Raw genomic sequence first — 61,894 nt, 5'->3', positions numbered from 1 at the left:
GAAGAGGAGGACATCACGTCACGGCATGGAGACGCGGGGAGAAGAAACGCGAGAACGTCAGCGGTGGAGGAGCAACCAGAAGAAGAAGAAGAAGAAGAAGAAGAAGTCAGTCTGGGGTCAAGTTCAATTTCATTTAAACCCAAGAACGTTTGTCCAAAGGGACAAAAACAACTCAAAAAAGACAGAAGAAGATTTTTTAAACAATTAACCAATTAACCAGCGATTTCAATCGGAGATGAGTTACAAAGTAACAAAACCACGTAAGACCACAATGGGTGTGTGTGTGTGTGTGTGTGTGTGTGTGTGTGTGTAAGTGTGTGCTTCTCCCAGAATACAGGCTGACCTTCAATCCATCATGAATGAGGGACCTCTGTGCTGATGTGCGCGCTTGGACCAGATTTCCCATCAGCCACCGGGACTCGGCCTCTTGTCCAGCCAGCGTCTCCTGAGACCCCTGCCCCACGCGGAGGGACGAAGCCCCGCCTCCCCTGCGCTGGGGACCGTCTCCTCCATTATCTGTGTCAGGAGACCCTGCTGAGAGAATCTGAACACACTGATATACACTCACACCACTCACTGTGTGTGTGAGGCTCTATTAAACACACACACACACCTGACATGAACACGATCACAGGACATGACTACACTCTCCACACCTTTCTCCCGTGTCCACTGATGAGGTCAAAGATCAAATTACTGATGCTGACGACGCCCTGATGTACAGGAGATGAAACTGATAACACAGCGACCTCAACTGATCTGAGATCAGACAAAACCAACACACGTGTATGTAGGAGCCCAGATTTACACACACTCTTTACACAGATAACAGGATGCGTTACATGGACTTGAAGGGTCTGTACACAATCTCTTCACACACACACACACACACACTGTGACAGGAGTGGTGTGTACATCAGGTGATGTCAGAAGGCGGGGACGGGGGTGATGGATGCCGGAGCCTCACAGGGGTCACGGGGACTCGGCTGTCAGTCAGCCACTGCCGAGAGCGGGACAAATAAATCAAACGAGATACAATCAGCACTGCAGCTCGTACACACAAACATACATCACGGAGGCGTACACACACACACACACACACACACACACACACCTGGCGAATTTCCTATCGGTCGGGGTGAGAGCTGCCCCACCCGTCCGCATCGCGTCTCCAGTTTTTACCGAAAGGTCACGTCTATTTATGGGCGCGGCGGGGAGCGAGAAAGGCTCCGATTTTAATACTCTTATCCGAGGAAAAATAAAAACCGCGTCCCATAAAAGCACCAGGGTCTGATGTCTGGTCAATATTCACCGATTACTGGAGCTGCGTGCAGAACACGTCAAGCGATTCAGTAAAAAAATGATAATTTACACGGAGATATGAACGTTTACTGCTGTGTGTGCGTATGTGTGTGTGCGTGTGGGTGGGTTGGCTGACTGAACAGACATTACGGAACAGATGGTTCGGGTTCTGTGTCTCTCTGGCCGGTGGCCGGCTGCAGCGCCGCACTTCTGCTCGTCACCACGTCCCTGATTTAATGGGCTAATTATCAGAGCGAGAAATGGCGACGTCCAAGTGAAGTTCTCTACTGTAACGCAACACACACACACAACGTTACAAAGAGAACTGGGACGACACGTATGGCACGTAGATGAGAGTGTGAAGGTGAATTGCCCACAATGCACTGCGCGACCCACATTTGTCAGCTGAGGTGGGACTTAAATCACGTGCAGCACAATCCACAACCAATATTCATTTACATTTACATTTACCAACCGCATTTACCAGACGGCCTTATCCAGAGTGACTTACAGTCAGTAGTTACAGGGACAGTCCCCCCCTGGAGACACCGGGGGGTCTTGCTCAGGACACGATGGTAGTGTGGGGTTCGAACCCGGGTCTTCTGGTGTGAGTGTGTTACCCGCTAGGCTACTACCACTCATTACCATTCCCATTTATGTGGCATCTACAGTGACAGGGTGTAGTAGCCTAGTGGGTAACACACTCGCCTATGAACCAGAAGACCCAGGTTCAAATCCCACTAACTACCATTGACACTTAACCCTAAGTTGCTCCTGGGAGACTGTCCCTGTAACTACTGATTGTAAGTCGCTCTGGATAAGGGCATCTGATAAATGCTGTAAATGTAAATGTAAATGTGACGTTATCACGAGGAGGGCCAATAGGACAGGCACGTTTTCCTGCTTGCGGATCTGTTGTGTGTTTGCAGGTGTAGTCGACGCCCAGAGGCGCGTGTGGGGTGCGGCCGCGCCCGCGAGAAGGCCGTCTTCATCACCCCGTCTTCCCCTCGTCGCCTAATGACAATGAGAAGAATTCAAGCAATTTTCCAAATGGATTTCCTCACACCATTTACTCTGCTATTAGAGTGACATCCATAACTGCGGAGAGGATTTAGCACGGAGCGAGAGTGTGTGTGTGTGTGTGTGTGTGTGTTCATTCCGGAAGGTCGTTGGGCCGTGTTTCTCCGGCGAATGATGAAGAAACACACACACCGTTTGGCCTGATGGTGGACAGTGGGTGTCGGTCACCTGATGAATGGGGAGTGGTCAGCAGACGGGTGGAGCCGGTGAACACAACGCCATTGTACCTGACGGCTGTTTTTGATGTTTTTTTATTAGCTGACGACGGGCGCGGCAGTCGGGGGATTTCTAATCGGCGTGAGGCGCTCAATACTTTTCTTTCCAGCTGTCAGACCGTGTGTGTGTGTGTGTGTGTGTGTGTGTGTGAGACGCTGAGATTGGCCTGTCGCACACTGAAGTGGTGTGTTTGTGCTCGTTTGAGCCTTTAAACTGTCTTATTGAATTTCGATGGTGAGAATAAAGAGTGTTTTTTTTTTTCATGACTCCCGTCAGACTGTTGCAAGAAGTGCAGAAAATACATAAAAAAGAAGGAAGAGGTTTACCGGGCGGCGGTTACGTCCCCGAGTCCTTTTAAAAGCGGTCTGGCTGTGAGAGAGAGCGAGACACACACACACACACACCACGCGCATACACACAAAGTGTACGTGACCTTCACCAAACAGGTAAACAACGGGTAAACAGCAACTCACGAGCGGCGTGTTTGAATGGAACGAGAAGAGTCGGGGTCGGGCGCCCCCACTCAGCGCCGCCGTTGATGTGCTGAGGTCACGGGTTCAGCTCGGTTATTGCCGTTACGTCGCAGTAGTGAAAGTATTGTGATTGTCTTTGTGATGCACAGCGGCGCAGCACACGGTGCACACAGTGAAATTTGTCCTCTGCATTTAACCCATCACCCTGGTGAGCTGTGGGCAGCCATGACAGGCGCCCGGGGAGCAGTGTGTGGGACGGTGCTTTGCTCAGTGGCACCTCGGTGTTTTTTGATCGGATCGGGGTTCGAACCGGCAACCTTCTGATTATGGGGCTGCTTCCTTAACCGCTAGGCCCCCACTGCCCCCAAATCGTCCTTTTCGTCCCTGGGTGGGCCAAAATAACATTCCCATCAGCCACCATTCAATCAAAGTCCAGATTGGGCCCGGGTTACATGCAGGGGCAGCTTCATTCTGGGTTTTAGTCCGAGAACTACGATTTAGTACGGTAACATCTGGAATAACAATAAATGTGAAGGTAGGGATTCCTCTGCAGATTTAATTAGATGAAGGATGGAGAAAGGGCGGCTACGGGAGACTCTGAGAGTTGGAGGACAGACGGTGATGTCCCCCCGAGGTTGTCGCTACAAGGGCGTGGCCGCCGTCTCTGTCGCAGCTGCCGGGTGACGTTCCACAATGGGCCCGAGTTAATTAGGGACGTGTCACACACCGAACCGAGTCCAGACAACATCCGCCGCCCACCTGCGGAGAAAAACACTGCTCGGCGCTGAAACGAATGACCTCATTAATATCTCCACATGTCTCGCGGCGTACCCGCCGCTCATTCTTCTCGCCCTTTTCCCCCCTCGTTTGACGGGCGCCGAGTCAGAAGGGCCGCTTGATGAACGCGGTGTCAGCCCCAATGTGCCCTTGTCTTTCTGTCTCGGGCTTTTTTCGCCGGGCCGCGATTTTTTTTCCAAAGAACTTCCCGTGAAAGTCACCACTCTGAACTCGGTCCAGTCTGGAGCCCGACATTCTGAAGGAAGCAGGAGGCGAGAAGCAGATCCGGGGTCACGTACCCGCCCAGACCCGTTCGGCCCCCCAAACAGACCCGCAATCGGAAGGTTGCCGGTTCGAATCCTCAGTGGTGCCACGTGAGGCATTAAAGAAGAACCACCACACAAGAACAGAACGAGAACAGTGGCATGCGGTCCATACAAGGTCTCGGCCTGCATGGTTTCATCAGCTTTCTACCTGGTGCTGTGCAGAGGACGGATAAAAAATGTATATTTTTAATAACGATAAGAAACCATGCTGCTCAGAATCATCCAACTTAGCATTTGTGGTTTGTGGGTTTGACTAGTAAAAGCCGTGCATGTTTTTTTAACCAAGCTATATGGTTTTAATGTTTCTACCCTGGAATCAGGGAATGTTCCACCAAGATTGGTTGGTTTTAGATGTACCAGAGCATCAGGCCCATAGGTCTGGACAGTCTTGGCTGTCTCTATTCTCTCTAGAATGGACAAATAACTCTTCTGTGGACACTAATAATGGACTCTTTAATACCAGTCCTGCAGTTACTGCATCTTATTCTGTCCTGGATGGCAACAAATCTCCAAAAGATTTTCAGAATAGGTCTGATTTTTGGGGGGTGCCGTCTGTCCGTCGAAGCTCATTGAATTGTCGTTCGCTCAAAAGAACCCCAAACACAGTCTTCTTTTCTGCATTTGAGTCCACCTGACTCAACTCGGAAGCGCCTGATTGGCTGAGAACGGAGCGCCGGTGTGGAACTGGAGGAAATAGAGAGGCTCTAATCAGTCGGTGGTCAGACTCATTCACAGATAAACGCTCTTTATTCTTCCGTCCTCTTTTCAGGATGGAAGGGGGAGCAGGCAGGGTTGGGTACCGCACCTGTCTGGGGTTAAATGGCGCTTTGATTGGTGGGCATGGAAGGAGACTCCATGGCGACAGAGAGGAAGCCGGAACACATCTGCTGTCGGGGCGCAGCAAAGCCCCGTAAGACCCCCGAACACCTGTACCATTGTCCAGGGAAGGCGAGATAAAGCAGAAACATGACACAGAGGCAGGTGGCTTCACCCTCATTCACTCGTAATGCCATGTAAGAGAAGGACTTACATGGTGCATGACATTTATGTGATGAACTGTAAATGCAAAGGTTCATTCTCTGTATATGATTTATGGAATTTCAAGTAGTTTTACTGAGCAGAGGTGTCTGGAGTTCAGAATTTCACTTACTGAGGCCAGTACACAAACCAACTTTCTCTACTAGTTCAGCAAATGAAGCCAGGGGTCAGGCAGCAATGACCTTTAAGATGAAACGAGGAACCGAGGAAATCGGGTTCTAGCATCAGGCAGCTCTCCAACTCCTGGAACAGGGAGTGAAAACAGGGACTATATATATCAGCAAATATCAGCAAATTGCTCTCACCGAGACTAGTTCCTTTCTACACCATATTTCCATGTACAAGTATGTTTATTGAAGTGCTTAATGCAGCAGAATAAATTAAAGCTGGCGTGAGCATGTTTTTGTCTGCTGCATTTTTTTTGAGTTCAGCTGAAAGTGAAAAAGTGAAGTGGAGACCTGTGTGTGCTCTGTTAACCCATGACAGGCCCCAGGGAGCAGTGTTTGGGGATGATACTTTGCTCAGTGGCACCTCGGGATTCAAACCGGCAACCTTCTGACCACTGTCCCTAGCTAGTTTCCCTTCACAATCTGCTAACTGTTGTGTATGTTTATTTATAAGCGCTGGAAAATACTAATGCGCTGATTGAAACATATTGAATGAAATAAACGTCTCAAACTTGATTTAAAAACTTGTGTTTTTAGCTGATTTCCTAGCTAGTAAGCGAACTAACCAGCCTTGATGTTACTGCATCAAGCTGTGTTCTTAATAGAATGTCGCTGATGCTAAAATGCTAACCTGAAAGTTGTAACCATGTTCAGATTTTGACAGCATGATAATAGCTATTAACCAGAAACCAAAATTCCAAGACAAATTTTTGATGGGCCTGTCCCGGCGTTGGTCACAGGAACGCGCGTGGCCTCTAAAGCTGGTGGTTTTATGAAGTAGCCGATGGTACAGGCGGTCACGTGAAATTTGGAGACGCTAATGCTAGCATGCTTACATCAGAGATGCTAACAGGGCGGGCAAGATGCATCACGTTAAATTTGGTGACATTTGGAGAATTAATCTATAATAGCATTAATCCTTGTAGGGCCCCCTTTGTTGGCAATGACACTCTAGCAGTACTACTTGTAAGGGGCCCCATTTTAAAAATGCTACCAATGCTAAAATTAGCATTCAATAGATTCCTATAGGGAATTGACCCTGTTTGAGCATCAATAGCTCAGACACGCCATCTCCCACTCGCTTATAAAAGCACACCTCACACGATAAAGTACTAATTTTTGATATATAGCTTACCGATGTGCATGCTTTGGTACGACCCGCATTAAGTGCCGAATAAAGTCACTAAAAAAATACATAAAAAAAAAATTTTTTTAAAATTGTGCGTGATCCGGACAGAGGCAAGCCATATGTCAATACGTCGGTCTTGGCAAGATCTACGAAACAACATCATGTCTAACCATCTGGACACAAAGTCCCAAAAAGTCAAGTTTTGGACAAGAATAATAAACGAGTTCCGAAAATGCTTTTGGGGGAATTGCGCGTGGACCGTAAATCCCACTGAGCCAAGCCATATGTCAAACTGTGCGGAATGAAAAGCCATGACATGAAATTCGTGACCATGTCAGTGCAAATTCTAAAAAAAACCCAGTTTTTTCACACTTTTTCAAGTCTGTGGGCGTACCATAGGCCCCAATGAAGCCACCAATATGTCATGTTGTGCAGAGAGGTCAGGCCTTTGGTCTTAGAGTGGCAGCTTTGAATGTAACGCATCTTCTTTTTGCCTTTTCCCAGTTTTCCGGGTTTTTCCACCGACTCGCCCGATATGTCGGTGGAAGGACCCTAGCTTTAATGGGTATGCACAGTAGTAAATGGTTGTCCCAGCACAATAGTAGTAAAAGTACTGAATTCCCAGCACAATAGTAAATGGTCTGTCATACTGACAGGCCCAAATCATAAGGACGTTGGTCTCCTCATCGACAATTAGCAGTCAGTGTTTTGGAGGTGGCGGACCTCACTTTAATGAACGTTAATCTGATCAAAATTTAGAAACTGAATGTACGAATGTTGAAATCTGAAAGTCTCAACAGGAGCTGTTAGCCTGCAGCAGATTAAACCCACGACAGGAGGAGCCTCTGGTGTTCCTAATCCGTTCGTCCTGTTGAACACCTTCTCCAGACCGCTCCTGGTGTGTGAACTGAGATTACGTGATCAATGCTTCTGAGCTGCAAGCACGGAGAGGTCAAACGCTGTGTTTATTATGGCTGCTTGTCAGGGATTAGCTTAGTTTATTTCTCCCTTTATTCGCTCCCCCGGCCTTCATCTCTCACTCGCTCGTTTAAACACAAGTGGTGCTCTCTCTCGCTGCCAGGCGAGCTCCTTCCGTTCCGAGTCTGGCTCTCTGTTTTTGCTCGCTGATGAATGATCGCGATTCCGGCTGCCGCTGGCGTCATCCCTGCATCGCCCAGAAGACCAGTCAAGCAGGAGGAGCGAGTTGGAGGTACGGAGGTACAGGAGGAGCGAGTTGGGAACAACATTGATTGAAATTGATTTAAAAAGTTTCAATTAGGTTCTCTTGAGTCTATGAAAAATGCCTTGATGCTCAGGTTAGATACAACATGCACAACGCTGCGAGTTGGTCCCGTTTTGGGCGGATCGATAGATAGGTAGATCATCCCAGAGGGAAGTTTATATTTTAACATGAGTTCAACTCTGATCGTCACACTGGACCAACATAAAAAAATAAAATAATAATGTTCCTCTTTTCTGCCCCCTCTTGTTCAGGCAGGACCAGCATTTGTTCAAGAAGACGAGGCATGAAAGGTCCATGTTCTACTGCACCTTTAATCTCCTCCACCTTGTTGTGGTTTTTATACAATTACATTCAGGCCCTCAGCAACATTTTCCGTCAAGTTATTGGCTTCTTTCTTCTTCTGCTGTGGATGGAGAGGCCGGTTGGCCCACGTGGCTCTGGCTCATCCATTATTCGCTGTCGCCTAGTGCCGCTCCCATTTCCATTCCGTTCCTGCCGCTACAGTCGCTGAGGTCTCATTCACACACAGACACACGGGCAAACAAATAAACCGATGGGGGCTGGAGATCAGCACCGCAATTACCTGGGTCCACCGGCACGGCCCCGGCCCGACTTTAATGCAGATTCCTCTCTCCCCCGGTATTATTACCCCGCTCCGTCTTTCTCTCGGCCGAGGGCAGTAATGACCCGTCGCTGCTATCTCCGCCAGATCGGCCGCCTGTGAGGCTGATACTGAAGGGCCAATCAATCCTACAGCGGTTTTACGGCCCCAGACAGGCCCCCAATCATGCGGGCGACAGCAGAGGAAGCGCCTCGCCCATTAATATTCCTCAAGGAGGACAGGAGGGAGAGAGCGGAGGAGAGAGTAAGAAAAGGAAGCCTTGTTGTCTCGCGTGACCCGTCTTTCGAGCGTCCGCGGAGCGGAGGACTGTGGGATATCTGCAGCCCCTCCCCACACGAACCAGCCCCCAGACGCTTCTACACGCTGTGGACACCTGGTACCTCACCTGACTGACTCCTGCTCTGCGCTTTCAATTAGAAACACAAGAATAAAGAAGATCCAACTGGCATAAAGACAGAAGAAATGGTCCAACACGGAACGGGAATAAAATGCTCTTGTGGTTTTAGAGCTGATGGCTTTTTCATGCATCAACAGACGGCCGACGTCCTCAACCGTTAATGATCCATACGAGCATTTTTCACCCAGGAATGAATAATCACTTTTAGGATGAGACCTATTCAGAATCTTATTATAGTGAAGATGGAAAAGACTTGTCAGGCGATCAAAGTGGTCTCGGAACTCCTGGTGGACAAAAATTATTATTCCACACTGGTGAGAAAGAACAGGCCAAAAATGGAATAAAGATTAAAGCACAAATATCAGGCAGCTGATCAAAATGTTCATCAATTTGAACAGATAAATGGCATGAAAACGTCAATGTTTAATGCATATATATATGCAGATTTAATGCATATATATATATATATATATATATATATATATACACACAACACACACACACCACACACACACACACACACACAAGACCCAATAATCAGGTGAACAGGTACCACCGAACTGGAGACTTTTGCACCCAGTGGCACTGGCTCTTTCTCATTTACATTTGAAGATTGTCATTTCAGCTACAGACAGTACATAGTGAAACAACATTTACATTTACAGTCTTACAGTCAGTAGTTACAGGGACAGTCCCCCCCTGGACACACTCAGGGTTAAGTGTCTTGCTCAGGTGACACGATGGTAGTAAGCGAGGTTTGAACCTGGGTCTTCTGGTTCATAGGTGAGCGTGTTACCCACTAGGCTCCTACCACCTCATGGATACAATGGTGGTACGTTGGGTTTGAATATGGGACAGTGGGGTGTTCTGCTTAATAGGCGAGTCTCTAACCCACTAGGCCACCAACCTGTTACATGGAAAATTACTCAAGTATTTGAGTAGGGAATATGGATCATATGTCAGAGGTCATATCTGTTATATATGTAGTGTTTTGCCCCACACTGAATGTTCAATTTTAGTCTCAAACATGTTCCATTTGTTGCCAAATACAAATATTTTATACAAAGCCATAATGAACTGCGCATGATTATCATTTACGCCGATGCCGTGGCTTGTGCCGAGCTGCTGTGGAGCGCTGCTGGATGTCGTTCCCGGCGCGGTGAAAAACGAGCGATGATCAAGTCTGTCTCTCCGAGTTAATGTGACGGGGACGATCATTCTCTGGCAGGTGAGAGGTGCATTTCCACCTTCTTCCTTTATTTTCCTGTCAGGCCCTTTCTCCTCCGCACCGCAGAGCTGCCATCTGCGCTCCCCCATTTAAAGTCAGATCAGAGACGGCAGCCGCCTCGCTCGAACCATGACTTCACCGCCACCAATTCTGTCTCAGGAAGGAAAACAAGAGACGCAATCTTCCGATGCTCCGCCGCCCGGCCATGCGGCGCATATTAAGCGCGGCCGACATCCGATTCCTTTCAGCCGCTCGGCGGTGGAAATCTTCCGTCTGTTTATCCAACCTTGAGTTTCATCCTCACTTAATGAATACTGATCTGCAGAAATCAATGGCCGTCCGGAGGAGCGGAGCAGTCGGCGAGGGGAAGAGCGAGGCCGGGGCTCACGTGGCGAGGGGACGAGAAAATAAATACGGGGGCCATCAGGCGAACGCCGGGCACTTTCCTGGATGGCTGCACTACGGAAAAAGCCACTGGCCTCATCCAGACGTCCCGCGGAGAACAGAAGGAGTCCTTGTTACCCATGAGCCCTTGCAGCTCCCATCGATCAGTGCCTGGATGCTTAATCTGCAAAGGCTACTTTAAAGATGCCGACTTTGACATGTGACCCCGGCGATTAAAATGTCCCTATGAAAGTTGAGCATGATTTAATCAGAACTACTGAGACAGTGGAGTACGGAACAAATTTCTACACACTAATTTTGCTCTCCCTTCTCGACACAGTGGAGTACGGAACAAATTTCTACACTAATTCTGCTCTCCCTTCTTACTGTTGTGGGGTACAGAACCAAATTCTACTCTAATTCTGCTCTCCTTCTTACTGTTTGTGGAGTACGGAACAAATTTCTCCTCTAATTCTGCTCTCCCTTCTTACTGTTGTGGAGTACGGAACAAATTTCTACACTAATTCTGCTCCCCATTCTTACTGTTGTGGAGTACGGAACAAAATTCTCCTCTAATTCTGCTCTCCCTTCTTACTGTTGTGGAGTACAGAACCAAATTCTAAACTAATTCTGCTCTCCGTTCTTACTGTTGTGGAGTACGGAACAAATTTCTACACTAATTCTGCTCCCTTTCTTACTGTTGTGGAGTACAGAACCAAATTCTAAACTAATTCTGCTCTCCCTTCTCGACACAGTGGAGTACGGAACAAAATTACTACTCTAATTCTGCTCTCCCTTCTTACTGTTGTGGAGTATGGAACCAAATTCTCCTCTAATTCTGCTCTCCCTTCTTACTGTTGTGGAGTACGGAACAAATTTCTACACTAATTCTGCACTCCCTTCTTACTGTTGTGGAGTACAGAACCAAATTCTAAACTAATTCTGCTCTCCCTTCTCGACACAGTGGAGTACGGAACAAATTCTACTCTAATTCTGCTCTCCCTTCTTACTGTTGTGGAGTATGGAACCAAATTCTCCTCTAATTCTGCTCTCCCTTCTTACTGTTGTGGAGTACGGAACAAATTTCTACACTAATTCTGCACTCCCTTCTTACTGTTGTGGAGTACAGAACCAAATTCTACTCTAATTCTGCTCTCCCTTCTTACTGTTGTGGAGTACAGAACCAAATTCTAAACTAATTCTGCTCTCCCTTCTTACTGTTGTGGAGTACGGAACAAATTTCTACACTAATTCTGCTCCCCATTCTTACTGTTGTGGAGTACAGAACCAAATTCTACTCTAATTCTGCTCTCCCTTCTTACTGTTGTGGAGTACAGAACCAATTCTAAACTAATTCTGCTCTCCCTTCTTACTGTTGTGGAGTACGGAACAAACTTTCTACACTAATTCTGCTCCCCATTCTTACTGTTGTGGAGTACAGAACCAAATTCTCCTCTAATTCTGCTCTCCCTTCTTACTGATGTGGAGTACAGAACCAAATTCTACTCTAATTCTTCTCTCCCTTCTTACTGTTGTGGAGTACAGTACCAAATACTACTCTAATTCTGCTCTCCCTTCTCGACACAGTGGAGTACGGAACAAAATTCTACTCTAATTCTGCTCTCCCTTCTCGCTGTTGTGGAGTACAGAACAATTTCTACACTAATTCTGCTCTCCCTTCTTACTGTTGTGGAGTACGGAACAAAATTCTACTCTAATTCTGCTCTCCCTTCTTACTGTTGTGGAGTACAGAACCAATTTCTAAACTAATTCTGCTTCTCCCTTCTCGACACAAGTGGAGTACGGAACAAAATTCTACTCTAATTCTGCTCTCCCTTCTTACTGTTGTGGAGTACGGAACAAATTTCTACTCTAATTCTGCTCTCCCTTCTTACTGTTGTGGAGTACAGAACCAATTTCTAAACTAATTCTGCTCTCCCTTCTCGACACAGTGGAGTACGGAACAAAATTCTACTCTAATTCTGCTCTCCCTTCTTACTGTTGTGGAGTACGGAACAAATTTCTACTCTAATTCTGCTCTCCCTTCTTACTGATGTGGAGTACAGAACCAAATTCTACTCTAATTCTGCTCTCCTTTCTTACTGTTGTGGAGTACGGAACAAAATTCTCCTCTAATTCTGCTCTCCCTTCTTACTGATGTGGAGTACGGAACAAATTTCTACTCTAATTCTGCTCTCCCTTCTTACTGATGTGGAGTACAGAACCAATTCTACTCTAATTCTGCTCTCCTTTCTTACTGTTGTGGAGTACGGAACAAATTTCTACTCTAATTCTGCTCTCCCTTCTTACTGATGTGGAGTACAGAACCAAATTCTACTCTAATTCTGCTCTCCCTTCTACTGTTGTGGAGTACGGAACCAAATTCTTCTTCTAATTCTGCTCTCCCTTCTTACTGTTGTGGAGTACGGAACCAAATTCTACTCTAATTCTGCTCTCCCTTCTCGACACAGTGGAGTACGGAACAAAAATTCTACTCTAATTCTGCTCTCCCTTCTCAACACAGAGGAGTACGGAACCAAATTCTACTCTAATTCTGCTCTCCCTTCTTAACTGTTGTGGAGTACGGAACAAATTTCTACTCTAATTCTGCTCTCCCTTCTTACTGATGTGGAGTACAGAACCAAATTCTACTCTAATTCTGCTCTCCTTTCTTACTGTTGTTGGAGTACGGAACAAAATTCTCCTCTAATTCTGCTCTCCCTTCTTACTGTTGTGGAGTACGGAACCAAATTCTTCTTCTAATTCTGCTCTCCCTTCTTACTGTTGTGGAGTACGGAACCAAATTCTACTCTAATTCTGCTCTCCCTTCTCGACACAGTGGAGTACGGAACAAAATTCTACTCTAATTCTGCTCTCCCTTCTCAACACAGAGGAGTACGGAACCAAATTCTACTCTAATTCTGCTCTCCCTTCTCGACACAGTGGAGTACGAAACAAAATTCTATTCTAATTCTGCTCTCCCTTCTTACTGTTGTGGAGTACGGAACCAAATTCTCCTCTAATTCTGCTCTCCCTTCTTACTGTTGTGGAGTACGGAACCAAATTCTACTCTAATTCTGCTCTCCCTTCTCGACACAGTGGAGTACGGAACAAAATTCTACTCTAATTCTGCTCTCCCTTTTTACTGTTGTGGAGTACAGAACCAAATTCTAAACTAATTCTGCTCTCCCTTCTCGACACAGTGGAGTGCGGAACAAAATTCTACTCTAATTCTGCTCTCCCTTCTTACTGTTGTGGAGTACGGAACAAATTTCTCCTCTAATTCTGCTCTCCCTTCTTACTGTTGTGGAGTACGGAACAAAATTCTACACTAATTCTGCTCCCCATTCTTACTGTTGTGGAGTACGGAACCAAATTCTACTCTAATTCTGCTCTCCCTTTTTACTGTTGTGGAGTACAGAACCAAATTCTACTGTAATTCTGCTCTCCCTTCTCACTGTGTAGATTGGGACAAAATTCTACTCTAATTCTGCTCTCCCTTCTTAATGTAGAAACCAAATTTCTATATTAATTCTGCTCTCCCTTTTTGTCGCCTTGTAGTACGTAACAAAATTCCAAGCTCATTCTCTGCTCTCCCCTCTCACTTTGGCGTACGGGACAAAATCTTACACTAATTCTGTCTTCTCTCTTTTCAGAGTACGGAAAGAAAAAGAAACAAGAGACTCCTGTTTTCAGTTTTTTCAAACCATGACTTTAACACCCAAATACCTCATTACACACACACACACACACACACACACACACACACACACACACACTCGTCTGTGTGTTGTGCCATCCTCAGTTCTGCCAGTACAGATGGTGTGCCAGTTTTATGATGACTCTGGAAATACCTTCTCTAGCGGGTTCACATGTGCTGCATATGAAACAGCTGCCGACATTTTTTTCTGCTCGGCCTCATGGGAAAAATCATTTGCCGACCTCAAACGGTTACGCGCTGCCAGCGACGTCCTGATGCCACTTCAAAGTTGAAGTTTCCGTTTCTCGTGAGGCTGGGACATCTTCTACTTGTGAATGTTCTTTTGAAACCTTTATGAAGTTAATAGAAAATGTCAGTAAAGTCGGTCTCTGATAAATAGTCATGAAATACTTGATATTATGATATTTAATAAGTCATTCATAAAAAAAAAAAAGACATTACAAACTGCCAGTGGTTTTGTTTCTCGTAAATCAGTTGGATTGTGAATAAAACACCACACACCGCGAGGTGCAACACTAGTTCGGCAGGCGGCGATCCCCCAGCGGACAGTTCTGCTTCGCCACCGCTCACGGGTGTGGCTGCCAGGGCGTGATTTTACTAACGGGACGCTTATCCCACGAGATTGTTCCTTAATTCCCATTAAAATGAACAGATGAACGAGCAGAACAGTCGTTTAGAACCGTGCCGGAGTCGTTGGAGGCGGTTGGGGGGCGATGAGCGAAACACCGCAGCCACCCTTGCAATCACACACCGAATAAAAAGTGGTATTACGCATCTGCATAAGATTGTTTTTTGATCGGTTTCTTCTTGGTGGGCGTGGTCCTGAGATAGCTACATAACTACAGATTACAATTATACACTGATACAATGATACATTAATGATATACTATTCTAAAAAAAAGTAATAAAAAGTGGGTGTCCAGCAGATTCCTGAACATGCCCCGTGCACCACGTCTGATAAAGCACCGAGAAAACATGACCCAGTTTATTAAACTAAGTGCAGACCCGACTCGTGATATTAAATTATTAAGGTGTTCATTATTAACTACGTTTAATATCATTGTATAAGACAAGATTATGAACCAACATCAGAAAAGTCACCGTGTCCAACATCAGTTCTCCTGAGTTTAGTGTTTTTACTGAACGGCAACAACATTCATTTCATATTTTACGTCCTTACTGTTGACGTCCCCCACACCCCCAGAACAAACTCCAACCCTCCAAACAATACATTTCTGTCCGTACGATGCGTTAATAAAGCGCTGTGTAGTTCAGGCCCGGCCAGCTCTCTGTCAGGGGACGTGAGGCGCTGCCGTGATCTCTGTGCTTCTGCGGAATGTCGTTACCGAACACCGCAGGTTAAAACCGGTGTCACGTCCACTTCCGCACCTTCCACACATTCCTGCAACAACATCTCCCCTGCAGGAGCCGCCCTGGAAGCCTCGCCGCGGAGCGGTCGTGCTCTCCGGGGCAGCGGTGGAGACAGGTTTGGCGCTGGCGTCGTGCCCGGGGACATTTTATATCCTCCTCGCCGCGAACGGGCCTTGAGCGTGGGATATTGGAGCCGCCGCCGCTCTCCCGGGGGCCCGGCGGGGCCAGACACACACACGCCGCTGGCTAACGGGTGATCCCGCTGGCCGAAAACCACCGTCCGGCGAGGCGCTTACAGCCATAAATCAAGTGTCGAGGACGCGCATTTGTGAAATAAATCACTGCGGAGGTGTAAACTCCACCTCCCAGAATGCTCCGGGGCGTCTCGTGTTCTCGTCCTGACGATGAGTGGCGTCTGACTCGCCGTCTGACCTTCTCACCTGCGCCAGCAGAGCTCAGCAGCGGCGCAAACAAACAACCGAGGAGAACCGCTGGCCCCGTCACGTGACATCACTTCCTGCAAAGTTCAGCCACTCGCCACTGTCACTCTTGTCTAAACATCATGGGACAATAATGATGCCAGGCCTCCGTAAAGCTTCTGTTGTGGGGCAGAGAGTGCACCACTGTTCGTTAGCTCAGTGTGTGTGTGTGTGTGTGTGTGTGTGTGTGTGAACTGAACAAACAGAGAGACGGACACACGGCGGCAGAGAGAAGGAGAACAAATAAAAGGTCGAGGGACGTCACAACACTCCGCTGTCACTCACGCTCCAACACCCAGGGTTCCACCGGGTCGGCCACCCCGGGGTTAACCCCTCCAGGTCACCTGACTGGCCCTCGTCAGCCGGCCGCCACATTGCGCCACAGAAAGCTCCTCCCCCAGCCCTCATGCAGAACCCAGCTGATGGATGCGGGCCGACAGCGCCTGACCCCCGACTCAACCCTCTTCATGCGCCGCTGCTGAACTACAGGCAGCATCGCGGAACACGCGTCCACTGCACCGATGCGACGCGATCATAATATTATTATTATTTTTATACGATGAGCGGTGACAAACGCAGAAAGTCGCTCTCTACCCGACATGTACACACACGGCCATTCAAACGTAAAAAAACACACTTCACAATGTGAAATATTGCATGCATATATGTGATATATATATATTTAAAATATGCTTTTCATGCAACAATGAGTTATTCTGCAGCCGCTGATTTAATGAAGAGGAGGTAAGTGGTGTGACGAATTAAATTGATGGGCTCAGTGGAAATCAGGTGATTAATTTTGAATTTGATTACGTCTGATTCATTTTCCAAATCATCTAATTCATCAGGAGCCTCTGTGTGTGTGTGTGTGTGTGTGTGTGTGTGTTCCCAGGTGAAAGAGCCACCTCGGCAGGTCGATGGTAAAAAATAAGAACGTCCAGTGGACCTCAGTGTCCAGTCTGATTGTTTATGGGATGGCGTGGTATAAATGTGGTAAATGTGTGACAGCGGGGTTTAGGCCGACTGCGGTTTAGGAGAACAGAGATTGGTCGAGCTGTTTCGTCGGAAGGCTCTCATTGGCTGAGCAGTGTTTGAGGAAGGCTGATGATGCACATCAGTAGTTACTGGGGCTTGATATGAGCATTAAATCAAACAAGATGTAATCAGAGAGAGAGAGAAATGGGGTGGGAGTGGACGTCCTCTTCACCGTTCCATCAGTGTGGCGATAAAAGCCTCCCAGGCCAAGTCCAGCTTTTACAGCTTCATGTTCAGGATAATTATAGCGAAATGTAAAAGTTTTATTGGGGCCGCTGTCCCCCCTGATTAACAACGTCAGACCAGACGAGGCGAAACCCAGCGGAGCAGGTCAGGTGTAAAAAGTGTCTCACTCACACACACAATATACAATATACAATATACAAATATACAATAATAATATAAATACAATACGCATGGTGCTTCAACACTGTCCCTGTAGCAAATTTTTAGCCTGAAGTACTAGCCAATTTATTATTTTTTTTCCATTAATTAAGATTACTATTATTATTTCACCCTCACTCTCTTAAATTTATCATCATACATGCCTCTAATAATAATAATAATTATTATTATAACTAAATTAATTTAAATATGTATGTGTTGGACAATATAAGATTTATGAGATACACATCTATAAATAAAAGACATAATTTAAATAACACAGAAAAATAAAAACTTTTTATTCAGAAATTTAAATATATTTATTTTACATGTATTTTTATATCACTGCATTAAACAAAAATTGCTTAACATTAAATCATAATTACATGATTTTTTTGGATCAGTCATAAATTTAACTAATTTATATGTGCATTATAAAAATTATTGCTTTTATAATGTTTTGAAAAATTTTCAAATAATTTAATAATCTTATTTTTGAGATCATTCATTAATATTTTTTATTCACCAAAATATCCATGTTGATTGGATAATATAATATAATATAATGTGCAAATGTTATTTAAAGTTTGTACAATTTTAATGTGTATTTTATTATAGCATTTGAAGTGATTGTCATTGTGATACACAGCACATGGTGACACAGTGAAACGTGTCCTCTGTATTTAACCATCACCCTTGGTCAGCAGCGGGCACCATGACAGGTGCCCGGGGAGCAGTGTGTGGGGACGGTACTTTGCTCAGTGGCACCTCAGTGGCACCTTGGCGGACTGGGATTTGACGCGGCAACCTTCTGATTACGGGGCCGCTTCCTTAACCGCTAGGCCACCACCGGCCAATTTGAATTATGAACATGAATATTATTGTTACGAACAGTAAACGCTGAGCTTCGTTCCCAGTCACTGCATGATAGTGAGCACTGCAGACATCAGCGCCGGTCACCGATGAACAGCACATTGTACTCCCTGCTTTCACTTTGTGTGGTTTTCTGTTTATTTTGTTCGGTTGATTTTATCGTATTTGACTTTTGTAACATGATTGGTGTGTAATAAAGTGGTCTCTCTCTCTCTCTCTCTCTCTCTCTGTCTGCATTTTGTGACGGGAGGAAAAAGAAAAACCCACCAGCACTGAAAGTGACATGAGAGGCAAGATTTGCTCGGTCAGTGGGCGGCCTGAAGAGCTGCGTGTTCCCGTACACTTCTCTAACCACTGCCCCTGGCACGACCCCGAGAGAGAGAGAGAGAGAGAATATCACCTGGGACAGACAAACACAGAAAGAAGTATAGAATTCTCGTGTGTGCTGAATGTGTGTGTGTGTGTTTGCATGGCTCGTAGAGTGTGACACATGAGCCATTATCCAGCTGAGTGATGGCAGTGGCCCCTCACTCCTTTATTTACCATCATTTCATTCCTGGACGCCGCACAGCCAGGCACTGTGGACGACACGAGTCCAGCGCTGAAGCCGCAGCGAAGACAATTATCTGGAGATGAAGACAGAACAAAAGGCAACAAGCTCCTTAAGAGCGCGGAACTTTGAACTGAGCGAAAGAACGTGGAGAGAGAAGCAGTGGGGTGGAGGAGGAGAAGGAGGAAACACAAACTCTGCATTAATTGCGTTGGACAGACCCAGCATTTGCTTTCATCTCGAGGGGGGAACCCTGACAGGAACAATTCTCGTATCCCATGGCCGCCTTTCGCTCGCCTGGGTTCATGAATGCAAATGATTCCTTATCCAAGCGTTTAAACAGCAATTATAATTATAATAAGTATAATAAATTTACTAACAATGTTATTATGATACTTAATTATGATATTTTCTCTGGAAAGCTGATGTTTTCTTTTACCTTTACCTTTTTTACCTTGCTAGATAGATTAATAGATTAATGACGGACAGATAGATAAATAAATAGATAAATCGAACCAATGAAAGGGAGTGAAAATATGGATAAAGAATGAGTGGATGTGCCCGATTGTGAGTGTGTGTGTGTGTAAGGTCCTCATTGTCAGTTGTGAACAGTGTCCCCATTGTGGGTGTGTCTGCGGTGAACGTTGAGGTTTGTATCAGGTGACCCACGCAGGATTGTGCTCACGTCCCGGTTTAGAACCGACGGTGTTCCCCTTCCGCTCCGATCACTGCCGCTCAACGCCAAGGTGTGTGTGTGTGTGTGTGTCCATAATACACGTGTGAGCTTGTGTGTGTGTGTGTGTGTGAGACGACGCAATATGGGGCAAATCGCAGCACAACTCTTGGGGCCGACGCCCCCTCCCCCTGCCCGTCCCCAGACATGGCGCTTGCACCGCTGAGGAGAATGTGAGCTAATGAAAGTGTAAAGTCTGTGTTCACCCAAGTATAAAATTCACATTTGGTCAGAACAGGCTGTGCAATCCGATATTATGAGCCTGTCACACACACACACACACACACACACACACACACACTGCGAGGGCAGGAAAGCAGGGTAGCGGCTGGAAATGACAACTTCAGGAACGTAAAAAAGGCCGAAATTTAAGACTGAAAAGAATCATAGATTTTTTCTGCATACGAAACAGGCCGAGAGGCCGGAGGCATGAGAGCGTTACGCGAATATTTAAACGGAAAAAAGCGGAGACCAGACCAGGGCGCCGCGTGACGCCATCTTGTTCGCGCCCGAGGTCTCCGTCCACCAAATGGATTCCGGCCCTCGCGTCAGAACGAGGTCAGCGGCGGGCTAAAGGCACGACGCAGATCAGCGAGGGGGGAGAATAACACGCCCGGGGTCTTGGGTTTCCTCGGTCCCCGGCGGTCCAGCTTCCCGCGTCTGGCTGGCCCGTCCCAGCGAGTGTTTGCGTTGAGCGCCGAGCTTGTTTTGAATGTTACCGAATTTCGGGCAGGGCCTTGTTTTCGCAGACAGCGTCCCCACGCATCCGTCACACTCGGGAGGGGGGGGGGCCGAGTTCAGCAGGACTTGATGGCGAAGGAACCGAGCGGCTTCCGGGAGACATTTGTTGAGACACAGTTGAAAAGTTGAACTGTGCGTCGAGGAGCTGACCCAGTTTTCAACCCCGCCCCCAATCTCTCCCCACCACACCCTGCTGGAGGCCACGCCCCTCCAACTGCATTCAGGCCAGCGCCGATCGGCCGATTTATGCAGAATTGCGATCATATTTCCCAAATATATGGCGCCATCTTAGAATCCTGTTTGGCAGAATCGAGCTTCTCATCTCTGGAGCAACACACACACACACAGGAGGGCACACATGTACAGCACAGGATGAGAATGATGAACCAGCAGGTCAGAGGTTAAATGACAGCGCCAGCCAATCAGCAGCGGGTTACTTGCGGGCGCATTTCTCTGTTTCCTGTGGCAGGAGGGAATGCGGCGGCGAGGAGAGGAGCAGCAATTACCATCAGCAGACGCAGCGCTACTGCCGCACAGCGCCGGTGATTGCTGCCTGTCAGGTTACAACCGCGCCGGCCTCCTTACAGGCTTCCCAAAACACACACACGCACACACACACACACAGTCACTTTTTCAGTAAGTTAAATCAGGCAGTATCTGGGTCAGCATGTGCCTTCATGAGCTCAGTGAACACAACTAAAGGCCGTAATTACAGCCTCCCTCCCTCCCTCCCTCCCTCCGTCAGTCTTTCATCCTTCATTCCATCGAAAATTCATCTCTCTGCCCCCCCACCTCCATCCTGTCGTTCTCCCTCATTGTCTCTCGCTCTGCGTCTGTCTGTCTGTTTGCCCGCGGTGGAGCGCGTTCACTTCTCCCGCTTTACATAACGGGGTGAATCAGAGGCGAAGCGGCGCCGCAGGACAAGATACGCAACCAGAGACACGCCCACATTACACTTTTAGCATTTAAAAAATTAATACTGACTCCAGTACTGGCATGCAACTGTTGTATAATTTATATTACAAATAAGTATATATATATATTATGTATACCAATATATTACTCTATATAAGCCTACAACTCAGAATTTTACATATTAAACAATATTAATACATATGTGACAGTTTTAAGAAATTATTTAAAATTTATCAAAACCATATAATGCACATTTATTTGAGAGTAATTAAGAATTTCCCCTAATCATAGTGCTATAACAACAAATATAACAAAAATTAATAATAATGATGTAATTATTCATAAATGTAAATATAATGTTGATGTCATACTTAAATTAATAGTTAAATTAATTATTGTAATATATTTTAATAAATGAATAAATGCCACTCATAAGACATAATAGCCTGGATACAGTAAAATTACCATGTCCTTTATGACATCCACTGAAAATAATGACATTCAAAATTCTGAAAGTACGGATATTACGAAAAATATCCTGAAAAAAAAAACATTTTATTTATAAACTGTATTATTTATTAAAACATTACAATCATTGAGGTATTGCATGAAAAATTCAGTGTTTACTTTCATTTCATATTATTTTACTTTATTGTTTTTTTTTTTTTTTTCTCATGTTTTTTATAAACGAGAAAATTTTAAAGAAAATGGATGTCGACCACATCAGCTTTACTAAGTTATTTCAGGCTCCACTTATGGTCAGTGGCTCACATTACTGCACTGAACCCTGGTTTTAAATATGAAGAGATCCGTTTCAGGAAAAACACTTATGACACAAAAAGTGGGCTTACAGTTCTGAAAATGCTGATCAACATTTTAGGGGGAGAATTTTTTTCATAAAATTCAAATATAATTAATTTCATATAAATTCAAATATAACTCTTTCTTTTCTCGTTCTTTTCCTTAATAAAAATGAATTATTAAGTAGTAATTAAGTAGTAATTAATTAAATAGTAATGGATATTTTTAAATATAACATTTCATGAATATTATCAACAGATTTTTTTTGTCCGTGCCGTGCCGTGCCGTGTGGTCTGGCCTGGCCCGGCCCGGGGTCCACACATGACCTGAATAAAGCGGTGGACATGGCGATCCAGGAACGCCGGTGCTGGTTTTAAATAAATAAGGGTGTTAACAGATGTTAAAAAATAATTATTATTTTCATCATTCTAAATAAATCATACAGTGTCCATAGTACATTTAAAAGAATATATATTGATGAAGTGTTACTTGTTACATGTTTTGTAGATGGTTATATCTGACCCCTAACCACCAGGTAGCTCGTCTATAAGGAGGATGTGTGTTTGTGTGTGTGTGTGTGTGTGTGTGATTATTATTGAGTGTGCGTGACTGTGTGTCGGACCACTGCAAAGTTTGATCGGTAGTTGGCACACTTGTTCCGCACTCGCCGATGCCCAGTGATGGTGGCCCTGACACAACTGTGCCACCGGATGAGGGTAGACGCACTGACCGCAAGATGACCCCACAAAACGCTCTCCTGTTTATTCAGAAAGCACTGACACACACACACACACACACACACACACACACACACACACACACAGCTTTTCTATTTAGCAAGCTCAGCCCCGCGGCTCAGGGAGATTTTTCTATGCACTTTCCATCTGCGTACACATGTGTGTGTGTGTGTGTGTGTGTGTGTGTCTCTAACCTAAATAACATCACCCACACACACACTCACACTCATCAGCTGGGTCCGAGCGTGATCTAATGAGCTCGCCACTGAGACGATGGCGCTGCGAGCTCGGGGCCGGATTGGTGGGCGGGCCGAGTCGAGGGGGAGATTGTTATTGAAATATCACGCCGGCCGCTGATTGACTTGTATTTGGTTTGGCCGGTGAGGCATGGCGCTCTTTATTGAGCCGGCCAATGGCCCAATCAAAACCAAATTATTTCCATATCATAAGCAGGCGGGCCCCGAGACAATGGACCCCGTAACTCTGCGCGCCGTGTTTGTTTATTTATCCAGTTTATGGAATGAGAGTTTTTTCCATTTTCGCCTCATAAATCATAAGGTCTCCTTCGGTAGGGGCGGGGGCCAAATTCATTTGTTTTAAAGTGTGTAGGTTAAAAATCCGACCATCGCAGCCCAGTCCCTGTCTCTCAACACACACACCCAGCGCGACCCCTCGCGTATCGGCCCGCAATCATCGTCCTTCCGTCACATGCGTGGAAATAAATACGATCACCCCGGGCCGCAGGGTGTCTTTATTCACCCCGGGGCCCAAACCAAACCCCACAGCAATCCCGCTTTCTATTTACCTAATTTAAATCACTGCTTTTTTATTATTTCGCCGTGTCTGTGTGTGTCTGTGTGTGTCTGTGTGTGTGTGACAGGTGTTGGAAGGCTGAAGATGATGGAGGGTTGTGCTGTCGGGAGATTTACGCCTCTAATGCGCTCAGCGAGAACAAGAGAGGAATTAAAAAAAGGTCTCTGTGTGGTCAGTGAGCCCGGTAACAGAAATACACTCACACTCACTCACACACACACACACACTCACACAAAGTAAACCTTCTTATGCATTTCTGAGAACTGTAGGCTTAGCGCATGACACCATGTGCATTTCCAGTGTGAACACAGAACAGAATTTGGTGGCGATGCCCCCGCTGGCCTTCATCTGACCCCAACACAGGTCACCGAGCCACGCGGTGACATCGTCCTGACAGCTGGGTTCACAGCGGCACCGCTTCAGCCCGCCGGAGTTCTACTAAAGTGTCAAGACAAGCTCCAGGAAAAAAAAAAACTTAGTGATTCAAGATCCTTTCTTTCTCACTTTATGACAAAATAAAATTAATTATTGTTATTTTATTGTATTGTTATTGTATTGCAATGTGGCTCTATGGCATGTAAACACGTGGCTGGGTTCTTCTCAGGCGCGCAGGTGACATCAGCAGCATGGTGACGGGCGGCGGCCGCATGATTATTATTTCTAGAAGCAGACCGTAACCAGCACGGTGATAAATGAGCTCAGCCTGATTCCTCAGATCTAAACGTGTATCGCATAACTACAGAAACAAACGCGGTAGAACGTTCCGGACTGGTCGACTTCCACAACATGCTCAGCTGTGACAGCACAATTACTGCAGATTCATTTATTTCCTCTTAAGAAATTTTAAATGTTTTAAGCCATAAAATACAACCGACACATTATATTTTTAATCTGATTACACTGAAATGCAAAATAATTTCTGTTATTTAAAACAGGAAACCAAAAATAATTATGTGTAAAAATACTGATTTATTTAAAGCGCTTTAATAGTTTAAATTCTTACTGTTGCATTATTAACAATGCAGCATTTTATTAAATGTATTCACAAGTAATTTTGTAACATAATTTCTCTGTATAATAATAATAATAATAATAATAATAATAATAATAAAAAGGCCTTTATTTTTTTTTATTATTTTATAAGTAATCATTGAAAAATAGCAATAATAGTAATCAGAAAGAAGTAGAATAATATTTTATCATTCTTTGGTAGCCTTTTTTTTTAAAATTTGGTACTTTTCCAGATCTGCGTTGATGTCATCGAGTTCATCTTCTAAACTGGAGCATCACCTCTTCTGACGCTCGCTTCTGTCAGTGCATCCACCGTCGGCCGGCGCCATGGTGAACTCTTGATGACCCTGCATGGATGTTGCGGTGGCCTGGAGACTCGCGTCTGATTGGTGGAGGTTTATTTGGGATTATTTAGAGCCAGGAACGCAGGAACCATCTGGATAGTGGTGTTAGTGCCCCAAGTGTGTGAGATTCTGGGAGAGAGACACACCTCAGGACACACACACACACACACACACACACAGAGACACATCTTCATTAGAACATTCAAACAAACCCATACAGCAGTCTTCACCTGTATCGCACAAAATGCAGATTTGCTTCTCAGAAGCATCACATGAAGGTGTCTGTCCTAATGAAGAACAACATTCACGTTCGGTTTTATCACAACTGAAGATGTGACCTTTGATGCTAACCTGTTGATAGAAGAGCATCTAAGTGGAAGAATCTAAGGAGCAACTAGGTCAACATTTTGTTCTAGATGACTACATGTGAGAAGGAAAAAACTGGACCATAGAGCAACAAAAAATGATAAAAATGATGCAGACAGTTGGCTGCATGAGGCAATGATGTTCTGGACAATGTCCTGCTGGGATGCCTTGACTTCTGCATCCATGTGGATATTACTTGGACATGGCCCACCTACTTTAACATTGTTGTAGACCAACTACAACAATTTACGGTAACAGTGTTCCCTAATTTCTGCCTGACAATTCACTCAGGAGGTTTCAGGAGGTTCCACAGATCCCACAGTAATCTGGCCCATGGAGGATCTGGACATCTTCAGAGTCATGCTCTGATGGCTGAATCCACACAGTGATGCTGAGTGAAGAAGAAGAAAGAAGAAAGTGAAGTGATTGTCACATGTGATACACAGCAGCACAGCACACGGTGCACACAGTGAAATGTGTCCTCTGCATTTAACCCATCACCCTGAGTGAGCAGTGGGCAGCCATGACAGGCGCCCGGGGAGCAGTGTGTGGGGACGGTGCTTTGCTCAGTGGCACCTTGACGGTTCGGGATTCGAACCGGCAACCTTCTGATTACGGGGCCCCTTCCTTAACCGCTAGGCCACCACTGCCCCCGCTACGCCACCATTGCCCCGCCACTGAGTGTGACGTTGTTCTCGGATCTTCTAGTTAGGATATTCGGATCCTTGTCTGGCAGCTTCTCTCAGATCCTCTCCACGCACTAACGAACTTTAATTTGACGAAGTCGCGCGATGCTGGCAACGCTGGTGGGGATTAAAGGGGTGGGCCGTTCCTGTCCCACTACCCTTCCCCTGACCCCTCGGCAGCCATCTCTGTCACCCTCAAACTGTCACATTCTTTCGGATCGCCAGTTCCCCTGAGCGGCCGTCCAGTCAGAACGCGGCGCCGGAAATTGTTTGTGTTCACGAATTACCTTCGTTCTAATTCCCGTTCCGATTTACGGGCGCGACCCCGCCCCACCGTATCAATGCGACGTTCCCTTTTTTCCGCTCGTTCCCCGTCCTCTTGACCTATTTCACAGGCGAATTCCAGCCCAGTTCCTCAGGGAACAGGGACGGCGGGGCTCGGGCGGCCGAGCCCAGCTTTGGGCCGGGGGATTGACTCCGGTCCCCCCCGCCAAGCATTTGGTGGCACTCCGGTAATCTCATGAGCCTGGCACCGGCCGAGCCGTTTAGATCCATGCCTCTTAACCAGGGCTAAAGAAGAGCAACATCTGTTCAAACGGATGAGGGCGCGGCGGGAGGGGCGGGGCCCGGGCTGATGGAGGGATTAGAATAATAACTAACTTTATTTGCGCAGCGCCTTTTCCGCGCCACATTTGCCGAGCGGAATGCACGGACGAGCGGAGAGAGTCGTGGAGGAAAAAGCTTTCTCTGCATCTCCGCTGTGACCTCTGACCCTTGGCCTGAACTGGCACCGGAGCGGGTCGCTGTCAGTGCAGGGGTTCCATTTGGGATAATGCTGCCATCGGCAATCATACCTCACCGCCAATCCAGATAATCCCAAATTTCTCTGAAAGGGTTGTGGGGGCAGGAGTTCACAGCGTCACCTGCTGAAAGTGGAGCGTTTTAGAAATTTATATATTTTTAAATACACAAAAAGCATTTTAAAAGCGGCCTGCTGTGAAAGTTGCGTAGACTTTTCTCCTCCTGGAAATCCACCGAACGCCGTTTCCAAATGGACTCTGTCTCTGGCGCAGAAATATAATGATTACAGACGCTGTAATGGCCACGGAGATTACAGCCCCTACAGAGAACCACATGATTACAGGTAATGAGACGCATTGTCAAGTCAGGGCTTAACGTATGCAGAGGAAATGAGCACGTACACACACACGCACACGCACACACACACACACACACACACACACACACACACACACACACACATACACACACACACGTACACTCAGAGCTGCAAACGGCATGTTGAGGAGCTAAACGCTTTGACATGGAATGCGTGCAGTGATTTGGCTGAAAAAGATGAGAAGCCTGTGTGTGTGTGTGTGTGTGTGTGTGTGTGTGTGTGTGGGCCATGTGTACCTTCTATAGAATTACACAAAAAAAGTGGAATGTAAACAGTTACATAAAAAAAACTTGGGAATTTAGTGTAATCCGTCAGAAAATGTGGATTGATACTAATAATAGTGAAAATACATGGAAAATATTTCTATTAAGTATTTCTATTAAAAACAATTAATTACAGAAAAAAAAATTAAAAAACAAAGTAAATTACTGCAAATTACTACTAAGGCTGTCTGCCTTCTCTAATTATATTATCAATCAAAGTATTAAGGGCACTCATTTCATCATTATTGTTTCATAAGATGTACATAAGTAAAAGCAAATCTAGCAATATTCTAATCACTGAAACACACACACACACACACACATATATATATATAAGCAGTGAAGCAGTTATTTAATCGACATTAAATAACATTAAATAATTAAACTCCAAAATGAGCATTAATGTGTTTATCTTTCTCATTTTAATCCAGTAAAACAAATCCATTATCGTACACTCTCATACACACACACACACACACACACACACACACACATATATATATATATATATATATATATATAAACAGTGAAATTTTCACGTATATTCATCATGTCAGTTTTATCGACATTAAATAACATTAAATAATTAAACTCCAAAATGAGTATTAATGTGTTTATCTTTCTCATTTTATTCCAGTAAAACAAATCCATTATCGTACACTCTCATGCACACACACACACTTAAACACACAAACCTCACTGCACCACATATGACTGATGAACAAGTAATAAAACACTCAGATGTTCCGCTGTCCAGTTATTTATTTATCTGTACGACTGTATTTTTAGAAAGCTTTCATTTTCACGTATTACTTTTTCCGTGGCTGATAAAGTGCTATTTGAAGCTTTTAGATGTTTTTTGAGTCCGATGTCATGACGGAAAATAAATGCATTTTCCATTTGGGGGGAAAGCCATGTCCTGCGCAACGGCCAAATGCTTTTACTAACCACGACCGGCCGGCCGGTGCGTTTGCAGACAAACAGAATCTGTGTGTTTCTCTCGTTTCCCTTCGTCGCATCGAGAATGTTTCTGCAAAGCACAGCATCACAACACAGAAACTATGAATACTTCATATTTTGAAATGTTGCTCGCTCGCTCGGTTTTATGGCTCTCGGAACGACAGACGTTCTGCACCGAGACGCCACCGAAGACCGCAGGACCGTCCAGAATGAGAGAAAAAGGGAGAGAAAAGGTGAGACGAAATGAGATTACATCTTGCAAAAGCACGAGGGTCAAAAGTTCAAGCTAGCAAAAATTTCCTCCGAAGCGACCACATTTGTATGGCGGCCCCGCCCACGTTTCTGAAGCCCCATAACCCACATTCCCACGTGGCGGCGGTGAGAATGTGGGGCAGTCTCATCACAGGTCAGCAGTGGGGGTCCGGCAGGCCGCAGCGCCGGGGCCAGCCAGCAGGGGGCAGTGCCGAGGCGGCCGCACAATGGCGCCGTTGTTTCCAGCTCGGGCTGCCGGCGGGAAGGCTGCTCCGCCCGACGTGTGTTCTGTGCTTCAGCGGGCGGGGCCGGGCGGTGCTGAGGCATGGGGGCGTGTGTGTTAACAAAGAGCGACAAGGGTACGAATCGGCACAAACAGAAGAAGACTCAACGACCCACACAAACAAGCACAAAATCACACACACACACTCACACACACACACACACACACATTCGGAGTAAAGGACACATTCATCACAATGCACAGAGACACACACACAGCATCAGTCAGGGCGAACAAAAAGCACAATCACCCACAATCCCCTCTGCCTCCCGCAGCTCAGCGCTCCTGAGCTCTCTGAGAAACATTTGACTTTTTGTTCCTCACCACGCCGTCCCTCGCTCTTTCTCTCTCTGTCGGTCCATCCCTCGCTCCGGGGGCTTAATGCTGCATCAATGCCGCCGCGGGGGACCGGCACCGGCCGAGCGTAAACTCTATCTGCCCCGTACTGGCCACTCCTCCGCCCATCATCCCTCTCTTTCATGCGCCCTTTCCTTCCCTCCGTCCATCCATCCATCACTCTGACCGAGAGAGATGGAGAACACACACACACACACACACAGAGGATTAGAGCTGATCCTTGGGAGGTAGATTGGTGTCAGAGACGGAGCTGTAAGTCAGGGGAACGAAAGAAGAACCTCTTTTCACACCAGATACCTTCACAGCAAGAAGCTGGACAAAAGGCCACAGGTTCTACACACACACACACACATTCAGGAGGTGCAAATTCATTGCACCTCCACTAGGTGGAGAAAAGTTTAATATTTCTGCACCCAACAGTGTCAGGAAGAACCTGGGTCCATCTTTTGCATCAGGTGTGGGGTCTGGGTCATGTTGACCAGCATTCACTGCATTTTTCCATCTTTCCATCTAATGTACAGGCGACCTTCTGGTTTCCTGTCTTCTGGAGAGGAGGGTCACTCTGAACACCCCACACCAGCCACAATGGGAGCTGAAGATCCACGTCCATCAGCAGACCTCCATGATAAAGATCAGGGGCATGCGCAGGTGTCCCAGTGACGTCCACAGCTTCCTCTGCCTGGATCAGAACTTTGTAGGAATGAACTTTGAAGGCGTGTCCAGCCTGGTTCTCCTTTTTCACACAGCTTCATGTGGCCGTTTGCAGTTTGAAGGTTCAAAGCGAAGAGCATGACGGGAGCATGATGGGTCGCGCCCATCGATCACGACATCTCCAGATATGTAAATAGGAGGTTTAATTGTCCGTGGACCGTGATGGAGGAGCCGATGAATAAATTAATCCAATACCGAGCTGTGCAGCATACTGAACAGATTAGTGTGACGGGGCCATCAGTGTGTGTGTGTGTGTGTGCACATGCTGTCTATGTTGTGCATGCTTGTGTTTTTCTGCAGGGCTTGTTAATGTCACACCACCCAAAGACGCTCGGACCATCAATCGATACGTGGCCTTGGCTTTCATCTCCACTAATAACAGTCTATTAAATACCAGGCTGTAATGTGCGTGTGTGTGTGTGTGTGTGTGTTCATTAACCAGAACTGTCATTCTCTCTCGTCATCGTCTGCGTGCACAACTTCACAACCTTTGATTTTGTGAGCCTCTCTGATCCCATCTGTCCAGTCGTCTCCCTGTCCCCGCGCCCGTCTGTCTGTCTTTCTCTGCAGAAAGTGAGATTTCAGCTGAACCTGCGCTTTACAGTGAGTTGGTCTGCAGGGTGTGTGTGTGTTTGCGTTGTGTGTTGCAGTGTGTGTGTGTGTGTGTCTGTGTCATGTGTGTTTGTGTGTTTAGCCCGTGTGGAATGTCTCCGGTTCAGTATAAATAAACCGCCGCTCGGCCTGAGAGACTGTAGATAAATAACCGCGGCGGCGGCGGCTCGCCTCGTGTTCTTTTTCTGGCCTGATTAAGAGTGCAGGACGGGACGTTAGACGGAGGCCATTACGGCCTGAGCAGAAGCTGCCCGTAATCCTCAGAAAATAATCGCCGGCGTGTTGTGGTGGGCCAAGCGCCAGTTAATAAACGTACAGAAGCTTGTGCTGTGCTCGTTTCAGCTCAGCTCCATGGCATGTTATGTTGCGTCACGTTACGGTGCAGTATTTTACGATGCAGTACGATACGTTATGCTAATAACGTGTACGGTGCAGTATGGTTGGGTACAGAACCATACAGTATGGAATGATGTGGTACATACACATATGCTACGTTACGGGGTAGTACGGTACAATGTGGTGCATTATGGGGCCCTGGAGTAACGTATGATGTGGTATGGTGCAGTACATCAGAATATTGTGTGGTATGGTGTGGTGTGGTATGTGGTATGATAGGGTGTGGTACGGTACAATGTGGTACGGTGCAGAACGTTATGGTACATAACCATATGGTATGGTGTGGTTCTGTGTGGTACAGTGCAGAACGTTTTGGTACATAACTGTACCTTACGATGTGGTATGGTGCAGTACATTATAGTAAGGTACAGTGCGGTATGGTGTGGTATGTTGTGGTATGGCGTGGTACGGTACAATGTGGTACGGTGCAGAACGTTATGGTACATAACCGTACGGTACGGTGTGGTACGGTGTGGTACTGTGTGGTGCGGTGCAGAATGTTATGGTACATAACTGTACCGTATGATGTGGTATGGTGCACTACATTATAGTAAGGTACAGTACGGTATGGTGTGGTACGATATGGTACGGTACAATGTGGTATGATGCCATACGGTATGTAAGTGACAGTGCGGTATGGTATGATGCGGTATGTGCAGTATGGTTGGTTTAATACCATATGGTATGGTGTGTAACGGTACGATACGGTGTGGTACGGTGCAGTGTGGTGGAGTATGGGGTGGTGGAGTACCTTACGATGTGGTATAGTGCAGTACATTATAGTAAGGTACAGTGCGGTATGGTGTAGTATGGTATGGTGCATAACCATATGGTACAGTGTGGTACTGTGTGGTACGGTGCAAAACGTTATGGTACATAACCGTACAGTACGGTGTGGTACAGTGCTGAACGTTATGATACATAACGGTGGAGTATGGGGCGGTGGAGTACCTTACGTTGAGGTAGAGTGCAGTACATTATAGTAAGTACAGTGCGGTATGATGTGGTATGGTGTAGTATGGTACTGTACGGTACAATGTGGTATGGTATGTACGGTATGTAAGTGAGAGTGCGGTATGGCGTGGTACAGTATGATGTGGTATGGTATGGTTTAATACGATACGATATGGTGTGGTACAGTACGGTACAGTACGGTACGATACGACATGATATGTTACGGTATGTTGGTCATGCGATGCTCCACTGCCGTCACAGTGCAGCAGGAGAACGTTCTCGCCGCGTAGCTCCATATGACTTCAAAGCAACGGACAACTTGCTGAGTCACACAAAGAGTGGCAATAAAAACCCACAGAAAGATCCGGAACCGGCACAGCGACAGCAGCAGCATGCCGGCGCAGAGGCGTCACTCAAACACATGCTGCCTCCACTGGCTGCTGGGAACCAATCAGGAGCCACACAATCCTGCTCGCAAACATCTCAGATTTCATTTTAATGTGACACAATAAAACTATTTTCATTTGAAATGATTATTATTTTGGAAGATCCCGGTACATTCGACTCTCACCTTTCAGATGGGTGCATCGCTAAGGTAGCATCGTCTACAGAATGACTCTGAAACAAAGTTCTCCTGGTGTCACGTGACACCACCGGGTTGGGGTTGTAAGTCCACCAGCTTCTACTCGTTCTACTCAGATCTCCCGACACTGTGCCGCATTCGTCCCCGTTCTCCGCCCCCACACAGCATTTTCCGTCCTGCGGAGCGTCCCCCCTCCGACGGCTGCTTTCAGGCCGGCATTGGGACAATGCGGCAGGAGAGGGAGGCAGAGCGGGAAGAAAAAGCTCTCAGAAACGGGCCCGGCGGAGAGAGAGAGAGAGCGAGGTGGAGGGATTGATTGGTAAAGAGAGATCAAATCAGACAAGGTACTTCATGGACAATTAGACCGGGAAAAGCTAAGGATACGAATCCAAAGAAAGTGTAACCCATCACACACACACACACACACACACACACACACACACACACACACAGTCCCTTTGGAGATGAAAGGCTGCATTAAGGTCCGTATCCGTCCCACTCCTGGAGAACCTGAAGTGGTTTAGTCTCCATGGAAACCTTCCCCTTTTTGTTCTCCACTGACTCACCTGACTGACCTGAGAACAGCGCAGTCGTTGCTGTGAGCAACGTACACAGGGCCCTCAACAAACACCCATGGGGTCACCCGGGGTCAGCTGACCAGACATTCTCCTCCCCTCAACATTACTTTCAGAACAAAATATTTCATCCGTAATGCCTCTAAGACAACAAGGTTATAACATATAAATAACAGCGGGTTATTATTATAACTTACTTCAACAAACTTGTAACTAGTATCTTATGGTAAACATGGTAGCCTAGTGGGTAACGCACTTGCCTATGAACCAGAAGACTACAGAGTCACAGGTTCAAATCCCACTTACTACCATTGTGTCCCTGAGCAAGACACTCCAGGGGGGGACTGTCCCTGTAACTACTGATTGTAAGTCTCTCTGGATAAGAGCGTCTGATAAATCCTGGAAATGTAAATGTATTTCATGGTCTCATTCCTGCTCTTTCTGGTTGCACAGGCATGGTTTTACTTCCAAACATCTCATGCAACTACAATACTCATCCGATCATGTCAATGAAGCGGATCCTCCTCCTTTATCTTCTACTCTGTATTGTGGTGTACTGTACTCTGTACTCTTGAGAAGCTGATGACACTGTTGGCCTGATGGCTACATGTTCAGAAAACATGACAAACCACCTGCGGAGTGACGTCAGATGCAGGATTTTGCTTATGAGATGACGTGGGCGTCATGTGGAAGAGCAGACATTAGGTGAATGGTCTGTTGCATGGACTATATAACTGTGACTGCAGCTGCATGGAGTAAAGACCCACAGCAAACGTAAGAATTACAGCAGTGACCAGCAGGAAAAATTTTGCTGCAGAGACCAGGGTTGAGAGCGGATTATGGTGTCGGGGTTAAATAGGAGCATTTTTAACTCTCCGTGTGCTAAATAATCTATAATTGGGCGGGTCATAATGACATAATTATATTAACCCCATCGTCTTAATGCCCATCAAAATTAAATTAAAAACACAGGCATTTCAAGAACCTCCTGATAATAATGTTGGGGTCACGTAGCATGTGATGGTGAAGAAAGCCCTGGAAGCAGGGTATGAATGAGTAAAAGGGCAATGTAGCGACCTGCCCAACGTCGTCTCTAATAAAAACCACGGTGTTCTGTCCACAGATTAAAGTCTGAAAAGAAACTGGAATAAAGCTGCAATCAGCAGCAAACAAGAAGATTTCTGCATTTAATCCTTCAGCTGCAGCAGATCAATTTATTTTACTGCAGGTCGATGCAGGTTTCTGTCTCTCTCACTCACACACACACACACATTGAGGCATGTTAGTTGCAGCTAAATGAGGACCTAGTGTAAGAACTGTGAACATAAGTATCATAAATAAATGGTGGAGTGCAGCTGCTGCAGTGGTTGCAGGTTCGAGTCCCGAACCGCCAATGTGCCACTGAGGCCACCTCGACCAAGGTACCGTCCCAGCACACTGCTCCCCGCTGCATTTCATGGGTAGCCACGGTGTCACCTGGTGGGAAGGAAAGGCTCGAAAATGTGTAATTTCTAATTCTTTTTGGGGTCAGTGGTGGCCTAGTGATTAAGGACTTAACCACAATCACAAGGTTGCCGGATCGAATCCTGATCCGCCAAGGTGCCACTGAGGTGCCACTGAGCAAAGCACCGTCCCCACACACTGCTCCCCGGGCGCCTGTCATGGCTGCCCACTGCCCACCAAGGCTGATGGGTTAAAAGCAGAGGAGACATTTCGTTGTGTCACCGTGTGCTGTGTTGCTGTGTATCACAATGACAATCTTATTGTCATGATCCGGTCCGGAAGGGGAGTTTCACTTTTGTCCTGTGTAATGTTACCTAATCGTGTTCACCCGTTTCTGATTGTATAAAGCTGCCCTGTTCGTGTCTGTGTCACCGTCAGGTCATTGTTACATGTTGTGTGGGGGTGGGGTGGTATTGGGGTGGTAGTGGCCTAGTGGGGAACACACTCGCCTATGAACCAGGAGACCCAGGTTCAAACTCCACTTACTACCATTGTGTCCCTGAGCAAGACACTTAACCCTGAGTGTGTCCAGGGGGGGACTGTCCCTGTAACTACTGATTGTAAGTCGCTCTGGATAAGGGAGTCTGATAAATACTGAAATTTAAAATGGAAATGGAAATGTTACCGGATGTCTCCCCTGTCCTGTTCATCACAGATTAAACCCCTGTTTTGTGACGTTGTGCGAATGTGTCCTCTTTCATCGTGCCAAACGGCTGTGACATATTTGACTTTCACTTAACATCAAGTACCCGTCCTCGGAACATTTTACTGCAATTTGTAAAAACGACAGATCTGCACCAAAACAGACGTTAATGGTTCTGTTTGTGGATCAGGCTTGGACTAAGTAGAATAGACAAAATAATAAAAAAATGGAGATATGTTTTGATGTTGTTTACCAAATAAAAGCACCCGATTGAAAATCAGCGATGCTTGTTCGCCGGAAAGACGAAGCGATTCTTTACCAAACAGCTGCAGAAGGCAGGAGAGGAGGGCGAGGGTGAAGGTGTTCGTGCAAGGTCACGAAGTGACTGCAGTTGTTCTCGTGCAGCGTTCGCTTCAGCGGGGAGCTTCGTACGGAGGCAGCGCCGCAGCCGCCCTCCATTCACATCAGTTTCATCTCCTCTAATCAGCAAAACCCCGCGAATCAAACGGCCTCTGCGCTCCATCTCTGGGCGAGGTGCGGACTGGCTTTGGTGGCGCTGTGTGTGAGTTGCCTGACTTTTTGTGTGTAGTCCTTTCTGAGACGCACGCACAAAGACACACACTGCAACTCACTTTAACACACTCCCACTCCTGCAGGGCTTACGGGGGATTATTGATGTAGTGGAAGTCGGTAAATCCCCGGCCCGGTGGGCCGCGTTCAGCCCCATCAGCAGTCTGCAGGACCGGACCTCGCCGCTGTTCCCAGAACAGTTCCCGGCACGCTCTGATCCGTCTCCTCGCCCCCCCCGCCCCCACGCCGCCTAATTTGGACCACCAGTCCGGCCGCAGAGACACTCCTAACGAGGACAGTCTGCAGCAAGGGCATAGGAGGCTTCAGATCCGTCTCTGTGTGATGGGTATAAAGTGGAGTCCACTGGTTTGTGTGTGTGTGTGTGTGTGTGTGTGTGTGTGTGTGTGTGTGGTACTGAATGGCTGCGAAGAACAGCAGCTAATGATAAGGAGAGGAAACGGACTGCAGATACGTACGTGTGGCACATAACTTCATCGATGTCCAGTGTGCACGCTTTGCCATGTACATACATGCAGAAGGTTGCCGGTCCCGATCCGCCGAGGTGCCACTGAGGTGCCACTGAGCAAAGCACCGTCCCCACACACTGCTCCCCGGGCGCCTGTCATGGCTGCCCACTCAGGGTGATGGTTAAATGCAGAGGACACATTTCACTGTGTGCACCGTGTGCTGTGCTGCTGTGTTTCACAATGACAGTCACTTCACTTTTAAAAGGAAAAGTGAGACAATAAAAACAAGAGTGAAATTTGAAAATCAGTTCCCATCAAAACAACATTTCATTTGACAGAACCAGACAGTTCAGTGTCTTGCTCGGGGACACGATGGCAGTAAGTGTGATTTGGTTGTGGCTGCGGTGGTATAGCGGTTAAGGAAATGGACCCGGAAGTTTGTCGAGGTGCCACCATCCCCACACACTGCTCACCGGGCGCCTGTCATGGCTTCCCACCTCTCATTAAGGGTGATGGTTAAAAAGCAGACGACACATTTTGTGGTGTCACTGTGTGCTGTGCTGCAGCGTTTCACAATGACAAATCACTTCACTTTCACTAGTTCAACATGGTACATTTTGGTTACTATCGGCCACTATCGCAACAGATTCACTGGATCTTCTCTACATTTGGAGAGTGACCCTCCAGGTTTTCCTATGTTCTGCATTCTTTAATGATTTGAAGGTGGGCCCTCCTGCCTTGCCTGCTGTTTCGTTCCTGAGAACAGCTTCAGCAACAGTGTGCCATTTCTCATGCAATTTTAAATGTGAATTTCAAGCAGGCCGAGCCTGAGCGCGTGAGAAAGTGAGAGAGACAGACAAGGCACAGGCAGTTTGTCCACGAGCCGCTCTCTATAATCCTGTATGAAGAGGCTGCTCGCTGCCTTCCAGCTTCTCCAGATGGATCCCGTTTTCTGGACGCCTCCGGACTGATCTGGGAACAGCCCGGTGGCGTGGGCGCCAGCCCCGAGCCGGGTCGGCGACAGACTCCGAAACAGGGCCTGGACCGGGCCCAGCGGCGCCCCGGGCCCGGCGCTAGCAGCAGCACTGCCGGCTGATGCTCAAAGCGGCGTCCCGTCCCCCCGGTCTCCATGTCACGCTCTCTTCTCCCTGCTTCTGTCTATCTGAATGTCTTCCAGGTTGCAAATTAACCTCGCCCAGAGAGACGGCAGATCAGCACGCACACACACACGCGCACACACCCACACACACACACGCACACACACACACACACACACACACACACACGCGCAGCCATGACTTGGCAGCGGAACTGTGGCCTGTCTGCTACCAGCCAGTTATCGCTGCGATTCTCTCTGATTTCTGTCTGTAGCCTTTCTTCTCTCATCCAGTCTGTCTTCTCATCTCTTCCTCTCATCTTCTTCCCCCTTTCATCCCACTTGTTCTCTCCTCGCCCGTAAAACTCCTCCGAACGTCAACCGCGGCACCTTTAAAAAAAAAAAAAAACCACGGCGGCGGACTCCTTCCGAAGGCTCCCGGTCTGCGTCTCTCAGATAGTAAGTGTCGCCTGTGTGTGTGTGACCGGCTTACGGCTTTTGATGTCGAGTTGTGTGCGTGTGTGTGTGTGTGTGTGCACGTCGGTCTGAGCGGAGAGGCTTGAAAGCTGCTAAAACCGTCCCCTCATGTGAAAACAGACACCATTAGTGCTGAACACTAACATTTGTTCAAGCTAATTGATTTGTGCCCTTGTTTGTTCACTGATGCCACTGATGTGACAGACAACAGACACTTAACTGTGTGTGTGTGTGTGTGTGTGTGTGTGTGTGCGTGCATGTGTGTGTGTTTGCATAGCCTTTCCTCATGCTGGAGAGTCATGAAGTGGCGTTGCTGAGTGCTTCATTTTCACCAGCTGCGAGACACATTCAGTCCACCAACTTTGTACGAAACACACACACACACACAGATAAATCGTGCAGCAATGTGACCCTGGTCATAGTCAAAGCTGGTTGGATTGTTCACAGGTCAACAGCAACAGGTGGACTACAGACTTTCCACAGTATAATAAACTGGCCAGTTGATGTATCTGAAACGAGTGACCGAGCGAACAACGAGAGGGGCCGGGGGGTGACCACAGAGACAGTGACAGGGTCACCTAGTGGGTCACACTCAACCCACAAAAATGTAATAAACGGGGTACTTTTATACGACTTACAACAGAGGATGACAATCGAGGTAATCAGCAAATCACAAAACTGAAACCGACACACAACAGACGTTTAACCATCTAACAGACTTTCTGAAGAACCTTCAGATTCAAGTTGCCATGGAGGCTCTTGCACTCAATCATTAAACATTCAACGTCCCAGAACTCCATTTTGAGAACACCGCAGACCGCACTCACCTTCAGCTATAGTGTTCGCTTCTGTGATGTGTGTTTCGGTCGAGTGAAAGGAAGTGAAACGTGGCCTTCATCAACATTTAACAGCTGTTGAAACTCATTTTCATTCAGGATCTCTGGAACATAAAAAGCTCTTTGCACAGTTGGGAAGAGGAATCGATCAGCTCAAATATGACGTGTTTCATAACCCTCTTCATAAAAGTCTTAATTTAATGGAGACCAAAAGAAACACTTTTCCTCTAAAACCCTTTACATTGTGAAGGTCCCGACACAGTCGAAAAAACATTGTTCTATCTAATCTTTTTGGAATTCAATGCATTCAGTCACTGTGATCTTCCTTGACTAGCAGTTCAGGCGGAATGGAAAGATGGGCTCTGATTGGGGGGACAATCATGGCTGCCCACTGCTTACCAAGGGTGAATGGTAAAAAGCAGAGGATTAACATCACTTCACTTTCACTTTCAAAGGCAGTGATGATCAGACCAGTGAAGAACTGACGTGACATTGGTGACAGCGACTTCTTGTGAATGAGGCTTACCATGTCTGATGGGGATTTCTTCCTGTTCAGTTATGGATCAGCTGATCAACTAGTCTTTAAAACTTGTATTTAATTGGGTTTAATTGGGTAATTTCATTAGATTAACTATGAAAACACACACCTGTAATTGTACCTTAATGAGGACCCAATGTTATCAGTGTAATTAAGAGTAAAAGAGTGTAAGTATTGAACTAGACCATGGAATTTAACAATAGCCTTAAACTAAATGCCTCTCAAAGACTCAGACACATATACACACACACACACCCGTAATTGTATCTTAGTGAGTACACAGTGTAATCAGTGTAAAAGTGTGCTCTAAGTGTGTAAATACCTCTATGAAACTAGAGTACGGAACCTTAAACTAAATGTCTCTCACACACAAAGACACATACACACACATGCCTGTAATTGTATCTTAGTGAGTGTAATCAGTGTAAAAGTGTGCTCTAAGTGTGTAAATACCTCTATGCAACTAGACTATGGAACCTTATGCTAACCGTGTCACACACACACACACACACACACACACACACACACACACACACACACGCTCTCTCTCTTTCTTATCTCACTCTGAGTGTTCTGTTGTATGTAGCAACAGTATCAGACAGCAGGCTTCTCCTCTTATCATCACCAACACCACCAGCAGCACCACCTAGTGAGTTACGCTCTCAGTAGTCTCTGTTCTCCCACTTCCATTGTTCTCACTCCCATGCCGCGGTTAATTAACACTCTTTGATTCCCACCAAGACCGAAAGTGAATGAAGTTGGGTTCACGATCCCTTTTAAACAGAAACTTTTTGCTGATGAATGAAGAAGAAGAAACTGCAGCTGGATCTCGCAAGACTGACACAATTGGTGGGTGTTCAGAGTAACGATAATTAAGCAAGAAAATAATTTAAAGAGGGACAACTGAGGCCTGCATTTCACCAACTTCACTTCTGCCATGATAAAAAGTTGCATGGACAAACAGCGGTTGTTGCTAGGCAACGTCAAATATCCAGCGGAGTCGTAGGGCTGAACTGTTGTATAGAAACAATTATTAGTTAAATGAATCTGAAGTTGCTGATTGAGCTGTGACCACCCAGCTCCTGACTGGACAACCATGAAAAGAGCCATGGCTGAGAGAACAGTGGGGCTCTCTTGTTCTGGAGCTGTAGCGTCTTCATTATTCTCCACAGACGAGAACCATCTGCGGCGCGGCCGGTTCTTCAGTTCATTTACCTCCCCCGCGGAGCACAAACACACGCCGCAACAACACACGGCGCAACAACACACACTGCATCTCGCCGGGAGTGTGTGTGCGGGGGTCCGGAAGTAATGCACGTCAATTTAAAAACTGTCACAGGAACGTCCACCCTTCCAGAACCACCGAATAACGATCACACACATGCACACACTCGCACGCACACACACACACACACACACACACACACACACACACACACACACACACACACACACACTCCAACTCGGGCCGGCTGATAGATTCATGACCTCAACAAACAGAGAAGCGGAGGTGGTCCAGCACCCCGCTCGGCACACTTTCTTTCTCCCTCGGTCTCATTTCATGGTTGCGGTCAGACTCTGCAGATGGACGTTGGCTGGATACTAAAGCATCACACACACACACACACACAGACACACAGGAGAAAAAGTAGCACATAAAGATCAATTCAGAGAAAGTACTTTGTGCACCATGAGATGAAGAAAGGGGGTCAAATGAATGAGAAAAAAGGTCACACACACACACACACACGCACACACACACACACACAAACACACACACACAGAGAGATTCAGTCATTTAGACCAACAGATCCGTGGAGCGATAAGAAAGACCACACTGCCTCCAGATCCACCGGCTGCCCACCGGCGCTGCCAGTTTCCCGGGACTTCTGCCGAGGACTGCCCAGAACATCCTGCGCAACCAACACAAGCATGGAACCACCAACGAGGTGACCCCGCAGCATGTGTCCCCCACCAAATATTTCGTACAAACACGCAGATTTGCTAAATCCGCAGGCTAACGACTCCACGCCACTCCAGTGCCTAGCAACAGCGTGGAGGTGCACCTCAGCGGCTTCCAGCGGGAGGAGAAGGCGGCCGAGATGGCGCCTCGTCACCGCTCCTGTCACCCAGACGCGCTCGGCCTTTAAAAAGCGTCCTTGATTCCCGCTCCTGCCTGCCTCTGTTTTCATTCCTGTCTGTTCTCTCCACCCGGTTCTTTAATGCCGAGCGCCTCCGTTCCCGCGTCAATTACTGTCAATGTGGAGCGGCGCTCCGGAACGCAGGCTCCAGACGGGCGTCGGCCAGGTGCTGTGGGCGGGCCGTGTTTCTACAATGTCGAGCAAAAGTCGATTTGTGTGGAATATTACAAAATGAAAAAATATAGAAATACTTTCATTGACAACGTTAAAAAATTATGATTTGTGAGGCATCAGTGAGGCTTTTTTTTTTTTTTTTTAATTCGGCCAACTTTATTGTGTATTAAATCAGTGCAGCTGTTTTCTGCCATACTAGCGTAATTGAAAATAGTAATTGACAGAATTTAAGACAAATTTTTTTTTAAAGTCAATGCAAGGAAGATGTATTCGGTATTCGGTATTCTAAATACTGACTGCGGCATGATATGATAGAGGAATACTTTATTATCAGTGTACATATGACATGCTGATTGATTGGGGCATTTGGCCAATCACCAGACAGGAGACTGTGCAGATGAAGATTGTAGAACAATGGGTTTCCATGTAAAAGTTCTTGACATTGTCCAACATCAGGTCTTCAGGGGCAGCGGGGGCCAAGCGGTTGCCGGTTCAAATCCCAAACCGCCAAAGTGCCACCGCGGTCCCCTTGATGAAGGTATCGTCCCCACACACTGCTCCCCGGGCGCCTGTCATGGCTGCCCACTGTCACCAAGGGCGATGGTTAAATACAGAGGACACATTTCACCATGTCACCGTGTGCTGTGCTGCAGTGTTTCAAAATGACAATCACTTCACTTTCACTTACAAACACACCTGCTGCTTTTTTAAAGGCAGAGCGGACGGAGGGAACGTTGAAGAGACGTTCCGGACGTTCGAGCCTTCGGCATGCTGCCACCACGTTCCCCAGAGACAGGGATGCTCTTCACCGTTCCTTCAGATGGTCATCAATCTACCGCCGCCCCTGTGGGCCCTCAGAGAACCAGGGAGGCGTCATTAGTACGTCCCACGTCACAAACTGGCCCAATTACACACATTCATACTACAGTCACACGAGACCCCGCCCCTCCCAGACACGCCCGACATAAATCACACTCATTAGTGGGCAGGACAGAACGCTGACGCAGGAGAACACAATACATCAGTCATACAAACACACACACACACACACACACAAACATGCATACACAGATCTCTGAAAACTAGTCGATAACAGTGATGACACTTATATTCAGAGGTCTGGAAATGTTGGACTAAGTATCAGGATAATTATGGATCCCAAGTCATGTTCAAGGATATATTAAATAGTAATGGGACGTACTAAATGTGTAATTGAGGCAAAGGAAAATACAAGAGATAAACATCTGACTGTCTGAAATATTATTTATGATAACCTAGGGTGAATTTTAATTTTTAAAACAAGAGAGTTCTTGTCATGTTAGCAGATTGGGTGGTAGAAGACCCAGAAGACCCAGGTTCAAACCCCACTTACTACCATCGTGTCCCTGAGCAAGACACTTAACCTTGAGTGTCTCCAGGGGGGGACTGTCCCTGTAACTACCGATTGTAAGTTGCTCTGAATAAGGGTGTCTGGTAAATGGCATAAATGTAAATGGAAAGAAAATGGATTTGGATTTTACTCTCACACATAATGTATATATCAGGCATAATGGCAAGTAAAGAAAAAAGCAGCGTTTTGTGTGTGTGTGTGTGTGTGTGTGTGTGTGTGTGTGAGACCCCTGAGGAGATGATTGTGTCTGAACTGCAGCGTTTATTACGTTTTTCTTCTTTAATGAAATGTCCTCCCGTTTAACTGAAATCTTCAGACAACAAGAGGCGCTGATCTCCTTAATAACGATGAAACGTGTGTGTGTGTGTGTGTGTGAATGTGTGTGTGCACTGAAAATTCCTGTTGATGATGGAACTGAAATGCTTCAGTGGGTTTACATGAGTTTTGCAAAAAAGAAAATAACTAAAATACGGTGGGGATGAGAGCAACACACACACACACACACACACACACACTCAGATTGGGAGGTTAGAAAATGCCTATTAAATGTTATTTCTGTGGGAGATCTATAAAACTGGAACATATGGTGTCAATGATGTTAAATATCACACATGGGAGCAACACACACACACACACACACACACACCTCATCCCAGGCCTCTCTTATATTTGACGTATAATGGCTTATTCAGGAGCTGATTTAGGAGTGGTGAAATGGCTGCAATCGAGATCATTTGAAGACCAGCCATTCCAGACTAAGTGGAATGTGTGTGTGTGTGCGTGTGTATGTGTGTGAATAGAAAATCTAAAGCTGCAACAGATGTTTCAAATGGGAATGTTCAATATACACATGGCATCTAACCACCCAATTATAGCCAATACACACACACCCTTTGTGAACTATTGGACATGTACAGTGAGAGTGGACTGATGTCACCATGACAGCACACACTCTCCACCATCCACAGGGAGTCATCATCATTCTGGAAGAGGAGGCTGGCTAGAGTGTGTGTGTGTGTGTGCTGACCTAATGACTTCAGCACATGTGCTCATTAAGTCCTGATGTTCATTTAAATACCAGGAATAGTTTCACTACGCAAGAGTGAGAACCAATGGTCCGTCAACACAAAATACGGAACCTCACAGCCTCTCAGGAGCCGTAAAACCATCAACGTTCACATTACACCCCCGGCCACTTTATTAGAGACACCAGATCTTCCGTAGTCGCTCCTCCTGGGCCCCCAAACCCCGCCACACGTATGAAACGCCACTGTATGTTTCTCATATTTATAGGCCGCCGTATTACAACGTGTAACTAACATTTACATTTATAGCGTTTACCAGACGGCCTTATCCAGAGCGACTTTCAATCAGTAGTTACAGGGACAGTCCCCCCCTGGAGACACTCAGGGTTAAGTGTCTTGCTTAGGGACACAGTGGTAGTAAGTGGGGTTTGAATCCTGGTCTTCTGGTTCATAAGCGAGTGTGTTACCCACTAGGCTACTAACACCCTAACTTCTGTTGTGTGTGTGTGTGTGTGTGTGTGTGAGTGTATGAGTGTGTTGGACCAGAAGTTCGTATTAAACTTCCTGCATGGTGATTGGTGAAGGCATGAAACTAAAACTCATTTTGTTTCTGCAGAAGCTCCAGCTGGTTTAAGAGTTTTTTTATTGTGTGTGTGTGTGTGTGTGTGTGTGTGTGTGTGTGTTTGTAAACCTACCAATATGTGGACATTGACCTGACTGCACACCAATAAGGTGGGGACGTGTGTCATCGTGGGGACCAAAAACCAAGTCCCCACAAAGTTAACTACGCTAGCATGTATATTTCATCAAAATAAGCCTACCCCTTTAATATCTCCAAAGTCCCCAAGATGGACATTTTCTTGAAAAACATTGTGTATGTGTGTGCCTGGAATTGCTCACAGTGTGTACACGCCAACTAGGGTTGAAGAGGGTAATTGCAATTGCAGATACACACAGTAACACGTGGTACAGCAATGCTGAACTCTTATTGGCTCGTCTTGATGACGTCACGGACCATCAGGAACCAATGAGAGAGCTAATTGTTAATAAGTGCCTCAGTTAGCAAGACTGAGTTTGCTGAGCTATAGCACCATCCAGATCTATGTAAGCTAACTTTAACTGCAAGAAAAAAATCATTTAAAGATTCATACTTTTATGATACACATTGTGTTAGGGGTAAATAATATTTCTTTCAATAGTAAAGTGTTTTAGTAAGAAAAGCTATGACAATGCTAGCTAGTTAAATGGTACTAGCTTAGTTAGCACATGCTAGTTTCTGTTATTTATGGATATTTAAAATTACAATTATTACTATATCTTCCATAGACGTTTTCACTAAGCAGTAAGAGAAATAATGTGCTAAGAAAAATGGCTCGGAGGCGACAAAGCCCAATAAACAATGCCATTTTTCACATCACCACCTGCCGTGATAAAGCAGGGCTTGATGTTAAATACATCAATTCCTATAAAGGTGAGCAAAGCAGATATATTATCTTAAACTAATTACTATGAGGGAAAGTAGGTATGAATGTGGGTTGTGATTCACAAATTAGGCAGGGGAGTGTTTGCCGAGTCAGATATTTTCAAAGGAGATTTCATACTGGAGTACAGAGGAGACCTTATCGATCCAGAAGAAAGTAAACGAAGACGGCGAATTTACCACAACTCCCTAAAAGGATTTATGTTCGATTTCATCTGGCATGGAAAATTCTGGACGTGAGTACAAATGGATTTATATATTTTCCTTTGTTTTGATGTATAACTGTATTAAATATTTAAAAAATATATTTGAAAACTCGCTGCTAAAACTAGTATTAGTTTTTTATTAGTATTCTAGTTTTGTTGCCACATGTGGGAACTCGTGTCTTGTGTGGAGTTGCACAGCATGGGGAGCATTTAGATCATTTATCATCGCTAAACCGCCCATAACAGCTTTAAATGTGTATTATTAATTTTTTCAAGTCAGATGTGGAGTCAAAATGGGTTACATAACGTCGCTCAGACACACAGGGATTGTGGGTAATATGGTTGTTTTCTTCTGATGGAACAGAATGATTTCATCATTTGTCTGTCAGCATTTAAGGTACTTATTGTAAACATGCCATACTATATTGACTTATTTACAGTTGGCTTCTAATAGTTAAGATAGCAGCTCATGCATGGTTCCTGCTCAGGTCTGAATATTTTCCAGAAATACAAAAAAAAAATGTTTATTTGTTCAGCTATTTGAAGTAGATTTATAATGTCTGCATATATCAGTTGTGTCATCACAAGATCACAAAAAATTGTTTAACAATTTATATATTATATTGTTAATATAAAATTAAGTAATACAAACTAACAATAGTATAATTTTGCATTTAATAACTATTCTCTTTATTCAAATTCAGTATTGATGCTGCAAGGGATGATGGCACCCTTGGAAGACTGGTTAATGATGATCACATTAACCCCAACTGCAAAAAGAAAAGAATCATGGTGGAAGGAAAGCCTCATTTGTGCCTTTTTGCCTTAAAAGACATAACACCTGGAGACGAGATTAGATATAATTATGGCGATGCTGATTGTCCTTGGAGGAATCAGGTAAGAATTGTAAAAGATATTTTGAAATCTGATATTTATATAAATTAAGATTTTAGTATTAATTAATTGTAATATTATGTTTGTTCATAAAGTTTTAACAATCAGAATAATTCACACATGCTCGCATCCATTTTACTGTTATTGGTTTACTGGGCTTTTCATATGTTTGCAGCCCTGGTCCTCCATTCGAATTCTGTAACAAATATTGAATCTAGAGAATTGTGGTTGTTTTGTTTATTTCACTGAAGATGCATCATCACTATACCTACTTAAGCATATTCTCTGCATCTGTATTTATTTTAAAATGCTTTTGCAACCTGACACTGTTCAGCTTTTTTATCTTTTACCAGTATTTGGGGACTTATTGGGGATTCCTTTGATAATTTCAGGAAGAAAGAAGTGGAATGGAAGGAGCCAGTAACTGTCCCAGGTCAGAAAACGCCTCTGAAAAGGATCTACATTACACCCAAAGTTCATTGGATAACTGCACCCTCAACAATCAGGTATAAAACTGCTGTTTAATTACCCGATATTATCCATACTTTTAGAATGAGAGTGTGCATTTTAAAGTTATGCAAACATAACTTTCATATTTGGTCTAATTGTTGGCTGTTTTGTTCATTCCAGGAGACAATAAGTGGTGTAGACAGAGCTAATATCGTCCCCAAATCAGATGGTACCACTGAAGACATTCAGCATTCCACAGACTGTTCACAGGTTGAGACTTTCCACATTCAGGTATGATACTTCTTTTTAAAATGTAATTTTAATATAATATACGTTAAGTCCCCACACTGTGCAATGTGCATGATATATGTGAAGTCCCCATGAACTATTGTGTATCACAAATCTTTTTGAAAGATTCACAAGACTCAGGATGAGAAGTGCTGCACCTCCCCCACTATGTCCCCACATTGTCTTCTAAAATTAAATCTCTATACTAAGTCCACACACTACACCTATTTTGATCTATTATGATTTTGTAACACATGTACAACTCTTAGTACATTTAAACATTGAAAATATGTAGTGTGGTTGTAGAATGGCAACATATCTTTTATGTTTGGTCTAATGGCTGACTGTTTTGTTCATCATAGGAGACAATAAAGGGTATGAACCAAGCCAGTAACTGCCCCAAATCAGATGGTGCCTCTGAAGACAATCAGCATTGCACAGACAGTCCACAGCATGACAGTATCTTCCACATTCAGGTATGAAACTGCTCTTTTTTATGTATTTTAATTACAATATATGTTAAGTCCCCACAATGTGCAATGTGCATGATATATGTGAAGTCCCCATAAAGTATTGTGTATCACAAATGTTTATGAAAGATTCACAAGACTCAGGATGAGAAGTGCTGCACCTCCCCCACAATGTCCCCACATTGTCTTCTAAAAAAAAATCTCTACACTAAGTCCACACACTACACCTATTTTGATCTATTAGGATTTTGTAACAAAATTAATTATTTTAATGACATGTATAACTGTTAGTACATTTAAAACATTGAAAATATGTAGTGTGGTTGTAGAATGGCAACATATCTTTTATGTTTGGTCTAATGGCTGACTGTTTTGTTCATTATAGGAGACAATAAAGGGTATGAACCAAGCCAGTAACTGCCCCAAATCAGATGGTGCCTCTGAAGACAATCAGCATTGCACAGACAGTCCACAGCATGACAGTATCTTCCACATTCAGGTATGAAACTGCTCTTTTTTATGTATTTTAATTACAATATACGTTAAGTCCCCACAATGTGCAATGTGCAAGATATATGTGAAGTCCCCATAAAGTATTGTGTATCACAAATGTTTATGAAAGATTCACAAGACTCAGGATGAGAAGTGCTGCACCTCCCCCACAATGTCCCCACATTGTCTTCTAAAATAAAATCTCTACACTAAGTCCACACATTACACCTATTTTGATCTATTAGGATTTTGTAACAAAATTAATTATTTTAATGACATGTATAACTGTTAGTACATTTAAACATTGAACATATGTAGTGTGGTTGTAGAATGGCAACATATCTTTTATGTTTGGTCTAATGGCTGACTGTTTTGTTCATCATAGGAGACAATAAGGGTATGAACCAAGCCAGTAACTGCCCCAAATCAGATGGTGCCTCTGAAGACAATCAGCATTGCACAGACAGTCCACAGCATGACAGTATCTTCCACATTCAGGTATGAAACTGCTCTTTTTTATGTATTTTAATTACAATATACGTTAAGTCCCCACAATGTGCAATGTGCATGATATATGTGAAGTCCCCATAAAGTATTGTGTATCACAAATGTTTATGAAAGATTCACAAGACTCAGGATGAGAAGTGCTGCACCTCCCCCACAATGTCCCCACATTGTCTTCTAAAATAAAATCTCTACACTAAGTCCACACATTACACCTATTTTGATCTATTAGGATTTTGTAACAAAATTAATTATTTTAATGACATGTATAACTGTTAGTACATTTAAACATTGAACATATGTAGTGTGGTTGTAGAATGGCAACATATCTTTTATGTTTGGTCTAATGGCTGACTGTTTTGTTCATCATAGGAGACAATAAAGGGTATGAACCAAGCCAGTAACTGCCCCAAATCAGATGGTGCCTCTGAAGACAATCAGCATTGCACAGACAGTCCACAGCATGACAGTATCTTCCACATTCAGGTATGAAACTGCTCTTTTTATGTATTTTAATTACAATATACGTTAAGTCCCCACAATGTGCAATGTGCATGATATATGTGAAGTCCCCATAAAGTATTGTGTATCACAAATGTTTATGAAAGATTCACAAGACTCAGGATGAGAAGTGCTGCACCTCCCCCACAATGTCCCCACATTGTCTTCTAAAAAAAAATCTCTACACTAAGTCCACACACTACACCTATTTTGATCTATTAGGATTTTGTAACAAAATTAATTATTTTAATGACATGTATAACTGTTAGTACATTTAAAACATTGAAAATATGTAGTGTGGTTGTAGAATGGCAAACATATCTTTTATGTTTGGTCTAATGGCTGACTGTTTTGTTCATTATAGGAGACAATAAAGGGTATGAACCAAGCCAGTAACTGCCCCAAATCAGATGGTGCCTCTGAAGACAATCAGCATTGCACAGACAGTCCACAGCATGACAGTATCTTCCACATTCAGGTATGAAACTGCTCTTTTTTATGTATTTTAATTACAATATACGTTAAGTCCCCACAATGTGCAATGTGCAAGATATATGTGAAGTCCCCATAAAGTATTGTGTATCACAAATGTTTATGAAAGATTCACAAGACTCAGGATGAGAAGTGCTGCACCTCCCCCACAATGTCCCCACATTGTCTTCTAAAAAAAAATCTCTATACTAAGTCCACACACTACACCTATTTTGATCTATTAGGATTTTGTAACAAAATTAATTATTTTAATGACATGTATAACTGTTAGTACGTTTAAACATTGAAAATATGTAGTGTGGTTGTAGAATGGCAACGTATCTTTTATGTTTGGTCTAATGGCTGACTGTTTTGTTCATTATAGGAGACAATAAAGGGTACGAACCAAGCCAGTAACTGCCCCAAATCAGATGGTGCCTCTGAAGACAATCAGCATTGCACAGACAGTTCACAGCATGACAGTATCTTCCACATTCAGGTATGAAACTGCTCTTTTTTTATGTATTTTAATTACCATATACGTTAAGTCCCCACAATGTGCACTGTGCATGATATATGTGAAGTGCCCATGACGTATTGTGTATTACAAATGTTTATGAAAGATTCACAAGACTCAGGATGAGAAGTGCTGCACCTCCCCCACTATGTCCCCACATTGTCTTCGAAAAAAACATTTCTACACTAAGTCCACACACTACACCTATTTTGATCTATTAGGATTTTGTAACAAAATTAATTATTTTAATGACATGTATAACTGTTAGTACATTTAAACATTGAAAATATGTAGTGTGGTTGTAGAATGGCAACATATCTTTTATGTTTGGTCTAATGGCTGACTGTTTTGTTCATTATAGGAGACAATAAAGGGTATGAACCAAGCCAGTAACTGCCCCAAATCAGATGGTGCCTCTGAAGACAATCAGCATTGCACAGACCGTCCACAGCATGACAGTATCTTCCACATTCAGGTATGAAACTGCTCTTTTTTATGTATTTTAATTACAATATACGTTAAGTCCCCACAATGTGCAATGTGCATGATATATGTGAAGTCCCCATAAAGTATTGTGTATCACAAATGTTTATGAAAGATTCACAAGACTCAGGATGAGAGTGCTGCACCTCCCCCACTATGTCCCCACATTGTCTTCTAAAAAAATCTCTACACTAAGTCCACACACTACACCTATTTTGATCTATTAGGATTTTGTAACAAAATTAATTAATTTTAATGTTAGTACATTTAAACTTTGAAATTATGTAGTGTGCTTGCAGAATGCAAACATTACTTTTACATTTGGTCAAATTGCAATCAGACAGTCAGAATTGCACTGCCAGTTCACAGGTTGAGAGTATCTTCCACATTCAGGTATGAAACTGTTCTTTTCAATGTATTTTTATCATAATATCGAATCTCGAATTCCGATCCGCCAAGGTGCCACTGAGCAAAGCACTGTCCCCACACACTTCTCCCCAGGCGCCTTTCATGGCTGCCTACTGCTCACCAAGGGTGATGGGTTAAAAGCAAAGGACACATTTAGTTGTGTGCACATGTGCTGTGTTGCAGTGTATCACAATGACAATCACTTCTCTTTTACTTAATAAACATTAAGTCCCTTCAATGTAAATATATGTGACATCCCTACAAAGTAGAATGTGCTTCACCACTATTGTTGAAAGGTTAATAAGACTCAACAAGTTTTGTGTACGTGCCTCAGCAGGTACCCACGTTGTCTTCTAAAATGAAGGCTTTAGTGAAATAGCTAAGAGACTCCATGGTAGCATGAAATGGAGTCTACAACTGACATAAGTGGCTCAGGTAGTGCAGCTCGTTCAGGATCAAATTCAAATTTTATTTGTCACATACACAGTCATACATGATATGATATGCAGTTTTAACAAAAGTGTTTAAGTGTTAGGATATGTTAGGAAGTGTTCAAGTGTTAGGTATATCAATGCAAGCTATGGCAAGAAGGTTTGTGTAGAGTCCAGAACATGAAGGCACTACCAGGAAACAGGCCAGTACATCAGAAGACATGGAGGAGGCAGTAGAAGGGCAACCCAGCAGCAGGACCGCTACCTCCACCTTTGTGCAAGGAGGAACAGGAGGACCTCTGCCAGAGCCCTGCAAAATGACCTCCAGCAGGCCTCTCTGCTCTGCTCAAATGGTCAGAAACAGACTCCACAAGGGTGGTATGAGGGCCCGATGTCCATAGATTGGGGTTTTGCTTACAGCCCATGTTTGGCATTTGCCAAAGAACAACAAGATTGGCAAATTCGCCACTGGCGCCCTGTGCTCTTCACAGATGAAACCAGGTTCACACAGAGCATATGTGACATGTGACAGTCTGGAGACGCCATGGAGAACATTCTGATGCCTGCAACATCCTCCAGCATGACCAGTGTGGCAGTGGGTCAGTAGTGGTGTGGGGTGGCATTTCTTTAGGGGGGCGCACAACCCTCCATGTGCTCGCCAGATGTAGCTTGACTGCCATTAACTACCAAGATGAGATCTTCAGACCCCATGTGCACATCTGGGACATCATATCTCGCTTCATCTACCAACACCACGTTGCATCACAGACTGTGCAGGAGTTGGCGGATTCTTTAGACCAGGTCTGGGAGGAGATCCCTCAGGAGACCATCCGTCACCTAAACAGGAGCATGTCCAGTCATTGTAGGGAGGTCATAGAGGCACGTGAAGGCCTCATTACTGGGCCTCATTTTTACTTATTTTAAGGACATTACATCAGCCCATAGTTTGTTTTGCCACTTTAATTTTGAGTGTGACTCCAAATCCAGAGCTTCATGGGTTGATAAATTTGATTTTCATCGATAATTTTTGTGTGATTTTGTAGTTAGCACATTCAACTATGTAAAGAAGTATTTAATAAGAATATTTCATTCATTCAGATGTAGGATGTCTTATTTCTGTGTTCCCTTAATTTGTGAGCAGTGTATTTTCTCCAAGAAAGAATCAAATCCTTAACAATTTTGAATGCATTTGTTTTGTGTTTAAGTGGCTCTTGATGTAGAACCACCCATAGATCCTTCTGCAAAAGAAGTCCAGAAATCTTCAATTGAACAAACAACAGAAATAACAAGTACCACAACTACCATGAAAGGTACTGTTTGTTAAACTTCATAGAAAGCCTTTATGAACTTAAAAATCTCTGTTTTTTCTGATGTGCTTTGTTCATTCAGGTCGAAAGGTGGTAAAGAAAAAGAAATGGGACAGTGATGAAATGAATGCAGTTGAAAAGCATCTAAACAGGTTCATCAAAACTTGTACAGTGCCAGGAAAACAACAATGTGAGGCCTGTATAAATGCTGAACCTGTTGCCTTGAAAGACAGGGATTGGTTGTCTGTAAAGTTCTTTGTGAAGAACAAAATCACTACCCTTAAAAGAAGAATGTAAAGTCAGTTATTTTATTTTGTTTGGTATCTTATTTTCTGGTATTTTAGATTTCTGGTTATTACATTTGTTTTAAAAGGATCTTAGAATCTCTTTTTTTTTTTTTGGAAATGGGTGCAATTCAGTAAAGTGTCTTTGAATCAAATGTAAATATGTACAGAATACTGTTCAGAATGCTACATAAAAATAGCAAAAAAAATAAATATTTTATTCATGTTATTAAATTTTGATCTTTTCATTCATTATAGCTGCATCCCAGCTGTTTCGTCCCCATGTTGTTCACAAGTACCTACATCTTACAGTTAACCAGACAGTTCACTATGTGTGTCTGCTGGTCCTCACAAGTGATGTCTACCAGACAAGGTCCCCAGTTTGTAGGAAAATGTCACATTGCTTTATTAATGTATTTTCTATATTTTAAAGTGACAGACATTTTTAAAGCCTCAAATGAAACATAAATCTATCTTTAGATTTTTCATAAAGCCTTTAGAAATGCACGTCCCCACGATGTGGCATCGTGCATGTAGTCCCCAAATTGCGGCTACACAAGTATGTGTGTGTGTGTGTGTGTGTGCGTGTGTGTGTGTGTGGCTGTTTGTGTCTGTCAGATCACGTCTGGGTGACAGATGATGAATCTCTTTCTCGTCTCTCCTGAGTAATACCTGTATGAGACGACATCCCTCTCCTTTCTGAAATGGGTTCTGTCAGAGGGTCCGTCTCCCAAGAGATTGTCTCCGCCTCCGCCGCCATCTCCCGTCCAATCAGAAGCGTGCATCATCTGTCTCAGGTTTTTCAGACACAAACTGGAAAAAAAGGAGACGGTTAATATGTGCAACACACACAGACCCACTTAATCCACTGAAACTAAGTCACGCCCCCTGTTCTCCAGTGCATTCTGGGACACCTTCTGGCGACAGGTGTGAATGGTATGTAGTGTTAATTAGAACGTTAACACGGTTCATTATCGTGATTCATCCGCATTTTCATCTGTAGTGATTCCATCCTTTTAGTCCCACCATCCGGTCTGAACGGAACGTGGTACAGCGGTACAGCGGTACAGCTCCATGGACGTCACATGACCAGGACCAGGAGCTTCTTCCGTAAATGACCATCCTGTAATGAAAATAGACACGCCCCCTCGCAGCCTTGTTGCATGCGGCGGCGTGTCCGCCTCGAATTCGACATTAATTACGATTCCTGCACAGCCGTGAGGGGAAAATCCAGAATTTGCTCTTCCTCCGGCGCCACAGCGTCTGGCCTGTTGATATCGGTGTTGCTACGGCGATGGCGCGGGGACGTAACGATGAAAAATGAGCGTCTGCGGCGGGAAGACGATCGGCCCTCGGTGAGGTTCCTCAGGACAGACGGGTCCAATCAGGAGGAGCCTTTCCTCAACTCGCCGTCCATGTCAACCACGCAGCCGGCCAGTAAAACACCAGATGTGTGTGTGTATGTGTGCAGAATGTGTGTGTGTGTGTGTGTGTGTGTGTGTGTGTGAGAGAGAGAGATCGACGGATTACAAACCAGAGAGCAAGGAAGCGAGAGAGGAGAGATCATGGAAATCATTCTTGGAAGTGAAAAGAACTAAAGAGGAATTCTGATCTGATGGGTGTGCGAGTGTGTGTGTGTGTGTGTGTGTGTGTGTATGAAGTGTGAGCATTCTGGTGCTAATTAAACAGGAGAAGGTCACACTTCTGTGTTGCCGGCTGCCACGTACTGTTCATCATTGCTAATGCAGCGATAATTAAAAACGAAGGATGCTCGGCGGTGGAATTAATGCCGTTTTCCTGCGTGTGTGTGTGTGTGTGTGTGTGTGTGTGTGCGTGTGTGAACGTGTCGATTACACACTCGCCATGATTAATGCGCTACAAGATCGACTTTGTCTACAACATCTACCTCTGAATGCTCACCGCTTCCACCGCTGCATTCGTCTCATCACAGAGGTTTTTTAGACGTTTAGGAGGTCTGGTGGTCCAGTGGACTGCTGGACTGGAGGACTGGTAGTCCAACGGGCCCAAGGTCCAATTGTCCGAAGGTCTGGTAGATGGAGGTCTCCCCTCCTGAAAACATGCTATATTATTTGTAATCGGGGTGGCGTGGACCTTCTGGACCTTCATTCATTCCCACAGTAAGAAATGTTCTCGTGTCTGACTGGCCTCTGTAGGTTCTGAGGTTAGGTCTGAAATGTTTGTCCAGTTTATGGACAGTGTGTGTATGTGTGTGTGTCGGTCTTTGTGAGTGCTAAACAGAGACATTTGTCACTTTTCTGATGCTGAGCAGCTGCTCACAAAGTTAGAAGGTTCCCTCATGTTCCTGAGGATCTCTGGGGAGGAACGTTGACATTTCCACCTTTCCTGCCCTTCAAAAGGAAAACAGAGGAGGGAGAGAGAAGGACGAATGGGACGTGCCTGGATTCTAACAAACATACAAAACAAATGGGAGGGAGGTATCACACACACACACACACTTCAACCCCTCCTCACTTTCACCATCTCTTATTCCTCTCCTCCATTTTGTATTTCCCATCAGGCCTTCCTCTCTGTTCAAGTCGTCAGGCTGCGGTGAGGGTCAGGAGGAGTCGACAGCATAGAGTTTTACCGCCGAGGGTCACGTTTCACACATCCCCTGCTGTCCCGGGACCTCGACGAACACCTAAAACGCACACCCGCGTATGCACACTCATCCACACACACACACACACACACACACACACACGTAGGGACCCGTTCTTCATTTCTGCGTGTGCGAGTGCGCAGGCGTGTGTGTGTACGATTACGTAGGCGCGTGTCTATAGAATACCCTGCTGTCCCGGGATCATGACGAAACACCTCACACGCACACCCGTGTGCAAAGTGAAGTGATTGTCACTTGTGATACACAGCAGCACAGCACACGGTGCACACAGTGAAATTTGTCCTCTGCATTTAACCCGTCACCCTTGGTGAGCAGTGGGCGGCCATGACAGGCGCCGGGGAGCAGTGTGTGGGGACGGTGCTTTGCTCAGTGGCACCTTGGCGGGTCGGGATTCGAACCGGCAACCTTCTAGGCCACCACTGCCCTGACAAAAAAAAAAAAACAATGCTCAACGCGTATGCACACTCGTCCACACACACACGCAAAGGGACCCGTTCTTCATTTCTGTGTGTGTGTGTGTGTGTGTGTGTGTGTGTGCAGGTTAAAGACTCTCCGGCCTCGGCGCAGGGATTTCAGGAGCTCCGGCGTTTAATGAACGGCTGCCATGTTCTCACATCCTCCAGCTGGGCCTAACCTTGAGTCCAACGGCCGCCGCTGTGTGTGTGTGTGGTGTGTATGTGGTGTATGTGTGTGTGCGTGTAGGTGTGTGAGTGTATGTGTGTGTGTATGTGTGTGTGTGTGTGGTATTGTGTGTGTGTGTGTGTGTATATGTGTGTGTGTATGTGTGTGTGCGTGTATGTGTGTGTGTGTGTGTATGTGTGTGTATGTGTGTGTATGGTGTATGTGTGTGAGTGTGTGTGTGCGTGTGTGTGTGTGTGTGTATGTGTGTGTGTATGTGTGTGTGTGTGTGTGTGTGTGTGGTGGATGTGTGTGGTGTGTGGTGTGTAGTTGTGTGTATGTGTGTGTTTGTGATGTGTTGTGTGTGTGGTGTGTGCTGTGTGTGTCTATGTGTGTGTGTGTGTGTGTGTGCGTGTAGGTGTGTGTGTTGTGTGTATGTGTGTGTTGTGTGTGTATGTGTGTGCGTGCGTGTGTAATACCAGCAGGACAGACGGCTCCATGTTCGGCGTGTTAAGCTCTGTTCTTCTTATCACATTAATGAGCAGATAGATGCAGCCGCCGCCCGGCAGGTAAAAGATTCATTTGTTTAACGCGCCACCGAAGGCTTCGGCCGACCTTGGGAACGAGAGGGATTTTTCATCCTCCGTCCGGCTCCCTCCATCACCCCCGTCTTATCAGCCCCTCCTCAGGATGGAGACCGGGGGAAGCCGTAATGAAATATTCGGCCGCGGACATTTTTACAGCTCTGCGGGGGACGCAGCAGGACGTCCGGGTTCCGCCTGCATTCATCACGGAAGCTCATTGCGGCGTAATTACACTCCCAGATACCTGGTGGATCCGCGGAGTGTTTTTTACGGGGCGGGGCTATCGCACTTCTACAGGGAGAGGTCCTTTTGAGAAGGGACCAATGGAGCCTACATGCGGAACACAGAAGAACGCAGCCGGAACGTTCCATTCTGCAGAAATCATGGTGGCAACAAGTAAACATGGGCCTCGCGGTTAAGGAAGCACCCCCCCATAATCAGAAGGTTGCCGGTTCGAATCCTGATCCGCCAAGGTGCGGAGGAGGGACCTTGCAAAGCACCGTCCCCACACACTGCTCACATGCACCACTGGTGACTGGTAGAAGCCTAGCCAGTAGGACACTCAGGTACAAACCAGGAGACCACAAAGTCCCGGGTTTGAACCCCACTTCCTACAATCCTGTCCCTGAGCAAGACACTCAACCGAGTGTCTCCAGGGGGGGACTGTCCCTGACACTACTGACTGGAAGGTGCTCTGGAAAAGGCTGTAAATGTAAACCAGCGGAGCTTGCAGGAGGAGGGGCATGATCGCATTATTTAGCGTTTCGGTTCCACCATGGCAGGTGTCCAGGTTGTCCAGGGACAGTCCATGTGGACTGTCCCTGTCACTACCGACTGGAAGTCCATGTGGACTGTCCCTGTCACTACTGACTGGAAGGTGCTCTGGATCAGGCTGTAAATGTAAACCCGGCCGATCTTGCAGGAGGCGGCGCATTATCGCATTATTTAGCATTTCGGTTCTCCAAAACAGGTGTCCAAGGTGTCCAGGTGTCCAGGGTGAACTGTCCCTGTCACTACCGACTGGAAGTCCATGTGGACTGTCCCTGTCACTACTGACTGGAAGGTGCTCTGGATCAGGCTGTAAATGTAAACCCGGCCGATCTTGCAGGAGGCGGCGCATTATCGCATTATTTAGCATTTCGGTTCTCCAAAACAGGTGTCCAAGGTGTCCAGGTGTCCAGGGTGAACTGTCCCTGTCACTACCGACTGGAAGTCCATGTGGACTGTCCCTGTCACTACTGACTGGAAGGTGCTCTGGATCAGGCTGTAAATGTAAACCCGGCCGATCTTGCAGGAGGCGGGGCATGATCGCATTATTTAGCATTTCGGTTCTCCAAAACAGGTGTCCATGGTGTCCAGGTGTCCAGGGTGAACTGTCCCTGTCACTACCAACTGGAAGGTGCTCTGGATCAGGCCGTAAATGTACTCCGGTGGAGATTGCAGGAGGCGGGGCATGATCGCATTATTTAGCATTTCGGTGCTCCGAAACAGGTTTCCAGGGTGTCCAGGTGTCCAGGGTGAACTGTCCCTGTCACTACCGACTGGAAGGTGCTCTGGATCAGGCCGTAAATGTACTCAGGTGGCGATTGCAGGAGGTGGGGCATGATCGCATTATTTAGCATTTCGGTTCTCCAAAACAGGTTTCGAGGGTGTCCAGGTGTCCAGGGTGAACTGTCCCTGTCACTACCAACTGGAAGGTGCTCTGGATCAGGCCGTAAATGTACTCCGGCGGAGCTTGCATGATGACGGCCTATTTGGACGCCCATGTTCTCTGACAGCCAGGGTTGTGCGGGACGTCTGGAGAAGTTCATGGCTGCAGGAGATCCCACCACCACGAGTCAGCTGCAGGAGTACAGAACGAAATGAAGGAGGACGGATCCGGGCGGAGCTCCCAGTGCACCGAGAGTGTCTCTCACCTGCACTAACTCGCGCGCAAAATGAGGCCTCGCCCACGCACCCGTCTCCCGGCGGCTTCATCTTCTGTGTGTGTGTGTGTGTGTGTGTGTGTGTGTGTGTGTGAAATCTCACCTGTCATGCCGCAGGTGAACTGCGTTGTTTGTCTCTCGGATTAACCGCCGTCCTCCTCCGCACGGCGCCTCACATCTCGGCCGGCTCTGCCTGCAGTGACACATCGCGCTCGTTTATTCGCTCGCTGTTCCGCCGCCAGAGCCGGGGATGCTGGGATCACCCCCCCCCCCCCCTCCCTCCCGCCGAGCGTCAGGACGCGGAGGGGGATGCGGCAGTCTTCACCAATTCTTAATCTCAGAGCAGCAAATAAAATTGACAGATAAATGGCATTAAATATTCCAATAAATATTGATTTCAGGATCTTACCAGACGCCCTTATCCAGAGCGCCTTACAACCAGTAGTTACAGGGACAGTCCCCCCCCGGAGACACTCAGGGTTAAGCGTCTTGCTCAGGGACACGATGGTAGTAAGTGGGGTTTGAACCTGGGTCTTCTGGTTCATGGGCGAGTGTGTTACCCCACTAGGCTACTGCCACCCTAGGATGAAATTGGGGGCCTAGCTCCACCCCTTTAACGTACTCCAGCGGCCCTGTACGAGTTCTGGCAGAATTACGATAATAAACGTGCTGCGATGCGACAGGCGGTGGGATCAATGTTCACATTAGACATGTGTCTGTGTTTTAAACAGGTAGGGACACAACACACACACACACACACACACACTCTGTCAGGCATGTTGTTAATAAGGTTATTTTGAGGAAAGTACATGTGTCAACATCCAGAACATCAGCCTCCATAGATTGTGTGTGTGTGTGTGTGTGTGTGTGAGTGTGTGTGTCTCTCAGAGCTGTATTGTGCCTTGAATAACCAATCATCTCAGCTGTATGACAGCCAATAAACCTCTCAGCGTCTGATTGTGTATGTATATGCGTGTGTGTGTGTGTGTGTTGTGCTGATTTGGCAGGATGTGGCTCCCTGCATCACGCCGGGTCAACAAGCCGTCCATGAAGACAGATAGAAAATCACAACGTCACTGCTGATTAACATCAATGTCATAAAACAATTCAGTTTTCTCCACCACGCTGCTGCCTGGCGCCAGATTTATTTGGGTAAGGGTGGGTGTGTGTGTGTGAGTGTGTGTGTGTGTGTGTGTGTGTGTGCACGTTACATAACAGGTGTTGTATTCACCTGCAATGAAAAATGGGGCCGTAATAAATCCATAGTTCTTCGACGAGATTAAGTGATGTGGACGAGTTCATGCAATTGGACTGATCCTGACAAAGTGCTCCAGATCAGCTGGACCACTGCAGACCAGAAGAGCAGAGCTACGGAGAGCAGGTGACTACAGGGATGAGCGGATGGAGAAGATCCCAGGTCCACGTTGCTATTGTACTTGTGCAGAGATCATCCGATGCCTCTTGTCCCCAAACATGTACAATCTGCTGTCCCACCTGCTTCCACCAGTTGCCTCTCACGTTCCTCACGTGATCGCAGAGCCCTAAATTCTCAGCCGGTCATCTTCCATGCGTGTCACTCGGGAGGACAATCCAGATCAGATTGTAAATGGACACGCTGGACTTTTCATCTCGACACTGATGGGCATCCAAGACGAGACGTCGCCGTTCACCGCTGATGTTCCTATTCAGGTCCAACACTTGACATGCTCTGGTCTAATTTGATTACATTTACAGCATTTACCGGACGCCCTTGTCCAGAGCACCTTACAATCAGTAGGTACAGGGACAGTCCCCCCTGGAGACACTCAAGAGTTCTGCTCAGCGACACAGTGGTAGTGATGGAGGTTACTAGGATACTATCAGCCTGGTTAGAAAACCCTGTTCCAGGTAGAACACGTTTGCTGGAGTAATGCAGCCTCATTCTGAGTCTGGAACAGGGAGCCGTCAACCTGACTGGGTTTCGGATCCGACCTTACGAGACCAGATCTTTGCGTAAGAAGCTTTCTGATGTTGCCCACCGCTCACTCAATATAATATTCTGGAGGCTCAGCAGCTGTGAACGTGTCCTGCTCACAGATCAGAGTGGACACATTTTTTACATTTTACATTTACAGCATTTACCAGACGCCCTTATCCAGAGCGACTTACAATCAGTAGTTACAGGGACAGTCCCCCCCTGGAGACGTTCAGGGTTAAGTGTCTTTCTCAGGGACACGATGGTAGTAGGTGGGGTTTGAACCTGGGTCTTCTTGTTCACAGGCAAGTGTGTTACCCCACTAGGCCAAACAAAGAGAGAAGGCAGTCGAGTGCGGTGCCAGCGTTGGTGCCACTGAGGTGCCACTGAGCAAAGCACCGTCCCCACACACTGGTCCCCGGGCGCCTGTCATGGTGTCCACTGCTCACTCAGGGTGATGGGTTAAATGTAGAGGACAAATTTCACTGTGTGCACCGTGTGCTGTGCTGCTGTGTATCACGTGTGACAATCACTTCACTTTCACTTCACTCAAACCCGAGCAAGAAATGCAGTAACTCAGCGGCGGAACAGACGGCCGGAGCGACGAAGCCAGAGAGACAGGGGAGCGGCACAGTCTGGTGGCTCCAGACGCTGGTAGAAGAAGACAGCAGAACGTTCTCCTCCCAGACACAGCGCGTGATGCTCCTGAAACACAGGGCTTGTGGGCAGGAAAACGTCTGAACGGCAGCATCAGACGTCCACCTTCATGATTTAACCAGGTCTGGCGTCCTCAGAAGTCCATCTTCTCGACTGAATTAGAATTGGAATTAGTAGTCCGCCGCCAGTACTGAATCCGTGGGCAGTTTAATGGGTCTGTGCTTCTGAAGAACAACGTCGGCAGTGTTCTACAGGTACGTGGTGATGGTGGGGCTGTTCCACCAGCTGGAAACCCCTGAGCAGGGAGGGCCACAGTGAGGCAGACCTTTTACTTAAAAACGAATGCAACTGCACGGGCCTCCATTTCCCAGACTTAATGCACAACAGCAGCCCGTAAG

At 45.8% G+C, this 61,894-nt stretch overlaps 1 long non-coding RNA gene across 1 annotated transcript; it reads left to right on the top strand.

Moving 5' to 3' along the window:
- Window positions 1–47,670: 47,670 nt before the first annotated feature.
- Window positions 47,671–53,209, top strand: LOC114796934 (uncharacterized). Its single transcript, XR_003750784.1, has 3 exons — window positions 47,671–47,722; window positions 52,729–52,833; window positions 52,913–53,209. It is a non-coding gene; the product is annotated as an uncharacterized LOC114796934 (long non-coding RNA).
- Window positions 53,210–61,894: the final 8,685 nt, after the last annotated feature.

This window comes from Denticeps clupeoides, chromosome 9, assembly GCF_900700375.1.
Source record: "Denticeps clupeoides chromosome 9, fDenClu1.1, whole genome shotgun sequence".
NCBI lineage: Eukaryota > Metazoa > Chordata > Actinopteri > Clupeiformes > Denticipitidae > Denticeps > Denticeps clupeoides.
This window is presented reverse-complemented; position numbering and strand designations above follow the sequence as displayed.